This window comes from Anarhichas minor, unplaced genomic scaffold, assembly GCF_050575085.1.
Source record: "Anarhichas minor isolate MPS153535 unplaced genomic scaffold, ASM5057508v1 ptg000012l, whole genome shotgun sequence".
NCBI classification, from domain to species: domain Eukaryota; kingdom Metazoa; phylum Chordata; class Actinopteri; order Perciformes; family Anarhichadidae; genus Anarhichas; species Anarhichas minor.
The window spans coordinates 5307311-5378923 of NW_027466458.1; the positions used below are offsets into that span (position 1 = coordinate 5307311).

At 40.8% G+C, this 71613-nt stretch overlaps 4 protein-coding genes and 1 long non-coding RNA gene across 11 annotated transcripts in view; all 5 read right to left on the reverse strand.

Annotated features, from left to right (window-relative positions):
• Positions 1-7314: 7314 nt before the first annotated feature.
• Positions 7315-8583, reverse strand: adra2a (adrenoceptor alpha 2A). Of its 3 annotated transcripts, none has more exons than XM_076090385.1 (2): positions 7906-8505; positions 7315-7848 (listed from the first exon to the last, which is right to left on the reverse strand). In XM_076090385.1, the coding sequence occupies exons 1-2, from the start codon at positions 8488-8490 to the stop codon at positions 7315-7317; spliced, it is 1119 nt and encodes a 372-aa protein (XP_075946500.1). In that variant the 5' UTR covers positions 8491-8505. The 3 variants fall into 3 exon arrangements, with proteins under 3 accessions (XP_075946500.1, XP_075946499.1, XP_075946498.1); XM_076090384.1 differs by having other exon boundaries at positions 7315-7761; positions 7792-8505; XM_076090383.1 differs by having other exon boundaries at positions 7315-8583.
• A 2002-nt stretch (positions 8584-10585) lies between these two features.
• LOC142948382 (uncharacterized) lies at positions 10586-18392 on the reverse strand. Of its 2 annotated transcripts, XR_012953505.1 has the most exons (3): positions 14291-18392; positions 12790-14106; positions 10586-12672 (listed from the first exon to the last, which is right to left on the reverse strand). It is a non-coding gene; the product is annotated as an uncharacterized LOC142948382 (long non-coding RNA). The 2 variants fall into 2 exon arrangements; XR_012953504.1 differs by having other exon boundaries at positions 12790-18392.
• A 151-nt stretch (positions 18393-18543) lies between these two features.
• On the reverse strand, positions 18544-29477 carry shoc2 (SHOC2 leucine rich repeat scaffold protein). Of its 3 annotated transcripts, none has more exons than XM_076090380.1 (9): positions 29373-29477; positions 24473-25545; positions 24222-24359; positions 23995-24125; positions 23358-23546; positions 22258-22380; positions 21811-21948; positions 21116-21233; positions 18544-20078 (listed from the first exon to the last, which is right to left on the reverse strand). In XM_076090380.1, exons 2-9 carry the CDS (start codon positions 25173-25175, stop codon positions 19870-19872), a joined length of 1749 nt encoding a protein of 582 aa, XP_075946495.1. In that variant the 5' UTR covers positions 25176-25545; positions 29373-29477; the 3' UTR covers positions 18544-19869. The 3 variants fall into 3 exon arrangements, with proteins under 3 accessions (XP_075946495.1, XP_075946496.1, XP_075946497.1); XM_076090381.1 differs by having other exon boundaries at positions 29237-29377; XM_076090382.1 differs by lacking the exon at positions 29373-29477 and adding an exon at positions 25856-25871.
• A 2761-nt stretch (positions 29478-32238) lies between these two features.
• On the reverse strand, positions 32239-40871 carry pdcd4b (programmed cell death 4b). Of its 2 annotated transcripts, none has more exons than XM_076090386.1 (12): positions 40764-40871; positions 40199-40310; positions 39511-39825; positions 37033-37127; positions 36600-36713; positions 36267-36488; positions 34746-34843; positions 34523-34637; positions 34027-34134; positions 33682-33792; positions 33055-33194; positions 32239-32957 (listed from the first exon to the last, which is right to left on the reverse strand). In XM_076090386.1, exons 2-12 carry the CDS (start codon positions 40239-40241, stop codon positions 32897-32899), a joined length of 1422 nt encoding a protein of 473 aa, XP_075946501.1. In that variant the 5' UTR covers positions 40242-40310; positions 40764-40871; the 3' UTR covers positions 32239-32896. The 2 variants fall into 2 exon arrangements, with proteins under 2 accessions (XP_075946501.1, XP_075946502.1); XM_076090387.1 differs by having other exon boundaries at positions 40745-40779.
• A 1627-nt stretch (positions 40872-42498) lies between these two features.
• Positions 42499-71613, reverse strand: part of rbm20 (RNA binding motif protein 20) — a 40908-nt gene continuing 11793 nt past the window's right edge. The window contains exons 3-15 of the mRNA XM_076090841.1: positions 56083-57118; positions 55526-55590; positions 54983-55092; positions 53940-54040; positions 48139-48285; positions 47662-47793; positions 47510-47589; positions 46593-47325; positions 46423-46509; positions 45744-46287; positions 45215-45280; positions 43832-43953; positions 42499-42567 (exon numbers count right to left, since the gene is read on the reverse strand). Coding sequence (XP_075946956.1) covers positions 42499-42567; positions 43832-43953; positions 45215-45280; positions 45744-46287; positions 46423-46509; positions 46593-47325; positions 47510-47589; positions 47662-47793; positions 48139-48285; positions 53940-54040; positions 54983-55092; positions 55526-55590; positions 56083-57118 — 3292 coding nt within the window. The remainder of the gene's footprint in view (positions 42568-43831; positions 43954-45214; positions 45281-45743; positions 46288-46422; positions 46510-46592; positions 47326-47509; positions 47590-47661; positions 47794-48138; positions 48286-53939; positions 54041-54982; positions 55093-55525; positions 55591-56082; positions 57119-71613) is intronic.

Here is a 71613-nt window from a genome sequence, read left to right on the forward strand (position 1 = left end):
CTCTTTGACTTTGGTAATAAAAACCTGATCAGTGGAGCCAGTGGAAATGGGGCCTGTAAATCCATGGTACTATAAAATGTACAACCTCAGTAGTTCAAGATGAACTGGAGACTTACAATGAAAGAGGAAAACACATCCTATTTATCCTATGACAACTTGTTTTGTGCCCAACAAGTTTTGTTTTTCAATGCTTCTTTCATATCTTTACAAGGTAGGTTTTGGATGTCTCTGAAACATTTATTACTTTAAACATTAGATAACAATTTGCTGCCAAAGTTGAAGCGCTGTTGGTTATGTCACACGAGAGATTTCCTTGTTTACGGTAGTTTCTCTGCGCTGTTCTCACAGGTTTGAAGTCGACGGGCTCAGTGGGTGCAAAGTGATGTCACTACATGCATGTTGTTGTTTAAAGACATTTTTGTGATCACCAAATATAAGTGTGAAAATTAGTGAAAAAAGACATTATTATTATTACAGCAGTGAGTGAGCTGGACATACTAAGAGATCTTAAGCATGAAGCATCTGTTTGGTAGAAAACACCAGAGCCTAGTCAGGTTGTATCTGTGTGCAGTTTACTGACAACACCTCACAGGTTCACATTCTTTAGTAGCCTGCCCTTTAGAGTCCTAATGTATGAGATTTCCCAGAATGGCTTTGAAATTAAATGACTTTTTCATCGTAAAAGATTTACTTAGAAAATTACCAGCATTGTAGTTGACACCTATATGTTGTAAGGAGGCATACAACCCTCTAGAATTGCATATTCTGATCTATTGTGATCTATGGGCTGATGTTGTGCTGCACAGGAAATTATGCATTTTTTTTTATTGAATGAACACAAATGATAAAGAACAATGTTACCATTCCACATGAGATCTATTCAAAGTAACCTGCAAGCACCTGGTCAATAAACTGCAGTTGTGACCTCTGACCTTCTGTCAAGGGTGCCACCATTGTGCTGAGTTCTTCTCACAAAAACACAATAAATCAGTCTAGCAATGAACATGTGATTATGGACACTCGTTGCAGCCTAAAAATCACATTTTCAAGTCGGTCACGCATCAGCACACACCAATAAACAAGCATTTTGTACAGTTGCAAACATATGTTTGTTGAATGTCCATTTGTTCGTTCTGTTTGATATTTGCGTTGGTTGTGTACTGTGAATGTAAAGTCTACATAGTTTGTTGTCTGTATGAGTTTTCTAATCCAATCCAATCTACACATGGGCGACTGTGGCTCAGTGGTAGAGCAGGGACGTCCTTCTATCAGAGGATCGGTGGTTTGATCCCCGGCTCCGCTAGTCCATGTCGATGTGTCCTTGGGAAAGACACTTAACCCTTAATTGCTCCTGCTCTGCCTGCGGCGTATGTATGGGTATGAATGTTAGAGTCCTGATTGTCAGGTGGCACCTTGCATGGGTGTGAATGGGTGAATGGTGACATGTAGTTAAAGCACTTTGAGTGGTCGGAAGACTAGAAAAGCGCAATACAAGCACCGTCCATTTACCCTTTACACACTGAAACAGTCCAACTGGCATAGGAGAAAAAACTTTAGAGCTGCAGTATGAAATAATCAAAGATAAACATCAAAACAAACAGTTGGCCAAATTCACGACACAACAAGCTCACTGACCATCTTAGTCACCATCATTAAGGGCCACCAGAGTGCTCAGGTATAATCTCCTTCAAACGCCCACCAGCCTGTCCATCAGCACACACTAGACAGTCATTACACACACTACAGCAACCCACTTCAACTGCCCTCTCTGCCTCACACTGACTTTGCTGTTCCCGTGTCACCAAACAGATATTCTTCTCTGCTGTCCGTCACTCGTTGAGAGACAAAGTAGTTCCAGCACAAAGAGCCTGAATAATGGACAGCTCAACTCAGCTTTTATCTGCGATAATTACAGAGCCACGGTGTGCCAGCAGCTGTGAATGTGTTGGTTTGTTTTTTTAATCTTCCACCTCTGTTAAACGCTCGCTGGTGATACTTGAGGGAGTATTACAGAAATACTTCTAAAGATAAATTAACCAATTAAAACCTAATTTCATTAGTTAGTTTTCTTAGCTCATATTCAAGTTTACATTTTGGATGTATATGGACAGCAATGGTGTGTGTGTGTGTGTGTGTGTGTGTGTGTGTGTGTGTGTGTGTGTGTGTGTGTGTGTGTGTGTGTGTGCGCACATACATACATACATACATACATACATATTTCAGGTAGAAATTAGAGCCCCTGCAGCTCAGGCAGTGGAACGTCAAACCCTGCACTGTCTCCTTTTCTTCAACCACCAGTGAATTACCTCACATTTCTAATAATCACGTCGCATAATGCCGTGAGGTCTTTGGGAATGATGGGAGCTGATTGCTCTCGATCATAATGAGCTCCTGGAAAATAGATTTGTCTAGACAAATTATTTCCCAGGGAAATATCCACTGGCCACCGTTATTTTGTGTCTCCAATTAGACCCAAAGGCCTGACAGCTAATCAGCCCCGTCGTTAATGAGTCTCCCTTTTAAATTATATCTCTGAAACACTTTTAGACTGTTAGAAAACATGATCCCACTAAATAATATGTTCCTGGATGGTGTAAAATATCATTTAGATGACAAACACAGACCCACCGTGAAATTGCTGCATTGAAGAAAAGCAAATAAAAGTATGGCAAAGCAAGAGTGAGTCATTAGTATCATTAGGAATAATAATGTATCCTGTAGCCACCTCGAATAGGTGGATGTCACAGTAAACAAAATAAAAATGAAAAAATATGTACAGGTTGTAGCATGTGGGTGCCTCAGTCAACACTCATCGTCATCAGACCTCTTCCCCCCCGGCCACCTACAGTACACGTGTACAAAGCAGACTCGCCCATCCTCCCACATCTACACACACATACATGCACAGAAGCAAACACAGACTCAATCTCAAATGCGAGGCAGCCAAGTCACATGCAACTTCATCCCCCCCACAACGCCCACACCCCCCCAACTAAAAATGATTGTTTGTCCTGTATGATTTTTGCAGCTGCTGACATTTTGTTCCTGTCTCTTTGAATGGTAGCTGCTCTTAACCACCATGATTAGCCTTCTGGAGACAGATGTGCACTCTAACCTGATGATCCATGTCCCCTATATACCCAGAGGGTAAGTGTGTGTGTTGAGGGGAAGGTGTCTGCTGACTTCAACAGCTGCATTCTTCAGGCAGTCAGCAAGCACATCTGCCTAATGATATCACTGCTGCTTGCTGATGTGTGAGGTACGGAGAGGCAAACCGAGAGGAAAAGGAGGGAAAGATGAGACAAACATAAGTCCTCGTTCTGTGCAGAAATGCATTCAAAAGCCATTCACAATGAGGCTTCAGCAGTCTTAGTTTGGCGAATCAAGAGACTAGCTTCCATATTTAGTCTCTCAGCCAGAGTCAAACTGGGAACAATATTCGGCCTAGGCAATTATTGCCTGGACCAGTCTCATCCCCAATTTACCTGTATACCTCAACAAGATTTACAGCGCACATAGGCCCACACACAATTAACGCCAACATACAAACTAAGACATTACATTCACCTGAGTCTCAACAGGATTTACAGGAGCACTCAAAGCCAAAAGCACAATAGAAATAAATTCACCTGTCAAAGGATTTACAGTGCAGGCACGCTACACTAACTTAAAGCCAACCACGCATTAACAAAATACACCGCTCTGAACCACAAATAAGAGATAAGTTTGAGTCACCTGAATGGTACAGCATTGGTGGTGGTGCTGCTTACTGGCTGGCTCTGTTAACAGTCACCACATGCATCACCTGCTGGGTGGTCCATAGCAGCAGCCTGATCTTGTCCGTTGCTGCTCATCTGTCCAGACTCTTTCCTCCTCCTCTTCATTTGGTGCCGACTGACTGTTAATGCCGTCACTGCCGCAGCGAGCAGGATTTTTCTATGGCATTGTAACAACGTTATTTTTGAAAAATAAAAAATAAAGGGCAAGTTAACGTGGAGCAACAGTGGAGTTGGCTTTCACTCCATGGTAATAATTGGGGCAAAACTATATACCAGCAGAATGCTGAATGCACTTTGAGGCAAGTCCAGGTGAGACCTTGGTTCATTCTCCGGCTAGCTGCTATTTCTACGACACAAACTGCTACAATTTGCGTTCTCTACTGCATTCCAGAGAGCAAAGCACACCTGGCTACAGGAATAGTTCAGCTCAAACTTGCAGAGTACACCTGGTAGTTGGGTCGGATCACATTCCCACCACAAACCAGACGCTCCAGAGTCAAGGGTCTCCAATGCAGATGTTTTGGTCAGCATCCAAGTGCTATTTCACACTTGCCCAAAACGAACCAGAATCTAATTTAATTGGAATAAAAAGTGCAAATGTGAAAGAAAATGCTAAAAGGATTTTACTTCTAAATGAATTTGTTCTTGTTTCACAACTGAAATGTGATATTTGTTTCTATCTTGTGCCACAGGATAATTATAAAAGTACAATTCATTTAATTATGATAGTTTTTGCAGTTGTAAACAATTTGTAGATGCTTGTCTCGTCTTTAAGGTTTTACATAGGCTTGAACCTCCCACACTGAGTCAGTTAATAATGCAAAAGAATAGTAAACGGAGGGCAATGAGGATAACTACCAGAGGGGACTGTGTTGTACAATCCAGATGTAGTACGTTTGGGCAAGCCAGAGCACTAATTACCTATTCTTAAAACAGAAACTAAGGAGATGGCTCAAAGCAAACCAAACCTGTAATCAGGAGTAACATACTCTGAATTGTTTTTACATATCTGCTACTTTTGTAATGTATTCATGTATTATATTGTATTGTATTAATTGCTGAAGCATTGTATCGATAACATTATGCCACTCATTTGTAATAACCTGCCCAGGGACCATCCATCCATCCATCCATCCATCCATTTTCCTCCGCTTATCCGGGGTCGGGTCGCGGTGGCAACAGGCCAAGCAGGCTGACCCAGACTTCCCTCTCACCGGCAACATGTTCCAGCTCATTCTGGGGGATCCCGAGGCATTCCCAGGCCAGCTGGGAGATGTAATCCCTCCAGCGTGTTCTGGGTCTTCCCCGGGGTCTCTTCCCAGTTGGACGTGCCTGGAAAACCTCCAGTGGGAGGCGTCCAGGAGGCATCCTAATTAGATGCCCGAACCACCTCAGCTGACTCCTTTCGACGCGAAGGAGTAGCGGCTCGACTCCAAGCTCCCTCCTGATGACCGAGCTCCTTACCCTATCTCTAAGGCTGAGCCCGGCCACCCGGAGGAGGCCGGGCCCAGGGACTGCAGATTAAAATGAGCTCATGAACTAACACTCAACTATACATATAAATAAAAGTTAAATGTTGTGAGCACAAGATAATTAACTTGTTGCCAGAAGATACTAACTTTAAAGACCCTAAGAGTAGAAAAACAAAAGTGTGTACATCAGGGCTCTGTCAGCTCCTAATGTTTAGAGAAAGTGTTCTAGAATCTTTTTTTCCCCTCGAAATCTTCCACAACACTGAACATGGAGCATCGGCACAACCACAAGCTTCTCTGTCCAGTGGGAGCTCACCCCGTCTGTTTATATGCACTGCAAACGCACACATGCACATTCTCACACACTCCCTCTTTCTCACAGACTCAAACACTTACACATGTGAACACGCTGGGAAACACTGAATGCACCAGGCTCTGTTGGACGAAATGAATGATATACTGAGAGAGAGAGAGACTCCTAGGAGAACCATTTAGCTTTCTGAGGAGAGCGCTGTTCACCTGCCTTCCTGACTGTCAAAAGGAATGCATTTACTTACACTCCCTCCGCCGGGAGAAGCTCTATTTTCTGTATTCGCCGCACAAATGATAGTCGCTCCTTTGTTTTATTCACCCATTCTCCTAGACTTGAGCAGAGAGAGAGCGGGAGAGAGCAGTCGATCAGGTTCTGGTTTGACAAGCTCCATGTCTTCTTAACGACGCATACCGTGGTAACACAAAGCAACAAATGAACCGTTACTTCTCCACTTCCCATGCCTCGCAGTGCAACTGTATTTAGCATTCACAATTGATTTAGAAACGGCCTCTGAGAGCAAACACTCACTTGTAAGATTCAAAAAGATATAACATGTAATTCAATTTTTTGGGAATCTGACATCTCAGAATGAAGACCTCCGTCATTAATCCGAGAACCAAAGAACATTTATACATATTCCATTCGGGGCCCATTACGGTCAGAACTGAGCTCCTTGTTAATCTCTAGCAAAGGTCAGATTCAACAGACCATTCACTGCACAAGAGGACTCATGGGTCAAAACGTTTTCACACCTTCACATGGATCACAGCAGCTTTGCATTTTGGGAACTCTCCCTTAACACCAGCTCACGTTCTGAATGCAAATTCAGACTCAAATGTTTTCTACAACAGACTCTATTTCTGCCTTTCCGCATATCTTTGCCTTCATAGTGTGTGTGTGTGTGTGTGTGTGTGTGTGTGTGTACACGTGTATGTTTTTACCGAGTTTTACCTTTATTGTAGGGATTTAGTAAATCTGTTTACACAGTCACATTGTGGGGACAATGCACGTCCCCATAACGTAAACCATTACATTTTAGGGTGAAGACTTGGTTTAAGGTCAGGGTAAGGGTTATATATAATTTATATATATATATATGGTAAGTCAATTTAATGTCCCCAAAAGTCATGAAAAGACTGTTTTTACTATGTGTGTGTGTGTAACCACGCAGTCCAACATACAATGAGATATTGTCACTAACTTGATGCTTTAAATTGCTGTAGAGCCTTGAGACCAGTTCAGGAAATTGATTTTATTCTTTAAAGAGCCAGCCTTCTTCCCACACTTCATCATATTCATCATCATTATCATCGTCATCATGATGATCATTGTAATTCTCATCATCATCCTAACCCCCGTCACCATCATTTTGGTCATATTATACAAAATGGCAATACTGTATCCAGAACAACGGAAAAATAGACAAATATTCAGACAGGTCAATTTGCACAACATACTGTCTTAAAGTACAACACCTAGCATGACTTCACTATGTTTGTTTCATTTATAAAAATAATAATACAATTTAAAATAAAAACATGGTTTCACTGTGGTGTTGTGTTATAGACTCTCTGTGGTGTTGCGGTGGATGTTTTGAAAAGATGCTGCACGTAAAGCTCATCCTGGGAAAACCTTTTCAAGCAGTTACACCGAGAGCGTACAAGCCACTGACCCATGCGCAATGGTCTATGTATTTTATATTTTATGTACATTATAGTAAAAAAAAGTATGTACATAAAGATAGAGTCCATCATACATATCTTCTAGTGTCCCTCTTGCACAGTATCTTTTTGAATGACCTCCTGAAGTCATTGTTGAAGATGGTGTAAATGATGGGGTTCAGCGCACTGTTGCAGTAGCCAAACCAGAAGAAGAACTTGAACAGGGTGTCGGGCACCGGGCAGGACTCGCACAGCGTCATCAGCATGTATGTAAAGAAAAAGGGAAACCAGCAGATGACAAACACACCAATGACCACGGCCAGGACGAAGGTGAAGCGTTTCTCCCGGTTCTGTCGACCCTTCCAGCGGCTGCCCTTGGTGCTTGATGTCCTCTTCTGGACGCCGTCATCCCCCGGTTTGATTTGGCTCAGTTTGGTTTTCCCCTTGGCCATTTTCTTTTTGATCGAGCAGGGATTGTTCACTTTGTGGTCAGAGGAGGATGACTCTTCAAGGTCCACCCCATTGACCTCGCCCTTCTCCTCATCGGCTCCTTCTTCTCCTCCCACTCCCTCCTTCAGCTCGATGTCCTGCTCGCCATTCAGCTTCTCGTGGCAGAGGCGCTCCTCGGTGCCACCTGCACCCGCGCCGTTCTCCTTCTGGTTGGCGGCAGCAACAGTCGCCGTCTTTGGCATCTCCTTCCGCTTCCTGTCTCCCGGCGGCGCCCGTGTCCTCTTCTTGGCGATCTGGTAGATCCGCACGTAAACCAGGACCATGATGACGCAGGGGAGGAAGAAGGAGCCGATGCAGGAGGAGATGACGTACCACTTGTCATTATTGATCTTACACACAGGCTCCTCCTCGCTGTTTTCTTTCTCCATGGTGATAAGAGGCGGGAAGGAGATAACCGCCGCAATGACCCACACGATGACGATGATGCACTTGATGCGTCGCGGCGTCCTCTTCAGGTTGTACTGGATGGCCTGTGTGATGGACCAGTAGCGGTCTAAGCTGATGGCACAGAGGTGGGCGATGGAGGCGGTGCAGAAAAGAACATCAAGCGCCAGGTATATCTCACACCACACCTCACCAAAGTACCAGTATCCCATGAGCTCATTGGCCAAGGAAAAAGGCATCACGAGGGTAGCAACCAAAATGTCTGCCGATGCCAAAGACACCAAGAATAAGTTCTGCGGAGCCCTCAGGGCCCGGCTTGTAAACACAGCTATGACCACCAGCACGTTGCCAAACACTGTCAGCGAGATCATGATTCCCACCAGCACAGTGAGCGGCAGTGAGATCCGGAGGCTGTACGGGGCCAAGTCTGGAAGAGTCTGATTGGTCTCGTTGTCAAACCCCATTGGAGTAGATTGGCCCACTTCCTATGTGAGTTCCCCTGAGGTTAACAAATATCATCACCAGGAAGGACGGAGCTAGTAACTCACAGCAGGGCTGTGAAGGGAAGGAACTGAATCACTCCTCTGAGGCTTTCCCGGATTTTTCTCTTTCATCGTGTACAACCTCTTTGAGGGGAAGCGCTTATCGTTTATAAGGCTGTCAATTCATCTGAAAATATGAGGCAACAAGAGGAAAAATCAGATAGCTTCAACGCTATTTACACTTTTAAATCAATTATGACATACTTTACATTATTACAACTATAATTAGCTCAAGCAGTATATCAGCTCTTTACCCTGAATAGCATTTTTTTTAAATGGCATATAAAGTACGAAATTATATTACCTGAGCAAGAAAGCGGTGGCACAACCTCTCTGAGACGCACGGGCATGAAAAAAGCTGTCAGTGGGTAACTTCTTTAAACAGATCAATAGGAAGCAAATACGATCCATGAGGCGGATCAAGCGTGAAGTCTTCCCTCCGTGTCTCCTCTCCTTCCCGACACAATGGTCCCTGTGCTGCATCTAGTGGTGCTCAGTCGCGGACCTAATAGAGCGCTAATCATGTTATCCCGGGCGCCGCCGTGCTGCTGTCTGTGTGCGGGTCCTCTCTTCTCAGTGTTAACCAGTGCGCCACTCCCTCTCTTTATAGCCCGCACGCTGCAAAAAGTGTTCCGCTCACTGTGCGTTCACAGAGTGTCAACATGGACAGACATGTGGGTCTAACAACACCAAACACTAATGCGCTTGTATAGTAGTGAAGGAATTGCAGGAAGAAAACGCCATCAAAATGAATCATCACCAGCAAGGAAAAGAAAAGTATTACACGTGGACATACATAGGCTATAGGTACAGGTGTTGAATACAGGTACACATGCCACCACATGCCATTGACACCATACGTATTCAGGTGAGTGGTCAACTCTGAAGTTTTAGTATTTGTTGTTAAAATGGTCTGCATTCGAGTGTTTCTGTTATTGTGTCCCCCCCTGTACATACTTCTGTCGTAATGCATATAGACTAAGTAAATACATAATAAAAGGGCAACTAAGTGATCGAAACAAGTTTATTTATGAGGTAAAAAAATAATGGAAACCAAACAAAAATAAAACACCAGTAGAATAAAATACTAAAACATAAACAAAACAAAGTTACAGTGCAGTAAAATTCTAATAAATAATTAAATAAAAGTGCATTAAATGTATTCATCTTTAAAAGAGAAATGCAGGGGTTTTATTTTTGATTTGAGAGAGGATACAGTAGAGAGAGGTGTTTATGATAATGAATGATAATTAACACTCTCGCCTTCAATTTCATTTTCCATAAAAAGTGTGTTTGTTGACAAACAACTCTGCCAAAATGTGCTGGATTACACTGTGATGTCAGCATCTTCTTGATTTGTTTCTTAAACTATTATTATATGGCATTTCTGAAACTGAGCTGAAAACAATAAAACACAAATTCAAAGACTCAAAAAATAGACAATAGTTAAAGAGTAAACTCCAGGACCTGTTGGGGCAGATATTTCTTGCAGTGCAGGTGCTATACTCCGTTGCTAAGCAGCAGCCAGAGCCACACCACGTGGACGTAAAGAGAGGCCCTTTATTTCTTTGTCTAAACTTTATTTATTTATTCAGACTCAGACTGATTCTCAGACCTGTAGATGATTTGGCCAAAGGAAACTTCTGATCGTTTACTTTGGTGTTTACAGATCTGACCTGGGAGCAGTGTTAGAGGTGCACGATATTATTCATCCACACTTTACTGAGGTCTGAGTTTTTAAAATAAGTGCCCTTTTTGGGGAGATTTTAATCTTCCCACAGTGTGTTGTGGCGTTTAAAACTGCTTTAAATGTGCAGTATAGACGACATTGTGTTTGAACAGACCAAGAGGAGCCGGGTTCAACTGTAACATTTTTGTTTACAATATAGATTTCATCATTTTAAATGCATTTCCAGAGCAAATGTTTAAAGTTTCTAAAGTGTGTTTGTTTTATTCAGTGTAACAATTGGAGACAGTTTTAACAAGGCAAATATTTAACATTATCTGACACCTCATGTCATTTGCCCAGTGCTGTTTCACTGGATGATATTTAGCTGTCAAAATTATATTTGTTTTTCATGTCCATGAAAAACAAGATCCATCTTGTTTACTTTCTCTACAGGCTTAAGGCTTGTAGGTGATGGCAGCAGACATGGAACAGTTCACGTAAGTTTACTCTTAAAAACAAGTTCATTGGTTGGTTTTGTTGGTTAATACTTATTTTAGATAAATATGAAATAAACCAGCAGTATGTGAGGCAATATGTTGTCATTTATATTAGTTTTTACAAAACAGAGATGTAAAACTTGCTCACAAATATGATATAATAGTTTAATAGTTACTGCTATTCATAAATATGTTTAGTATCACCTGAAACTATAGTGTTTTGTTATCTGAGCCGTTTATATCTACACAGGGAGCTTGTTCTCTTCACTAAGTCAGCCATGTTACAGTAAAAACGCTGACTCTAGCGAGAGCCTTTCCCTTTATTATGCTCCCTTTGTAATGTGTTCTCCGTCACGCTTGGAAAAGGAAGGGTGAGTGTCAGCGCCCAATCCCTGCCAGCTGCTCGATTCATTTTGCGCGTGTGCGGGTGTGTCTACCCAGTATGACTTGCGGGTAGACCCGCCCATACTCTACCCTCTGATTGGCTACTGGCTGCTAAATGGTACAATTAGCCTAAGGTGCTAACAGGCGCTACTTGACCACTTGACAGGCCCGGGTTGAGCAGTTCAGCCTCAAGGGAGGCTTACCAGTCTGACTTTTATTTTTTATTTTTTATTTTTTACAATTTTCGTATGCTATTTTATCATGAACTTCAGGTACCTACGGTGAGAGGCGGGGTATTGAGTTGTATGCAATCTGCAACCTCACCGCTAGATGTCACTTATTCCGACGCACTGCTCCTTTAACTCATGGAGAGGTTCCGTTTTATCTCAACTAACATCAGTGTCAGCCATGATAGAAAGCAATTTTAGTTTTAGCGAGATACCAAAGTTGCTTTGAAATTACAATTGCAAATACTCACACAACACTGCAAAAAGTAGAGAACATGCAAATACTAAATTAAAAAGTCCTTCCTGTCACGTTTATGAACATATGAACTTATGAACATAACTGATTGTTATTTTGCATCATTTCCGCAAATCAAGAAAAAGAAAACAACATTTCTTCAGATTTCATCCGTCGGGGGATTTATCATTTTCCAAAGTCCCAGAGTCTTCCTGGAACTGGAACCCCTTCTTACCACAAAAGCTCTGACTCGCCGTCACACAATTCAATGCACTGTTTGTGGTCTTCTTTGGTAAATTTAAAATCACTCTGGGAGGGCTGCTTGGAGAAAGAAATCCCTGAGTAACTGTGGGAGGCTGTGGTGTCTTGGACATGGTCGCGTCCACTGGATTAAAGTGCTTTCTAATTTTTTTAATGATGTAAAATCAATCTATTCAAATCCTGCTACTCTTACACACATTTTCGTCATGGTCCAACCTTATACATTCTCAAAAAGAAATTCTGACCTACCATTTTTTCATACAATGTTTTTTTTAGGCATTACATTTGTTATGACGTACTATATCATGATATTTTTCTGACACTACTAACAGTCTGGCTCTGTTTCCAGAGGCCCTCTGATTTTTTTTGGCATCATATCTTTTGAGTTGCCTCCTCATCCTTATCTGCGTTTGGGTCCAAACCTGTTACTCGGGAAGTGCCCAGGAAACTAATACAAATGGAGGACTGGACATGGACAGAGCAGAGGACCACAGGCTGAAGGCCCCGGTGGCTGGACAGGGGCGGAGCATGAGACCCCAGGCGGATGGTCTGGGAGCAGGGCAGAGGCAGAGAAGGGAACGCAGGCAGACGGCCCAGGAGCAGGGCAGAACGTCTCCGGAGGGAAACCAGGAGGGAGGGCCACGGAGACGGGAACATGGACATGTTCACAGGACCACACTAGAACTCGGGCATGGAGTCTTGAGGTCACAGGGGGGCAGTAAGCAACTGATGACCCAGCTGTAGAACGAAGAGCAGAACGGTAACTTGTGATTGCTGCTGCTCTGCAGGAGCTGGTGGTTGCTGCACTGGAAATGACTGGAAACGAAACAAGGAACAGGTGTCAGATCGCCAAACCTTGAGGCTTGAGGCTGACGGGTTTGCCGAAAGGTTTCCTTGAAGCTTCAGGGCCAGGCGGATTCCCAGTAATGCTTTTGGGGCAGGAGCGAGCTTCGAACAGGCAGGCTGCAGATTTAGAAATAAAAGTCACTTTTCAATAATATTTTTTTTGACAGACGATAGAATGACTCATTTATGACTTAATAATTAATGAAAGGAAGGCGCTCCATATGAACCAGATCCGTGTGGTAGAGCACCACGAATGAACCTGGGGTTGTGGCCCACGTAATGGGCCTTGGGTTTTCTGCATCTCCAGAGAGGGAGTGACGGGAGAGCGATGGGAGGGGGAGTAGAGAGACGGGCTGTGAAAGGCGAGCAGAGAAACCATGACAGCGCGGTCCACGCAGGCTAATGGAAACCATATCCTTCTTCCTGTTTTCTTGTGCATTAACAGCAGAGAGGTTTCCCCATCTACCCATATAGTACAACTCTTTTAAGACTTTTTTTGACATGGCATATTATGACTTTTTTGGGACTTTTTCAACATACTATGACTTTTTTATAAATTGTATGAGATACTATACTAATAATTTGTTATGACCTTTTTCAACATGCTATACTATGATTTGTAATGATTTTTTTAGACATTATATAGATATTAAACTTTTTTCGAGATGCTACACTATGAGTACTATACTATTACTTTTTTTGCCATAGTATGACTATTTTATGACTATTTTTGACATACTATACTGTGAATCTTTTGACATATATTATGACTTTTTATCTTTTTTTTTCAACATACAATACTTTTTTCACTTGCAATACTGTCTTTTTTATGACTTTTTTTCAACATACAATACTAAGACTTTTTCAAGATATTTTCGACATGCAATATGACTTTTTTCCACATACTAGACCCTGACTTTTTAAAGATTTTTTTCAACATACTATATTATGATTTATGACTTTTTTTGATATTCTATTATTTGGCATACTACACTATGACTTTTTCCTGATTTATTTTCCTGACGTGCTATACTTTTTTCAACATATATATCGACTATGACTTTTTAAGACACCTGGTTGACTCTTTTGTTGACTATGGCTTTTTTATGACTTTTTTGACAAACTGGACTTCTTCATTTATTTTTTCAAAAAATATACTAGGATTTTTTTACTTACTATACAATGACTGTATAATCTTTTTTTTTTTAATCAAGCATTACCTCCATTTTTCATACTTGTTAGTGTGCGTGTGGCTTCCCATTGGCTGTGTGAGTATGACATGCACCTGAGCGTGACTGGACTGAGCAACATCGCTCACAGCTGTTCCTGCAGAAACCAAATCATCACAACCGACCCCTTTCTCCCCCATTGATCTGGCCTTTCAAATAACTGACAGAAATTCATTCTTGAAAAAATATAGCTTTATGGCTGATCTGATAGGCAATTGCCCAATGGATGTCAAAGTATCGCGTGAGAGATAAAACTGTGAGTGACTATTCAAAGCGCTCACCTCAGTGCTCATATCAGCCCGATAATCCCGTTTTTCCGTGTTGGTAAAATAACATCGCCCGTTGCAGCCACAGGACTGACTCACTGACTTCTGTTGGGTAAACAGCTGTTTGTCGTGGCGCTTGTTGTTGCATAAGGGTGCAGACTAAGCGCAAGGATACAGTGACACCTGTCGTCTCGTGCAAGAGCTTTCCCCTTTTAGGAGGATGACGCCGTGGGAAAATGTTTAAAGTGGTCAGACAATTTAGAGGATGAAGAATGTGAGGTCAGAGCGCTCAGGGTCTGTTTTAACGTAACCACTTTGGTTTTTTTACAGGTGATTTCGAGCCCCTTTTAGGCGACAGGGCGCAGACAAACAGGTGGGGAAATTCATCCGCAGCTCCACACATTTTCACCGAAACGAAGCAGGATGATAGACTTCATTTGCCTGACAGAAGTGACTTTCAGATGGTCGTGTTACAGAAATACAGACGGCTTTGATCATATTAAGACTTTAATTCACCAGCAGGGGACGGTGTTGACCTGGAGCAGAGACTCACAGCTCGGGCCTCTGACATAGAAACACTGGAATACAATCTTATGTTTTTGTAACCAAAATAATGAATCGCAACAATAAATTCAGTTGATGTAATTAAAACGTGAGGACAGCGAGCCCTGAATTTCTCTGTATCTTTGAATAATTTCTCTGAGAATTTGGACAAAAAGCTTTGATGATATTGTCTTCACTCTGTCAGCAATACTCCCTCGAAAGCAAAAAAAGACAAATACCAAAGACAAATTCTTAATTTATAAAATCTTGGTTAAAGTTTAAAAAGAAAAGATCTTATTCATTGAATATCAACTTAACTTATTTTAAATCTCTCTCAAAATATTATTGGTACTTGTGAACCTTTGTGTTGTTTTAAAACTACAAAGCATAATATAATATATTCTTTTCAGATAACTTTTTACTGAAACATAGGAGAGGAACACATCATAAATTTGTAAATATGTATCGGTTTATTACAGTTAAAAAGATGTATGTACATACAGAACATCACCACACATGGTCATTTTCACTCATTTGCAGAGTAGTACTCTGCAGCTCGTTGGTTTCAGGGTAACTGTCTTACAATGGGGCGGCATTACGTTTGTCATTTACAACCAAGCACACAAACTGTTTCCTCATTTCATTTGCCAAATAATACTTAGTAAAGGCATGTAACCAAAATAAAACAGAAGGATGCTTAGTAAAACAAACTGGGGTTGAATTGTTCGTCCAAATCCAAGTTCCTGCTGCCAACACACAGCTTTGTATGTACACGGGTAGAAACACCTCAGACTGGAGCTTGGTCAGTGTGGTTAGCAATGAAGACTCACATAGAGGTAGTCATGTCTGCATCTGCTCGTCCAGTCAGGAGACAACTGACCCAAACACTTTGCTTTCAACATCTGCTCAATCCGTGGACCCAGACCCCTTTACTGACATGAAAGAAAGGAAAGAAGGAAAGCGATTATCTGTCATAAAGGTTTTGCTTGGTGCGCATAAGGCAGTCAAGTAAATGTATGGAGATACTATAGCAGGGGTGTGTGCGGGTGAGATCCAGGTAGGGAAAGAGCCGGCAGCTACACATTAAAAGGGCCTTTCCACCAAAAGTGATTTGGTCTAATTACGAAAAGTGGACATTTATGTCGTTATGTGCTCTGAAGATGAAGAACGTGTGTTCCTACATCGACCTGAACTTTCTAAAAAGTTTGATGTTTCTGAAAACTGCAGATTCTACATATAGATGTGGTAAAAGTTCAATCAGACTATTAAAGTTGATGTCACATAATTGTACTGCCTCTGATCTTGTAATATTATCGCTCAAACCTGATATTACTTTTGAAATATATGAAGAAAAACTCAAGTCATTTCTACTGAAAAAGCTCTGCCGTTGCAGAATAAAAATGCAAGTCAGTTTTGGTGGAATTCCCCTTTAATGCCAAAGACGAGTGAGACGCAAGCTAATGCGTAGCAAAATGGCATTATCTTCCATTGCACTGTCTTTATGTAAAACTCATCACATTACATATTTTGTAATACTGAGTTTACTGTAACGTCAGATCACTGTACAGAGTAAAAGGAAAAATAAGACGGAAAGAAACTAGACCCAAATTTACATTGTAACGACCAGTTGCTTGTCATCAAGTACAGTCAGTGGCCATAGACACAAGGAATAGCCAAACAAACACATAAAAAAGATCATTAAGGCTGCTTGTCAATGTAGATTAAGTAGGATAAGCATTGCCACAGAATGCTTCGATACTCTTTGCAATATACAAAAAGGGAGCATTTGCAGATACACCAAATAGCCACTAAATCCAAGTCCTCTATGCAAAGAAACGCCCAATTCTGACCCAGACAAATCATGTCTAATATGTGTTCAACATGCTTGTTTCCTGTACAAAATAACCAGGCAAGAAAAAGACAAGTTGTATGATCCAGAATAAAAAGCAAAAAAAAGGAGCAAAATGACGTTGATTCTGCGATGCTCTCCACTGCCGAAAATCACAGACGATATAAAAATAAACACCAATTATACTCCAATTATTTTTTGGATGCACCAGTATGCAATACGTCGTCATCATTTTTGATCCAACAAGTCACACGTTTGGCTGAGCTCGTCAGTCGGTGACCTCCATCTCCCTCCACAGCACATTGAAACTACATTCCAGGATGTGATAAATGCTCTCTGGTCCATGAGCCCCCCCCCCCCAGTCCAGTTTCTGCCCCGCCTCCCATCATCCTCTGCATCTTTACACATCGGCATTCTCAATCTTGCAAAATGGCACATGAAAAAAAAAAAAACTAAAAACAAGAGAGACCGAATGTAAAAATGGGTCACAGCGCTGTCGCTGCACACCTAATGCACGTCTCACGTTTGAGTACTCGTTGAAGGCATTTTTCACACAATTGTTTACAGCTAAAAGTAAATACACAGAAAAAAGAAACCTTCCAAAGCTTTTATAGAAAACCCAGGAATGCAATGCCTCCGGTGTGTTTGTTGAGCGTGAACACAGAAAGCCCTTTTTACAATTCTTTTTTTTTTTTGTCTTTTTCCGACAGTCTTGTACTGTAACTGCGTTAAGCTCATATATGCACCGTGTTGTGTCGTCTCATCGTTGTGTCCAAACGATTTGATCTGTGAGGAAACCACCAGGCCTGACACCTAATCGTAAAGGTCAGTGGATTTGTCCCTCGTCGGGTTTTTCGAGTGAAGTCCGCATCAGTGTTGGGAGTGGATCGTTTCCCGCCTCCTGCCCCCCCCCCCCCCCACCATCTTGTACAGCATATGTTTCAGTCCACGAAAAGCAGCAACAGGTTCTGCTGGTAAATTAGAAGCAGCGTACATCGTCCCCCCCCCCCCCCACAGGTAAGCTGTGGCGCTCGAACCACAGCCCACTAAAACACACCAAGCTGCTGCTGCAAAAAAGTAGACCCACACGTTTCAATACAAAAGAGAATCATGATTGAATATAGAGCTGGGATGCAACACATTTTGAAGAAAAAAAAAATAAAAATAAAAAGTTTGGTTTGATTACATTTTGTCTGGATTTTTAATGTACAGTCACTTGAAATAATACTAACTGAATACACATTTCATCATTTAGAAAAAAGAAAACACTTAATGTAAATTGATTTAAAATGAACAGTGCTGATCTGAGCTGCAATAAGCCACTTCACTTGCAAATAAGAAAGCAGGATATGGGAACCTTGAGACGTCTCGCGGCCACACAGACCGTCCTACGGTTCAGGAGAGCGAGTTCCGTTGAATTAAGATCGACAGGATGAAACCAGAGAAAGTAACAAGTATATTCTGAGCCCGCTAAACTTAACATTTAGATTTAATATATTCAAATTTACATGATAAACGGCTTGTTTAACCGATAAAATACTTAATGAAACAAAATGCCCCCCATTCAAAATAACCAATGAGAGGCTACGGTGTGTTTTTCTAGAGGATGTCAAAGTAAGTTTTTTTTAAAAGTGCATAAGAGCAGCAGCAGCATTGCTGGGACAGTGTGGGACAAATTAAGATATATATATATATATATATATATATATATATATATATATATATATATATATATATATATATATATATATATCGATATATATTCTAAAAAGTATCTAAATAAAGGGAACATTTTCCATCATGTAATTAAGATTCTTAGGAAACCCGGTCAAAAAAAAATAAAAAAATAGCAGCAATTAAACCAAAAACGGAAGTGTTACCTGTCGATGATTTATTACCAAACCTCACTCGAAGCTCTTATACACTCACCACTCGCTCCAGATTACGTCTTTTTAAAAATGCTTGATATGTTGGTCAATGATCCGTTGAATGACAGCTCTGCAGCCCAACACTGAAGATAAGATCAAACCAGTAAACAGAACTAGAATTGCACTCAAGGCAACCACCAGGATTCGTATACATATATAAAAACATCTCATTTATCCCATCACCTGTGCAGGTTTGACTGTTTTCCTTTGTGTCACGCAAAAGCAATATTGGGGAGAGGGGGGGGGGGGGGGGGGGGGGGGTCACTGCACCTTCCGTTTTGGAGAAAAGTCCAACTTGCTTTTTTATTTATGTATTTGTCATATGTATACATTACTAGCTCAATATTTACCAACTACTGCTGCTATTTGTTAAAAAGATCTTATTTTACAACTGATATCGCTCGATTTAACAGATTAATGCAACGGCAAAAAAAAACAAAAAAAAACAATAAAAACTACAAATTAGAAAAACTTAAGTAAAAACAGCAGAAATAATAATAAAAAAAGAATTTTTGAAATAATTTATATCTTTGTATTCGGACAATTGTGTTTAGAAATGAACCACTGGATCACTCTAAACATAGGCACAGTATTTAAACATAAAAAGGTAAAAAAAAAGAAAGTATAAACAAGCCATCGTTGGACCTTTGTTCTCTACGGTCAACGAGCAGTGAACAGAAGTGATCGCGAGCAAAGGTGACGTTAAAAGAAGTGAATATCAAAAGAAAACACAACAAGATGACAAAGTTAAAATCACGCCAGCAGCAGTAAATGTGAAGTTCCAAAGACTTTTTTTTTGTTTGTTTTTGCATACAATTGTATCCTTGCTCACATAATAGATGCTTTTAATTACTGTAAATATATTGGCAATGGGAGTACGGTTTATATGGTTAAAAGACTTGCCACTTAGCTCACAGTTACTCAATATATAGAACTTTATATATCTTCAGTTTTGGCAAAGAGATGGAAATATTTTTTTTTCTCTTGTATGATTCAGAATGAAACATGAGTGGGGGTGGCTGGGGTCCTAAAATGACCGTGATAAACTCTGGAGTAACACAGAAGTCAAATCTCCAATGATTCGCTTTCTATCTAAGGATGGCGAAAGAAACATTTCCCTACTCCTCCTCCTCCTCCTCCTCGTCTTTGCCCCCGACACTGATTGTGGCGAGTCCGTTTTCTTTACAGTGTATGATACACGTAATGGGGGCGGGCAGGCGAGAGGGTTCAGAGCGAGTGGAGTCGAGCAGGACTGGGACTGAGCTGCTCTTGGCTCAGACCATGGCACGGTACGGTCCCTGCATCTTGAGGAACTGGATGATGAAGGAGGGGCCTCCCGCGACAATCTGGGGCGGCAGGTGGCTGAGGGGACAGTTCTCGATGCTCATGATGGACAGCTTGCTGCAGAGGGCCAGCTCGAACGGTAGGCTGTGCAGGTTGGGATTGTCGTTGAGGTACAGTTCCTCCAGGTTCTCCAGCGTACCTGAGGACAGACACCAGCTACTGTTAGTGGAGGCATGCACTGAAGAAGTCAACCAAGGAACCGGGGACTCAAGTAAAAAGCCTCCGGGCGATACATTAGGATTGGTCGACTGGTTGGTACCGCTCCAGCTGTAGCTGCTGCTGTTGTTGTTGTTGTGCATCTTATGGCGGCGGATATTTAAAAAAGTTTTTTTTTGGGGTTGACTAAAGCCTTATAATATGCCCGGCGCCACTATTGATGCAATCATTTCATTGTTACGGTGAATCGAAGCTGGAAATCAAACGAGAGCGAGAAGTAGCGTCCGGTCGTCCAATCCAGACGGACTCCGTCTCCCATAATGCCTTCTGCCCGCCTGTCAGCAGACAGACTTAATGTATAAGGGCTGTATCAAATGTATAGCAAAGCTGCAAAGCTGCAAAGCTACATATTGAGGTTTCGAATGAAGCTTTTAATGCCCGTCGTGATATTTTTTTTAAACACATTACATTGTTGGTTCTAATGGCAACCGTAACACCACAAAGCCACGGGTATAATTCCATTCTGGGTCCAGTCTGAACACTCTAAAAATACATCCGCCATCGACTTCTTCTTCCTTAATCTCTGACTCAACTCTTCACCAGTGCAGCCACGCTGGACCAATCGCTCGGAGGAAGGGTCAGAGGTGGGACGCACCGTTAAGCTCTTAAATCCTAACGCTCGAGTTTAGCTTTCATCGAGGAAACAATGTTACACTTTGAATTCAAAAAGCTACAACTAATTTGTAAAATTGTACTTTTTTTTTTTTTTTTTTAAGTGGCACCAACTCTTCAAATATTTTTGATAACACAAATAAAAATAGATGACACACTTGTGCCCCTTTCTAAAAGACCAATTAGATGTACATGCGCACACAATGTGCACATCGTCACCACAGAATACTGAGTTGTTTGCCCCCCCCCCCCATCACTGCAGGACAGTTTGAGCAGTAAAGTAACCTGAACGGATTAGCCGAGCATGCTGCTGATCTTCGTGGCTGCAGGCTCGAGGGAGGTACTTACCGATCTCCTCTGGGAGGTGTTGCAGCAGGTTCTCCCCCAAACCAAGATGAGTCAGGTTGGTGAGGTGGCCGATGCCTCTGGGTAACGTGGTCAGCTGATTATTTGTCAACACCAATTTCTAATGAAAGAGTAAGAACACAGTTTATAATGCGCTCTAAAAGGCTTGTTGAAATGAGAAGAGTATTTACCAATCGTATCGTATAATTACAATCAAGCCATTCATCACCCAGTTTTATCCAACAACTGTGGGTGGTTGTCTAACTGGTAGACGGCATATTACATGTTCCTTTCTTTGTATATAGCCATGGATTGGGCTCTTTTTGTGTTTGCTGTAATGACTTTACATCAGTTTGAGTATCTTTCAACCCACTAACTAGGATTGGGTATTGTTTTGATACCAATTGTGATTTTGTTTACCGATTCAGGTTCATCATTCTAATTACTGGTCCGTTGCTCCAGCAAGAAAGCCAGCCAAGTTATATGGAAAGCAAAAATCCATCTTTATCTACAGCAACATTAGAGATGTGCATCGCCAGAGCCAAAATCAGCTGTTTTTTTAAATCCACTTACAGGCCTCATCAGCCATGAACTGATGATGAGCCTTTTCCCATTACAACAGATGCAGAAGAAACACGACAGCATTCTGTGATCTCTACAACGGTGAAGGAGAGAACTGCACTTCTGGGAAAACTCACCTGTACATCTTTCAGATAAGCAATTTCATTCGGTAGACATTCCAATTTGTTTTCCTCCAAGTCGAGCTCCCGTAGCTTCCTCAGATTTCCAATACCATGTGGTAACTTCTTGAGAAGATTGTTGGACAGCACCAACACCTGTGACGACAGTGACAGTCTGGCATCATGACACAGCATGAAAACAAACCGAGCTGCTCGACTAATATTCATGTTTAACAATAGTTAAAACACCTCTTGAAAAAAGTGTATTATACATTTCAGCTATATTTGTGGAGCCAAATCTTACTTTCTTACTACTGCAGGTTTAACATAACATGAGTTAAGAGTTGCTAAATAAAGATCTCTGTTCCTAAGGACTGCCTACACAAAACAAAATATACAATTTATGTAATGAGACATTCTACTTCTTCAATAAACTCAGTGGGTTCTGCATTTGCAAACACTCACCTCCAGAGAGACTAAACCACAGACGTCCTCTGGGATCTTTGTCAGCTGATTGGTTGCCAGGTTGAGCTCCACCATGCTGGTCCATGTGCCAAAGTCCAACGGCAGAGATGTTAACTGGTTGTCCTGAAGAAGACAATGGCAGACATACCCTCATTTGCAGAATCAGTGACAATTCAGAGTCAACACAAGGATAGTGCGGTTCAAGAGTAGACCAGTGCACTGCGGCAGCTCTTTTACGTCGCACTAGAAATACATGTTTCCAGTGGAGATCCAAACTGCATCCAGCATGGACAGACAGCATGGACAGACAGCATGGACAGACAGCATGGACATCCAGCATGGACAGACAGCATGGACAGACAGCATGGACAGACAGCATGCGGTTCATGTCTGGCTTCATGCCAATACAAACTTCAACAGAGTCCGCCTTAGTTCTGAACAACGGTTGAGATAAATATGAGCAAATAAGCGTTTTTTTCTCGACGTAGTTCCACTCTACGGTGTAGAATTTAAGCATTTAACACGTACTGTGAGATGCTGCTACCTGTGTGTTACATGTAAATGCAGTATTTCCTGCACTTCTTCTTCCCACTGTGACTAACGGATTCTTGCTCCATCTTCAAGAATGACGCTCTAAAGAAAGGATTGCACAACTGTGCTTCTTTAAAATAATAAAAGATGTGTCACGGTTCTGTTTTAAGTGTATGACACTTACAGACACTTTTACAGTACCAGCTCAGTTACAATGCACAACGCTTAATACCTACAAGACAATGGATTTAACACCTCAGATTTACATTCCTCACATTGTGTTAAGTTGTTAAGATTTTAAATTATATTTCTCATGTGCATAATTATTGTTCCTGACACAGTATAGCGTAGGTATGACAAGGTCTAATTCAATCTCACATGTTCCCAAAGGATTTTTTTGTTTTTTACATGCGACAGTAAGATATGAAACAAGAATATAAATAAATGATGATTGGTGAAAATTCATGATCGTTTCTACTTCGTTTAGAAATTTTAAGAATCTGCTGACTTTGGGATTTATCTCACTAATTTCACAGACAAACATGCATATATAATATATATATATGTACCTTCATGTTAAGCTTGCTCAACACTTTGGCCCTGGAGAAGATGCCGAAGGGGATCTTGTTGATGCGGTTGTGCTCCATGTTGAGGGAATAGATGGTTGAGAACTGGGACGGTCCGCCCACAGGGTACGACTGGAAGCAGTTCCTCGCCAGTGTTAGACTAGTCAGGTTGACCAAACTCGACAGTAGGCCCTGGTTAAGCACAGCAAATGGTAAATTAACTTGTATATTGATTTTTCTACAGACTAACCATTGACACCCAATGGCCTTTCAGAAGAGCAAATTTGTGCGTAAATGATCTTCCTGACCATTTTTACTGCCATTTAGATACCAAAGAGGACTCGTAATTGACTGTAAACTAATATCTTCATATTCATGGTGTCCTTTACTGCCTGTATACACAAGTATAGTAAAGAAGTCAAGTAGTAAATGTGATATAAAGAAACAAAGATATTTAAGAACTCCTGATTCAAAAGCATATAAAAACTAAATGACCGGCTTTGTAAAATCCTCAGACGAGGTAATAGTGCTGTTATCAGTCAACTATTAGTGACGGTCATGTTTGAAAAACTCAGAGGTGCACGACCATGCACCGCAACAACTTGCATTTTAAATGTATATTTTATATGTTTCCACTCACCTCTGGCAACACCGAAATGTTGTTGTTTTCAAGGTTTAGCTCCTCCAGTTCTCGACATTTGGCTAATGATCTGGGGATGGCTGACAATCTATTGTATCGCAGACCTAAGCGATTTATGCTTGCCAGGTTGCCTAAAATGACAAAAGAAAAATGTATCTAGAGTTATATTTTTTTACCTTAACAACACAAGAACTTTGCTCTTGAGTCCTAAAATATAAATCAACTACCTATAGTCTCTGGGAGGTCCAAGAGCTCATTGTGCTGCAGGTCGAGGTTGGTTATCTGTGTGCAATTCCCAATCTCCTTCGGTAGGTGTTCCAACTGGTTATGGGCAACATCCAGAGTGATGAGGTTGCATAGCTCCCCTGCAGAAAGATGCACACCAAACGCAGATATTTAGCCAATTCAAGATTAAAGCACTTTCAGTCACCCACCCTATGCTGTACTGAAGACATGCATTCATGCATCTCTTATTCACCTATCTCCGCGGGCAGCTGTTTAATCTTGTTCTCGCGAATGCTGAGCATAGTGAGCTTGGAGAGGTTCCGGATGTCCTTCTCCACTGTTGTGATGCGGTTGAAGCGCAGGTACAGCGTGGTGAGAGATGTCAGCCGGTACACAACGGCCGGTATCTCTCTCAGCTTGTTGTGCCGGAGGTCGAGCATTCGAAGCTTCTTAAGAGAGTCCAGGGAGTCGGGCAAACTGGTCAGGGAGTTCTCGCTCATGGCCAAAGTGACCAGGCCCGATAGGCAACCCAGCTCGGCTGGCAGGCTCTGCAGCTTGTTGCTGTATAAGTAGAGTTCGGCCAGCTGCGTCAGCTCCTTAATGGAGGTGGGCAAGATGTGAATGGACCGTTTGGATAGGTCCAGTCTCATTGAGTTCTCCTCCCGGCACTTGTTGAGCTCTTTGATCACCTCGGCGTTGCTGGACTTCTTGCGCGTACCTGCTGCCGGGTTTGGCCGCTTTATCGTGTTATCAACGGAGAAGGCCACACCCGGTGTTGAGCTGCTGGTGTCCTTCTTTCCTTCTTTGGCATCTTTCCCTTTGGTCTTCGTTTCTTTGCCACCATCCTTGACTAAGCCGGCTAGAGCCCTGGCCTCCTTTTCCCTTTCTTTCCCCGCTGGACCACCTTTGGGGTCCTTTTCTTTCGAATCTTTTTCTTTGCCTAAAGTACTACTCATGTCGACGTTATCGAGCCTCCTGCAGAGTTGCTCATGGGAGTCTCTCTTGTCAGGTTACTTATTCAGGAAAAAAGGGACACAGTCAGCCAAGGAGGCTTTTAAAGAAAACATCCCCGTACAGGCCCACACATTTATGATTATCCTGGAAATAAAGGCCTTGTGATCCAATGTTTTTTTGAGATACTTTAGATACTTTGTTCCTTTGTTAAAATGCCATGGGAGAAAATAATCCTTTGAAGTAGCTGGACTGTGGCACCCATGGGCCACATGCTTTAGTGTTTGAACTGCATACGATCCCAGGACCTTCGGATACAAGTTATTTTAGAGTGCAAAGGTCATCAAGTTTTTTTTTAAACCCCTCGAAGGTTTGCTGTTGGGGAAAAGAAAAAGAAATTTAGTTTGCGTTTACAATTTCATTTTCACCTTTAATAAACATCCTCAGCATTTTGAAATTCAACAGTTGAGAGGGTTGTTTCTGTTGTACGCATTTGTCACCGGTTCTATAATTTCAGACTATTGATAACATGTTCCTTCGGCTCATCCTTTATCATGTTCTGCCAATTTCCAAAGAGAAATAAACTGATCACTTCCAAAAGGGAACAAAAGGAACTGAACACATTTATTTTCTGTCCTCGTGCATCCAAAATGTATTATGATTCTCACTAAAAGACACTGCTCACCACAGTTTATAGTAAACAGGGTCTGCTTGTAGGGAACACCGATCAAAATAAGCTTCCACTGTTAGAAAATGAAGAGGAAATTGAGAAAAAAAAAAAAAATGTAAATCAGCTGCCTATAATGCATCAGATACCCCCATATAAACACTGGCAATATTAATAAAAACAATAAATCCTGTGTATTCCAGAATATATCACTTTATTGTTGCGATTCATTTATATAATATAAAATGACAGTGTGATTCAAAGCACTTAAATGCACAAACATTTCAACATTTAGGCGGAAATTGCATAGATTTGACACTGTTGAACATGTTTGGTGAATAAAGTGACCATCCATCATCATCACAACTAGGGTTGAAAAGGTGTGAGATGGTACGATAAACATCTCAGGAAATGTCTAGGGGTTCACACTATCATGATTATTGTTGTTGTTGTTATTATGATCAGTTGCAATGATCCTGAAACGTTAGCAGCAGCAAATGCTCTGGATATGCTAACCATCAATTTTATTTGACTGTGATACCAGTCAAAAACAAAGAACTTAACATTGTCTGCTGAATCGGAATAGTTTTGGCTAGGTTAAGCCCAAGTCTTTTCCGATCTGATGCGTGTTTGCTCTGGTAGGCAGCATTCAAACATTCCCCACTTCACTTCGTTTAAAAAAACGGTACTGCACAGCAAAGACAACGAGTGTAAGAAATCAAACAGCTTTAAGCAGTTTCAAATACTTAAGACTGACATAGTGCAGCAGTAAGTGATGCGTGCAGACACACCATAGGCAAGTTCCTAATTTTTGTCTATTTCAGCAACATTTTGCAGGTGAACCACAACTTTAACAAACTGCTTTTAGTTGAAAATGTTTTCATGCTGGAGAAAAAAAAGAGTCTGAAAAAAAAGAGACTGTCCAAGCTTTTCTGCCACAACAAATTCACACCAACTTTCCTCCTATGAAATATTACAAATATATTTGAATAAATAATCATTTCAACTAATTTCAACTTGGGCCTGTTGTGGGCGTGCAATGTAAGCTGCATTATGTCGAAAATAGAATAACAAAAGGAGCCCTAATACCCTGATAATATTCTTCCTTGTTCATGAAAAGGAGCAAAAACGCTTCAACTCAAGTCAGTCAGTCAGTATCACAATGTGCCAGTCCAAGCAAATCTGTTGAATGTACTGCGCATAGCCTCACACCAACTTACCCCTACTAAATAAACATGGCCCAGCGGGTGTTGACATTACTGTTAGCCTACAGCCCCACCTTAACATACATTTAGCTATTTAGCCATCCCTTATAAAGCCTGTAACACAACCATCACATTGAATATTTATGTCTCAAAGACATCCAGACAAAACTCTTTGGATCTTTACGTGACAATCTGAGCCAGAAGGGCATTGTTTAGTCTCTGCGGCTGTTTAAAACTTCCCTGCACTAGTACAAGCTAAGCTGTGGCAGAAAGAGAGGCAGGTTTGGCTCAGGATCACAGCTAAGTGAAAAGGTTAGGACTGCTGAGAGTAATCTTTAGAAGTGGCCTTCAAAGCATGAAGTCCCCACAACAACAGGTCATATGACCTTTTGGGTAAAATAAATGTTGGGTCAATAGCAGCACCCCTAACATGACACACTGCCCGACAGTGTGTTCTGTAAATAAAAAGGCTATCCGCTGTTCTTTCACACCATCATAAATAAGAAGGTTAACATGAAACACTGACTGTAATGGGCATACCGGTGTACAACAAGAGTATTAACATACAATGAGAATAACCAGGCCAGTCCGACTGCTGGAGCTCTGTAAACCAAACTGCAAGCAACTTCCTTTTACGGTTGTACTCTCCAAGTTCCTGCCTTGGTACATCCTATTGTTTATAACAAGCTGCATGTAAGCATTATCTGTGATTTATTTCTTTATTTAAAAAAAAAAAAAGATATGTCTAATACTACTTTCTGCTTAAACCTAAGAAAATACCAAGAGCAGAAGAAACGGTTAAAATAAATTGAGCAACATCATTGCCTAGTCAATTTTTACTAGTTGATATTTATGACCATCATATCAATATTGAAAGTTTAGTTATTGGTCATTGAACCTAATATTTGCCAAACTAAAGCAGGCATACTCTTAGTTGCATCTTCAAAATACATGCAGAGGTTTCTGCAAAACAACACAGCCAGAACCATTGGACAATGTCAATTAAACAGACAAGTGCTAGGGCCTAACTTGCACACATTTAAAGAGTTCTATTCAGTTAATACTAATCATTTATTAGATACGAATATGAGGTTTAACTCTTCGGAGAAAAGCAAATGCATGTGCATCGTCAACACTAACACAACCATAAAGTGCTACTACACACTTCATGGCACTTGCAACCCACATAAAAACTGATTAAGTTTCCATTAAAGATACTTTGGCCCTTCTGACAATGCTAGTGCATGTAGGCCTGAGCATTAATCTCTGTTCTCCTGCTTCTGTTTGTCCATTACAATGGATTCAATAAGAAATGCACCACTGTAAGCCTGTCAAAGAATACAACACCAACGTTAGCTAACGCTAACTAATGGTCGTTAGCCAACGCTAACTAATGGTCGTTAGCCAACGCTAACTAATGGTCGTTAGCCAACTCACGTAGGCTGAAAATGTCTAATGTTTGCTAAAATAGCCTTGGAAGTGACTCGGAGAACAAATGTAATGTTACAATACACATCTCAAGCGACCAATCTTCAAAAAAGGGAGAAAGCACACCGGCTAAGTCTACTAAAACAACTGACAACAAGGCAGGAAATAAAAGCAGCTTAGCTAAACGTCAACAGCGAAGCAAAACGTCAGTGATGGCAGACGGCTAACCTGCTAACGTCAGCTAGCGAGCAAGTTAGCCCGCAAGCTAACAGCATTTTAACCAGCGATATAACGATTCAAACGAGGAAAAGTAAAGGCTAATATGACACGATACAACACACGGTTATTATTACTCGTAGTTAACACTGCTAATGGTATCGAGACCTTCCCTGACATATTTACCAGCGGTTAGCTTTGAGCAGAGCTAACTGTGGTTAGCACAGAGCTAACTGTGGTTAGCACAGAGTTAACTGTGTGAAGGCCCGAGCAGAGCGGCTGTCCGCCGTGAGTTGGACCGAGAGGGGAGATGTCTGCTGCAGCCAGCTGAACGCAACCGGGCAGCAGACACCCAGAGAGAACAGAGCCGGTGGATGCGTTTTAATATCCCAGCTTAGCGGCCACTTCAGGCACACAAGGTGCGAACTAACTGTGACACAACACACAAGCCCCGTTGTCGTATTGAATATTAGCCGAGGGGAAAAAAAGAAAACACTCTGAAAAACAGCGGCCATTCCGAAGCTGAACAAAAGAGTGCGTTCGTACTCACCACCGCAACATGACAATGAAACGTGACACCCGCCGTAACAAGAGGCTGATGAGTGTGTTGTCTCTGGAGAGGTGTGTAACGGCGCTATGGGGGTAAAACGTCCACTGTTAATGTGATAATAATATCACTGTTTTACCTTCAGAGGTGTGCCTCCGCCATCCTTGCTGCTGCTTCCTCCTCTTTTCCTCTTTTCCTTCACTACTGCTCTGCTCCCTCCCTCCTCTGCCACCAAACTGCGTCATTCGCACGCCTAACCAATGTTATCACGAGACTTTGAAATACAAGCAAATATTCGTGGATAAACATTGGCTTAATTTACATAATATATTTTACACAAGGAAATTACTTGTTTTGTGTCAGGTTTGTATTAAATAATAACAACACGAAGAATAGCAATACAAGAAAAAGTCATATGACAAAATGCTATCGAAAGACATAAAATAAATACTTTGCTTGGGATAATATGTTTATGATTTTCCCAAAGAAATGTCACTTATGTTAAAAATTCTTACATCTACCTTTCCCTCATTGAAAAAAATCCACATATATGAATATGCAAACAGTTTAAATTTGAAAAGTGGAAATTTTATGATGATTATTCATATTTTGTTCCACTAAAAAAATTATAATTCTGTAAAGTAATTCGTAAATGTAGCTTTAAAATGAATATACGAGTAAACAGTACAACACTTTCCTCTGAAATGCAGTGTAATATAAGAATAAAGTAGCGTAAACTGGTAAAGTGCATACATTGCCTATAACTACATGCACTTAAAAAAACGTATTACTACAAAAAAATATGCAAAACTCTTTATTTAACACATGAACAGTGGGAAAAAAAAAACATCATGGTCATGATTTTGAGTTATGTTGTTCTGTGAGCCGCCTGTGGATGACAGTCAAGCACCGTGGCTGAGAAATACAGCGAAGGAAAAGGGATCTAGTATGAAGATGACGCAGTAATGGTCTAGATCCACAAGGTGGCAGCAACGCAATATAACGGAAACCGACTGCCGTAAAACACCAACGAAGAAGAAGTTAAAGCGCAGGAAAAGGTCACGTGATTCTCGTTGAATTGACAACAGTTTAAATCTCTTCTTGGTGCTAAAGGTGGGATTATTTCTTTAACTGTCTCTGGGACTGTCAACAATTCTGTTTTTTTAAATGTAGTTAACGTGTTCACACACGACAACGGACATATATAGCAGTGTAATGTCAATTAACTATTTCCCTGGTAGTTTGACAAAAGAAACTGTCTCGTTACGTGTTAAAGCTAGATGGCTTTGGGTTGAGCTAGCGGCTATCAGCTAGCTATTATGTTGTAAAATATGGGGTGCAAATATTAGTCCCAATCTTTAACTTAATGTTAGCTCAACGTGTCAGTCAGTCACATAGCCCTAACGTTAAAGGTAATATAATGTTACTCTGGCATCAATTAACTAGCTAGGTTAACGGTAGCGCAATCGTTACATCTAACTGCCTTTTTGGAAATTGTGGGTGAATGGGATGGAGACGTGAACATTTAACATATTACAACAGCTAAAGTTAACAAAAATACCACAGGCCAGTACGGGTGATAAGCTGGGTTAGTGTTATCCGTGCCTCAGTTTGACTGTGTCTGCCTGTCTAACTGATGTTTACTGATGCTGACACGTGCTAACTAATGACAACTGGCTGCATCCAAATCTTAAAGTTCATTTCACTATCCTCCGTATTACAGGAACCTCTAATATTATGACTGTGCGTGTAAACATGCTTAAGTTCAAACTAAACTTGACCCCCAATCCTGCCTGGATGCAACCTCAATTTGCGTCTTTCTTGAATCGTGTTAGTTAAGAACATTAAGAAATACCAAACAACAATAGCAGCCGTCTTGATGACCCCACAGTGTCACCTTGTTAAATCTTTGGCTTCGCTTCCTGAACAGAGTGACTTGCATTCGCAGATATTAAGTGCCAAGCTGTGTCAGGTAAAACATGTTTAATGTAGTAAACTAATACGTTTACTGTACCTTTCAGCAATCGCTCAGAGGACACAATGCCAGAAGTCAAGTCAATATTCAGAGAAGTTCTGCCTAAACAAGGTTGGTACCGCAGCAGTAGTTACAAACAAAAGGCTGTTTGTGGTGCTCGATTACAACATGTGGACTGTTTAGAAATGTGCAAAAGCCTGCAAAATGAGTCAGTGGGTGCTCTGTGCTCGCTCTTTACCGTCTCTTTTACGGCTCAACAACATAGACATTGTTGCTGTATAAACGGTTATATAATATGGGTCAGTACTAGAGCTGGATGTAGTTCTGGTGTTAAGTGTAATGCTTTCTAATGGACACAAGCTATTCAGTGGTCAGAGCAAACGGATGTGTGAAATGTCCAGATGTTGCATGCAGATTGAGATTTGTTTTTTCTTATTTCGCAACATCCACAGGGCAACTTTCCATGGAAGATGTACCGACCATGGTTCTGTGTAAGCCGAAGCTTCTCCCACTCAAATCAGTCACTCTAGAGAAACTGGAGAAGATGCAGATGGAGGCTCAGGAGGCTGTCAAGCAGCAGGAACTGGCAATGAAGGAGCAGTTGCAGTAGACGACCAGTGAACTATTCAAAACAGCAGGAATGGTCAAATTGGCAGAAAATGCCTTCTGACGGTTGGCGAAGATCCAGGGTTTTCACGCACTGATATTTCCATGGACAGTCAAGTGCAATATGAAGAAGTGACCGATTGTTTGGCTTCATAGAGCAGATAAGATAGGAGGGAAGCAGTCACCTGAGCTTAAGAGTTGAGGAGTTACATCTATCGCTTGCCAGATTTTCCAGTGTGGCTGGCTACCGAGACCTGTATACTTCTTCTCTACTCTCCATTTGTATTATTGCATCTGTAATTTGGCATTAATGCATACAAAATTCAACAGTGTGAATAGAGGGCGGAGCAATTAATGTGTCGGATCAAAGAAGTCGTAAGATGTAGTTCGTGTGACATTCACAAAAACAGTCTTGGATTATTTAAGTGATTTAATGAACAAACAAGGAGCAATACATGGTACATTTTACACACACTAGTATTCCCCAGATATAAAAATAAACATTCTAAAACACCATTTTGTGAAGTTATCCAACTGGTATTTGTTTTTGCACTTTACTCATGTCTTCATACCTTCAATAATGACATCTTTGTGAAATTTAAAGGGGAAAAAAGCCAGCACAGCGTAGAAACGGCAGCTAGTTTAGGGGGCCAGTATTGCAATTAACCAACACGCTCCCCTTTCTGTTTTTTTTTTTTTAATTTCCTCTTTATAAATCTTTTGACACAAGCCAGTCATCTCTGTACAAACACTGCTTTCTACAAAACACACGAGGAGTGGCAGTGAAATCAAGAAAATACCGTACAAAACAATGAAATGACTGACACGGCAAGGCGTGGCACTTTAAGGGTTAGCTTATGTAAGGGTTTGTATTGAAACACCTTGAAGAAAGTGATCCACTTCAGTTTCAAACAAAAGTGCAGTTTTTTTTTTGTTTTTTTTTACCCGACTTCAGTTTGAGAAATGTACATTCTTTTGACTGTTAAAAGGGAAAAAAATGTACCTGACTTTTTGAAAAATATACAAGTAAAAAAAGTAGCTTCATCCTTTTCTGATCAGGAAATCTGGCACGTAAAAAGGTCTCAGTAACTTTCAACTTTGACAACACCACCATCTCCCTCGCTGACGAATCTCTTCCGGCCTCTGACAACAGACAGAACATAATAACACAGTTTAAAAAAACAACATGGAAACAAGAGCGTATGGTGCGTCTCTGAGAAAGCCAGGGGCGTGCACTTACCGACAGGGACAAAAATCTCTTAACTTCACATCAATGATTCCCGTACTGAAGCTCTTATCAACAACTTGCTCCAGGATGAAGTATGCCCGAGGGACATCAATGTTGATTTCAGCAATGTCCATATAAACCCTTTCATAGCCCTATGAAAGAAAAGAAGACTATCTATAAAGGCCGTAGGTTTGCATAAGGACGGTGTGGACATGTCCCTACCAATATTTTGGTGAGGACAGAGGGGGGAAGATAAAAAAGAAAGAAAGAATGCCTACAGGTGTGTTGACTCAGCAGAGATAACATTAAATGAGAAAAGTTGATCTACAGAAGAATAAATATTTGAAAGCGATACAGAATGCCCGAGAGCCTTACAGCATTACGCTCCATTGCATTGTTATATTTTGAATTTTCACCTGGTGCCCGTTTCCCATTACATAAATAAAGATTTGTCACCATTAATGGATGCAGAAAAATTCACCAGAATGCATAAAATTAAGTGTTTGATGTGTAAAATTCCCCCCCTCCCTTCTTAATGTGTGTCCCTACCAACGTAGACATCAAACCTACGTCCTTGCTCGGTTTCTTAGTGAAACAATTACGTGCATTGCTTAATTCAAACACCGGGTGGCGCCTTACCCTTCTCATTTGGTCCAGAGTGATGACGGAGGAGGCAGAGAGCGACTTGAGAAGCTGCAGAACCATTTTCAATGTTTTCTCTCCTTTGGACTCCAACACCATCACTATCGCCTGAACACAAATATTCACAAGAAGCACTCACTGCAGTGCATAGCTTTTCATCTGCATATTTTTAATTGAGACCAGGAGGTGTTCACACTCTTCAATGGGGATTCAAACCGGGATCTCTTAAATGATGAAAGAATAAACTTTCTGTCTCCGTTTCAGGAGGTTTTTCTCATGTTTGGCCTCTGACACACGGGTTATGTGAAGCTGTTCTGCTTCAAGCTAATACAAAGCCTTTACCTCGTAGACAAACGCGTGGTGGAAATGGGGAACTTCCAGATCTCTCAGGCACCTCTCAGCCTCCTTGTTGTCTCCGGATAGGATGTACTCCTTCAGCAGCAGGTTCATCTGACAATACAGAGGAAATGACAATTATTAACCTGCGGCAATTATTCTTAACAGCTAGAAAAAGTTGTAAAAAAGAGCACCAATCCGTTGTAACTGTAGGGAACTCTTGGACTTGAGGATGTGTTAAGGCTCTAAGCAGAATCGATTATAGTTTATGAATCATGGTATCACACCCAATAACCTCAGAGACTGTTACCCAGGCAGGTACATTTAAAAGTCCGGTGTGTAGGATTTGCCGGCAGTGTTTGCAGACTGCAACCAACGGAAACTTCTCCCGAGTATTATCGTGTCTATGTTGCCTTTTTCATGCTGGTGAATTTACCGGACCGGATACTAGACGAGTGGTAATAAAGAACAGGTCTTCTCCGGTCCGCCTTATGTAATCTACCTCTTTGACGAGCTGTGTGACGGGTCTCTGTCCCCCGCCTGTCCCCCACTGGTTGTCTATGCGTAGGCCTTCCATACTCATCTTCAGCAGCACTGCCGCCCGGTCCAGTGACACTCTGCAGGATTAAAACAAAATTTAAAAAAAACAGGCTAACCTCTGAGGTGATAATAATAATAATAATACTACAGGAGACGAAAATCACTAAAATCCGACCATAAAGTACCTTGTGTATTGACAGTCGACTCTGCCTTTGTAGGCCTCGATGTAGCTCTCGGACAATATTTGGTCGCTGACAGCTCGTGCGATGAACTGACCCACCAACTGGAAACGAAAAAAAGTGTAAACAAACAAAAAAAATATTGAAAGATGGCACAGTTTAATATAAATGTTATTCTGCCTACTCATGTTTGTGTTGCTGCCGTTTAAATCCCTTATGATGCTAATTTAAAAAGCGCACGACAGGAATGTACTCAGTCATGTGTTTGTTGCGTTACAACTGAATTCCGTTGTCCATCCATGTGTTGCATAATGAAAATAAATTATCCCTTTTTTTTTTTATCTGGGAATTTATTTGTATTTCCTATATAAAAAATACAAATTAATTTTGTTTCTATATCGAAAACAAAAGACAAAGCCATATTTAAACTCAACAATGTAAATGACTTCAAGGATCAGTGCCCTGTCCTCCGTAAATAACAAGTTAATGAAATACAGTTGTGTTGCATGAGAATACATGAAATCTAATTGATTTAATACACTCCTTTAAGAAAGTCAAACAAACAATTCTGTTACACATTAAGTCATAATTACAAAGTAATTTCAGTTTGAAGAAGTGGTCCCATAAAAACACTGGCTCGTGTGCATCTGTTTACAGTAGTGTGGGCACGTGATTTAGGGAAAAGAAAGAGCTGGCTTTGCTCTTCTGGCCTGGACAAAGCCAACGCTGATCACTGATCATTGTCCCTGTTCAGACAACAGGCAGCTCTCATTTGACCCGTGGGGCTGTGGCTAGACTCGCAGGCGCACGAGGAGAAAGAGAAGAGAGTGCAGTGTGTGTGAGAAACTGAAAAAGAGAAGCGTGAAAAGGGGTAAAAGGGGTAAAAGGGAAGGAGGTGGGGGGGGGGGCTGGGCAGAGTCATAATACCCATTTAAACCCACAGAGAACAGCGAGAGTGGGACAGAAATGACTAGTGAGCCCCAATGAAACCGTGACAGGAGGAGTGTGTGTGTGTGTGGGGGGGGGGGGGGGGGGGACCAATAACCCTTTGAGCGTCCTTTGCTGAGCTTGCATTTTGTGAGCAGAGACGGACAATGGACAGAGATCTCATGTCTGTGCAGGCTGAAAAGGAGAGAACACACACACACTAGCTCTCTCACACACACAGAAACACATCAACCCAGTGTTGTTCCCCTCCGCTCCACCACAGACTGTGCAGAAGACACGACGTCTCAAACAGAGGCATACTTTCAGGGCAGCATTGTGACGAGTCTCGTGTTTACTGTAATGGGACGGACATCAGTTTGTTAAAATGTCCTGGTAACATGGTGGAATGTTAGCTTGTTGGACATTTGTCAACTAAGTCAATATAAGTTCTTTCAGTTTGGATTTCTCAGTTAATACCCATCCTGACTTGAGAACAATTTAAGGAAATTTAACACAAGCGCATAGAATAAGTTGCAAAATTGAGCTTGGGGTGTACACACACACACGTACGTATCTCCAGACCCTCGGGGGGGGACTCACCTGCGGGGCTCCGGGTGTATCCAGGACGAGATCGGGCAGCTCTAGGAGCAGTTTGTCAAAGGAGCTTTCCATGTCGCTGCGGGACAGCACCGGCCCACACAGGTCAGCCAGCAGCCTGGAGGTGAGCTCCCGGTGGCTGGCTTTGGCCTCCAGGGCCAGTGACACAGCCAGCGAGGGAACCTCGCTCCGCATGGGTCCCAGGTTCAGTTCTGCAAGCAGCTCCTGGATGAAGAGACGGGCGTTAACTAGCGCACGTGATGGTTCTGTTCATGTCATTTCTTCTGCTAAGCATGAGAACGTGTTTACTGACGGGTTTGTTTCCTGCACACTTACCGCTACTTCATTTACGTCTCCATGTTCAAAGTACTCTTGCACTATGGGGGTGACTGTATTCTTAAAGTCCCTCTCATCCAGCGGAGGAACCACAGTCTCATACACACAGTTTTCCTAGTGTTTGAGAGATGAAATAAGGAGGAGCTTCAATACACGACGGCAATTTTATCAGACATTAACATGACGCCACAGATGAATTCCAAATTTGTTATTTTATCCACTGTATAGTCAAATCATTTACAAAATAAACGTACAATATGATGCAAGTTAGAACAGCAACACACAAACTAAACCTACAAAACAACAAGCTCTGCATATTGTCTTTAAATTGCAGGGCAGTGTATTGGATTGCATTAGATTCTACAAGTGATCACGCTGATCCAAACACTACATGCATAAAGAAGACGTACAATATCGACACCACAGTCGGTACCTGAGCTCCGTCATAGTTGGGGTCTTTCTGATCTACCGCCTCCTGTTCATAAAGTTCACCAGATCGGCCCCACACACCTTTTCCTCCAGCCCCACCTGCAGACAAAGGTCAGTGACGATGTTAGACGTCTGACTACATCACAATCGTCTATTTTAAAAAGGTAACGTGGTGTGAAAGTCCACGAGCAGTGTCCTTTTCAGAAGATTTAGAGGCACACATATCTGGTTAATGTGAAACATGAGTGTTATTGATTTTCTTTTATCTAATAGTTCCCAATTCATTCATGGAAAGAAAGTTAAGTTGCGGCTGTTGGGAGCGCCAGGCTCTCTGAACACGATATTCCTGAAATATAACTCCTGAAAAACAACGTTGACGCCTTTTCAAAGTGAAACCATTAGGAGGTGGTTACAGGTTACAGAGCATGGTGTCATGTCGCAAAATATTGAGACACCGAAACAGAAAGGCCATGCTGATCCCTGGGCCGTTTCAACAGAATGACATTGTAAAAGCAACAGCTACTGGGTCCCTGTTTACTTCCTGTCAGCTGATGCCATTTACATACACGTACACTGCAACAGGAAATAAACCGGGACACATTCGGAACGTTTATAACCGTGAAATGGTCGACAGCAGGGAAACATCTTCAAACCTCAAGTGTTTACGTTTGTTAGATTAAATCTTACGAGCAATTTAGGGTCAAACACACACTTGTATGGTGCTACTTTTAAGATAAGTCTTTAGAATGAGCTAAGAGCCTGACTTTCATTATAGGCCTTAATGTTAAGTCTCTCGTATTCGTTTTCAAGTGTAGGTACAGCTCTAACGTCAAGAAGGAAACAACAGTCAAGAGAAATGAGATGCATTCAACCAGTAGGCCTTAAACGTAAGCATGCAGGCAGTTACTCAGTGGTTTAGTCAGAACCACACAATATATTTTAAACATTATTGTATGATCTCTGTACCCAAATAAAAAAAAAAAAATAAAAAAATAAAAAATAAAAAAAAAACTTTCCACAACTCTCTTTCAGACTTCCTGATCTCTCAGCTATGGTTTATAGCACGAGCTAGACTTCGTAAAGGTCTTGTTCCGTGGTCAAAACAAGTAAAACCATAGTTATAATAATATTGCTTAAATTATATGGATCATAATCTGTAATGCGTAATCTGTACTAATACCCATGCTACAGTTTTGTGCTGTGATATAATCCCTCTATCTGGGGTGGGGACGTCTTTGTAAGTGTTACACAAACAAACATCTGCTGGGTCTGAGGTAAGCACTAGCACGTTGAAGACAGCTTAAGAAGCCCGATACCAAGCAGCTTGGGTGACATGCTTTAAAACCTCCATTAGCCCTAAAGAATATGTGGCATACAGCACATGCCACTATATTTAGCACAGCCCCACACTGCTTGTGCACAACGTCAGCATCTAAAACATGGTGGACGCTAGTTTACGCAGGACACAGATTCTGCACATCCACTGTATTTGTATTGCAAATACTGCAATACATGGACGTTTAATGCAGGAGAGCTCACAGCTCAAATAACAGAGCTCCACCGGTGCGACAGTTCTGTTATGCAACCAAAAAAAACAGACATTGTGCCAAGAAAAGCTCTACTTGCTCCAGTTCAACCGCCCATGGGAGCAAAGTGACTGAAGTGTACAGCAGTCTAATAGGACATACAAGTAGGCATTGCATACTTGCATCTCTGAATAAGGACCCATAGTAAGTGACAGCTGGACAGAGTCATGTTGACACGTGCTAAATTCTGATCTACTTATACATGTGTGAGGTGTCAGTGTTCATTTTGAATTACGGTGACGGGCAAGGAGAAGGCATTTGGTTTGATGTATAAATCGGACGAAGAAAGAAAGCCATTATGCAACATCAGCTGAATGCTGTTATAAGAAGGGTCACCAACAACAAGAAAATATATATCTCTAGCTATTTCAGTGACTCTAAAACAGATAACAAACCTCATACACAGGACAAACAAATGCTCCTTAATAATAAAGTCAATTTACACTCAATTGTCCTTAAAACCACAGCCAGCTGTTTTTGTAGGCACAGACCAAACGATGAAACCTTCAAATCACATCAAATTCATTGAAAGATTATCACTATCGAAGAGCTTCTGGTTCACTAAAACCACATAGATTATTGTTTAACCTCTCATGGAAATGTCCAGAAAAGCTTGGCTGAGCATATGGTGAGAAAAGAACAGCGTGCGTTTAGATGGGAGTGACCTGCTCAGAATCACCTCGCCATTTGTGTACATGCTAAGTGGATTACGGCTGCTAGACGGGAGGGCCACCCGGTGACGACAAGTAGGTCACATGATGATGAAGGCCACTGAAACACGACCGGTGACGACCAGCCAAAGGTTATCCATTGAACATTAGGGAAACGGAGACATTTGATCTCTGTAGTGTTCCATTGTTACATGACAACATTATTATTATGTGAAATCTTCTTACCCTTCTTTGGTAGACCTCTTCCCTTGCCCAGGCGGGACTTCCTGTCCAGCAGCTTGCTCTTCGGGCTGGCGGGTGCCACCGAGGTTCCCCTGACCGCGTCCCCGGTGTCGCTGAGCGAGTCCCCCCGGCCAGAGTCCCTGGACGAGTTCTTTCTCAGCCTCCGCTTGGCCTTCGCCTTGAGACGTGCTTCATGGATGCTGTTGCTAGACAAGGACAACCAGGTGCCATTGATCTCATTTTTTATGTTTTTGTTGAAAACCGATCTTGTATTGTCTTCCTCTTCAGATACCAAGGAGTCACTCAGGTCCTCTGCCTCTGTTGGATTTCAAGACAAAATTGGGGGAAGAGTGTCAATGTTGACAAACTGTGAGTAAAGTAGCTTTTATGTGCAGAACAGATCAAGGAGACTAGAGCTGCTACATACATTTTTCTTTGTTATCTATATTGCAGCAGGGGCCCATGTGCAAATACAATAAACGCAGGATGTTTTATGTCAGACTGGCTTACATACTAAAGACAACCACAACATAGTAGGGGGTGTGGCAGAATGATACCAGTGCCATATTCAACATCACAAAACCTACAAGCAGTGCAAGAAAATATGCAATCAACCACATCCGCATAGAAAAGCCCCAAAGCCCCACATCAGACTCAGCGAATGAGGCATTTAAACAGTTGACACACTTACCAACGGGGTTTGCGATCAGCCAGGCTGCGCAGTCAGTTGCCATGTTTTACAAAAGAAAAGTGATTTTGCAGCAGTGTGCAAAAAAATAAAAAATAATAATGTCAAATGATACCTGCAAAGAGGAAACAGACGTTTTATATGCAGACAAGAGTTCATAACATGCCCGGACATGATGCTGCAGCCTCCCCTCCCCCCATTCATTCAAAGTCACTCTGTTGATAAACAATGGCTAGCGTTGCGTTAGCTTCAATGCTAACTGTCAAAATGAAGAGCTGCGTCACAACACCAAACTCCAGATTATCTAAATGCACATATAAACCCACAACTACTCAGACACACCGTCTAAATCTGCGGTTTGCAGTTTATTGACCGTTGTCATATATCGCTGACTCGCAATGTATCTGTTGTTGACGACGTCACGAGTCGTGAAAAGATAACATTAATATCTAACTGCTCCGCGTGCATCGATAACACCATTAAATCCTAAACAACACAGACGTATAAAAAGTGCGTGTCTAACTCTTTTGTGTCGATTAAATAACTCACAATAAATAAAATCACTGACCGTCGGCCGCGTCCAAGCTTCAAACTCTGACTCGAGTCCTGTTGTTTTTCTTTTATCTACCCAGCAACGTATCTGCGTTGTGTTTTCTGATTGGCTGGAGTCGCGTCGGTTTTTTCTTTTTTTAACAAAGAACCAATAAAAATGCAACACGGACTTTTCTTCTCGCATGTTCCGGTTAGTTCATGTTGTTTACAAGTGCTGCCCCCTATCGGTGGTGCTGCAGAGCTGCTCTTTCTATTTTGGGACGTTATCACATCATCATGTTGTGATGATCATCATCATCACAACATTCTGGCTAAATAATGATGATGACGATGGTGATATTTATGATAATGATTGGTTGTTTAAATGATAATGATTTGTTCTTCTGGCCAACGCACGTTAACCATCCTGATCAGTTCACTTAAAAATAATATGTTGTGTAAAACTACTGTGTGAGTAAGCAGACTAAATATATGATAGTGTCATTTTTAACAAAAGTACAATCATCTTGGACAGGATCAGTGTTAAATGTCCAAACAAACTAAAACATCATAACAATTTAGTTTTAGCACCCAGATGTGTCTTTATGCCTCAACACTTGGGGGAGCTCTTTTACAACACTCCCACGCAAGCCCTACCATAAACTGGTAAATTACAGAACATGGATGGGTGAACTGTACTCGGCGTGTGTCATAGTTGTATTGCCATTATACACTATATAACACACAGAATATGTTAGACTATACACAAAGTTCATTTGAGAATAAAAATACAAGTTTGAAAATGTTTATTTACGTTTTTTGCATCAAAAATCATATGAAAAGCTTGTCAAAGAAAACAACACTATCATTGATGTCACAGGATCAGTATTCACAGTATACAAAAACAGAATTTGGCTTGATAATCCCTCTGAACAAATCACTGTAACATGAAACATTGCTTGTTTCGCTGATAAATTAAACACATGGTCCAGTTTAAAAGGTCTTCAATATTTAAGGCATTACATATGTCGGCAAATATGACTGGGATTGCTTTATGAATTCAATTCAACATGCAAAATATGCACAAAAAATGTATATGTTTTGCATAGCTGCATCATTATCAATCCAAATGATTTACCTTTCTACCTGATCGACGTAAATCATCGATGACAAGAGGACAGAAAAACAGCAAGAGCCTTTAAATAAACATATAAATAAAAATGTAATGTTGTGTACTAAGCTATACATCTATTAAACACATACAACAAACCTGAGAATCATATTTTTAACTGAGTCAAAACATTTTGTGGCACATATTTCAAGTCATTTTGCAACCAGTTTGTATCGTTGTTGGTAAAATTGATTTAAAATCAGAAAATGGACTAACATAAGCCCATGCTGTAAAAATGTGTCTTCTCAGTAATTACACATCATTGCAAATAGATTTCCATTCCAAAAAATAACAAATACATTTCATCACACACAATCCAATAAAATAAACTGTAAGAAAATTGATAAACCAAAAAAAAAGCAATTAAATACTGTAGCCCCAGGTATTTACAAAATGTAGATATCTATGGTTGTCAGTGCCAATCAAGACATCCAAACATTCCTTCTCCCAAAATATCAAAACCAGTGCAATTGTCCTCATAGTCTAACTTTCACGTGTCACTTTCGTAGTTGTCCATAACCTGGCACCGACAGCACACACACACATACACGAATCTTTCCTCTGCTGTTCGCTGTACAAGACGTGAGAAGTCAAGCGGATGTCACTGTGCAGCCGAGGTTTCAGCAAGAACCCCCGACAGACTCTCCTCTGCCAGCTGGGACAGGTATTTCTGTGGACAAGTGGAAGAAATGAAAAATTGTTTAATCCCATATATATATCTTATATAAATATATATATACATTATATATATTCAAGAAAGGTCAGGACAAGAAAGCTGCATCTTGATAAATGTCAGCATTGCGTTCAAACAACCAACTGGCAAGTCTTCTCCACCAGCATGGTTTTTCAAGCTAATCTCTCAGAGGCCGTTTTCTTTTCTTTTTCTTCCTTTTGTGCAGCTATTAAATACTTTGGTGAAAATCTGCATCTCATGCTGAATCAGATGAACTGAATTGATAATCATGTAAACAATAATTAGCTAATATCTGTGAATGTGTATGTACTGTACATGACAGACGGCACAACTGTTTAAAACTGGGGTTTTTTCCCCTCTCGGAATGTAAATCCATCAAAAGTTTGAATTGCTGCTCCTCCGGCTTGCCTCAGTTGTGCAGCCGGGGACGAGAGAAATGCAAGATGACTCGGTGCTGAGTGGCCAATATTAAGAAACCGAATACAGTTTCAAGTTTACATGCAAATGTGTATGTTCGTTATGTGTTTGTGCTCGTTTGTGTGCCCAGCTGACATTTTCTTTTTGATTAATGTGTTGAGTATTTTTTTCAATTAACTGTTTATGCCATAAAATGTAAAAGTACATAAAATGTAAAAGTAAGAAAGTCTTTAAAATCCTTTGTTTGTCCAACAAATAGTAGAAAGCACAAAGACATTCAATTTAAAGTCATATAATCATCAAAACTAATATTATTAGTATGCTAGTATATTAACTGTCTTTTGCAATCCTGTTTAGAAAACATCATATTTGATGTAAGATTTAAAGCAAGATCTATCCCCAAAATAAGACATACATAAGAAGAAAGGCGAAGAAACTTAATATAACACGCATGTGCTGAATGTCTATGAAGCGATAACTCAGCAACAGGTGGTGATCTTGTGAATCTTGCTACCAGACCACACTGACTGTGGACCACCAGCTGTGCCCACAGTACAGTGGAGTATGCCAGCATACAGATTTTAATTTTTGATATTACATTACATTAGTAAGAAAGGTGTGACAGCACATGCAGATATGTTGTATATGTACTTACAGAACATACAGCGTGTCTGCGCAAACATATTTAGCCTCCTCATATAATTCGGGGACGAAAGAATGAATCCAATGTGGAATTAAAATCCGGATTATCATGTTATTCCTTCTCATCATCACCATCATCATCATCCCGTGAAGGACCGGAGTTTCACCGATCCGCGTGTACCTGTAGGTTCCTGTAGTGCACGGTGCTGCGGCAGTGAGTGGTCTTTGCAGTCTCCTCACTGTTGTAGAACAGGCCACAGAGTTTACAGTAGAAGCCCGTCCTCGGCACTATGAACTCCACTCCTATCAGACAGCAAACACAACTATTAAAATGCAATCCCAGAAATCAGCACCTGACACACGAGGGTCCTCACAAAGGGTATTTACAGGGATAGCACTTAGCAATACAGTTGCAACACTTTGCAAAAATAAATACCTTATATGACCTCTCTTGGTGAACCCCTAACTACTCATCTAACTTCTGCACTCCAACTACAATATACTATTTGATTGATTCTAGTCAGCATAAAACATTTTTTTAAATGCAACTTTTCATTCAATTGGAATGACAAAAGACAAAATATATTACCAGAAAAGATTAAACCAAAATGAAAACCTTTTATGTCACTCAGATAGGAAATAATGATGTAATCTGCACATGAAACACACAACTGCACAATTTTATTTTCTCCTTTGATGAATGAATTAAAGAGGACGGGACGCTCTTCTCTTACCTAAAGGTTTACTACAGGACAGTCAGAGCATTAATATCACGGCAAACAACTATTTGCTATCTAAAGATATAGTGGAGTAACGTCTATCTGAGAATGAAGTCACTCTTCTTTTACAAAAAAACATATCACATGTCTGTTATTTTAGTCCTTTAAAACACACTGTTCAGATGAGTATCAAGGTACATTTCAACAACACATATCTGGCTGTGACAATGCTATCCATGCTATCAATGGACACAGATTGCTCTAGAGTCTAGACACACGCACGCGCACACACACCTACACACACATTCCCAGGGCATCATACAACAGGAATAGCCGAACTCATGTGTCTGTACTGTGGGCTATTGTTGTTACACTGCACCAGGGCTTATGTAAAGTCTCCATGCAGCAGGCCCAACATTGGCCATGTGCTTGGCCGTGTCATTCTAGCCCTAATGATAATATAAATACTCATCTCTCAGGGGTGCATTTCACAACCTGCTCACGGAAATAGGTCAGCAAGTGACCAAGCAATTCCAGTCAATTAGAGTGCTAATGCAACAGGTTGTCAGTGCACTTATTAATGGTGTACATGACAACACTAAAACCACAAGCTCAAGACTCTATGAACTTATCTCTGTGACGACCATTAAATATAGACCAGTTCAAAGACTGTTGGACTGGGTTTGATTCAGCCAGAGAAATCTGATACAGTTGTATCATTCTTTTTTTATGAATATTTTTTACATAATAAAAAATTGAGGATCTGATATATAGCGCGTAGAGTTCTCAATGTCAGTGTATTTTCAAACATTCTGGTTCAGAGTGATGATAAAACTTATGCTCACCCAAAGGGATGCTGTGTTCACTGACAGCTTTGTCTTGCTCACGAGATGGCGAGGGGGCCTCGATCTCTGTAAAAGGCATGTAAGCTATAAGAAAGGCAGGATGCACAATACAACACAAATTGAGCTTTTATTATCCATGATAGGAGTGAAATCACAGTATACGCCACACTTTTTAACCACTAACTCACCATGATGTATTTACTTTTACTCAAAAATATATATTTTTTGACACTAGTTTTGGGACATTACATGACAGAGTTGCAGGGAATATCTGAAACTATTCCCTTAGGGAAGAAACCAAATACATAGCTGTTTACAACAATCATAACTGCAGGAAATGCATATACTTTATAGTTGTAATGTGAAACTCCTAACTTTCTTTCTCCTTTAGAATGCCTTTTTTGGACAAAACGTAAATACTTGTCCTTATACTATATACTAAACCTATCCTTTAAGATGCTTCATGTAACTGAACGCTTGATCTCTCATGGTTCTGATGCAAACATTTGACTTCTCTTTTGAAATGTACCTTTTTGATGAATGTCATCCTTGTGTTGAACCCCATTATTGATCATTTCCGTGACCTGTTCTACTTCCAGGGTTTTGCTGTCCTCTGAAACACAAATGTGATTTTCCATTGGCTCCTCTGATGGCCCACTTTTGGTTACTTTATCCTCTAAACATGTATCCTCCAGCGCAGCCTTGAACTCCTCACTGGGGAAGTCAATAAGGTTGGGGATTGGTAGATCAGGAGTCACTGGACTGAGTGTATGGTCTTCAGGACTGGCTGCAGCATCCTCACAGAACCTTTCCTGATTAGACTTCTCATTAGATGTCTCCTGCACCTCACAGGAGGAGGAGGAGGAGGAGGTAGGTGGTAGTATATACTCATCCACTGCTTCTTCCTCTGCAGACTCCTTGGGGCAGGGTACATATTCTTCCAGCTCGGGAAGGTCTGGCTCAATTATGGAATCATCTTCTCCTCCCACTTCATCTACAGTGACCAGTTCCTCCATGTTCTTAGGATACCAACACTCTTCATCAGTGTCATCTCCACTTTCCCGCTCCTTCACCTTAGAAAATGCATTGAGAAAAGAGCCATTAATACTCTACTCTGCAGTAGTAGTAACCTGGAGCTTTAAAGATGATGTTTACAGTTGCCCTGACAGGAGTTTGAATGTGTAATGAAGATCTTAATGCTTACTTACAGTGTCTCTTTCTTTGCTACTTTCAGTAGACTCTTTTGGCATATTGGTCTGTTGAGGTGAAACTGATTTTTCTTTTGACTTGCGATCCTGGAAAAAGAAATGCCTTAACAGCTGGAAGGATGTGCCACGCAAAGTATACAACAGCAAATAATATTACAAAAGTTACTCACATTATTATCAGTAGTGTTTTCTTTCTCATGTTTTTCCGCAGTGATGCACCTCCTGCTTGTCTTCTTGCTCCTGTCTTTGCCTGGTGAACCCTGCCTCTTGTCTTCTAGTGCTCTGCGAAGGGGCTCCTCAGTTATCTCAAACTCAGAATGCTTCGATCTGCTGTGGTGGTCACCACCATCCCTCCTCTTTGGCTTGGTATCATGCCTCTGGTATGGAGGTCTGGGCGGCTTGTCTGACTTGTACATTTGTTCCTTCGTGTAGAACTCGCCCTCCTTATTCCTGTAAGAGCTGAAGGACATGCCTTGAGGGCTGCCTCGTGGGTGCCAGTCTCTGTTGCCCCTTATCCCTTCACCTCCACTTCCTCCTCCTCCTCCTCCTCCTCCTCCTCCACCCTCTCGCTCATCTGCAGATCTGGAGCTGATATGATCCAAGGGTTTCTGATAAGCCCTCCAACGTTCAGCTGCCCGTCCATTTGGCCGATCGTCTTCCACACTGCCCCCATTCCTCCATGGGTCATCCCTCTCCCTTTCGTCCTCACCCCTTCTTAAGTGTGAGGACCAATCCCAAGAGCCGCTGCGGGGGCCCAGGCCATTGCTGTTTCTCTCCGGACCCCTGCATGGTCCTCCCTGGGGGCTGTGGGCTGAGCTGCATGATGTAAAACTGGGGCTGTGGGAATGAGGACTTAGTGAGCGGCTGATTGGGCTGCGGGAGCGTGCTCTCTCTGGCATGTAGCTGGAAGGAGATGATGGTCAGATAGATTACATGGAGAAATCAGAAATATCACGCAGGCTTAAGTAGTCATCTACAAAATGTTTACCTTCATGGATTTCCATTTTGCTTTCCTCAATTAGTGACTCAAAGAACTTGGCTATACAAAAAAAGGATCGTGATAAAGTAGAATGAAAAGTTGTCTTACTGTTCAACTTCTTGCATCTCGTCCTTTCCCCGCTGAGAGGTGATGTCCTGGATGATGGACTGAAGATCTTTACCTGGTTTCTATACAGAAAATAAATTCCAGTTAAGCAACGCAGCATTTAACCTAATGTTTATTTTGTTGTTCAGCCTCACCTTGAGTTGCAGCTCCTTGTACCTCTTCGACATTCGTATAAGAAGTTTCTGATTGTCAATCGCAGCTGGAGTGAGCTGGTAGTATTGAACCATGGCCTGAGCGGCTTCAACATACGCCATCTCCAGAAATGCCTAATGGGAGAACAGAAAATGCATATAAACAATAATCCCCCTCTGACAGTTATATGGTTTCTCTTGCATCTGCACAATAATGTTTCACATTTCACATGTCAGACTGGATTTAAGATAACCTTTGAAAATCATCATCTCAAGCTATCACATTTCATTACCGTAACAAACCACCATAACAGTTGCTTTAGTCCCTGAAACCAATACCACGATTTTAGTATGAATGCTTTAAATTTGATTGGCGTGATATTAATGGTGTAGTTCAGTCTTGATAACTGAAACCTGAGTGAGTTGTACTGGTACTGATATATATGAATAAAAAAGAATCAAACAATTATATTCTTGTACCTGGTGAGTAGAGCGCATGAGGATGTAATTGGTGACTTTGCCAAAGGGTAGTCCCAGGTTGATGACATCATTCTCTGTGCAGCTGCCCTCGGGGAGGTTGCAGATGTGGACGACTCGCCCAGTTGTTGCCTTTCTGGGTGGAAATGGCTGCAAATAATAAAAACAATTACAACCATGAATACTGTTTTAAGTATCAGACAGACCAGTATAATAAAATCCAGTACATCAATATATATCAACATCCTGCTTACAATAATATATAATAATTGTCACCATGAATACTGGGCTAGTCGTCTGGTTTTGTTCAGTTGTTAACTTTAGTAAGCGTGCACTGAACCCATGTGTCGTATGGTGAAGGAATCTAGCTGCAATGCGTAAGCTAACTGCTCCAACCACAGCGCCTCCTTTTCTATTTCTTCATGGGTAATTATAAAAGATATAACATGTAACTACGACAGTTACAGGGATTTTAAACTTGTTATTTTTTTTCACTTTTGACACAGCTAGGCTAGCAGTTTCCCCCTGCTTCCAGTGAATCTGTAAAGATAGGCTGAACTCTCAAATGGATACACAGAAATAAAACAGAGATTAAATCAATTATCGATCCTTTCATCTAACTGTGGGCTTGATGGCAAAAAATAAAAAACTTCCAAAATGTCAGTGTGCCCTTTTAACAATCTTTATAGTACATCCGAGTCAATCATAGTGTAGGAAACTAGTCTGTCTAACATCAGTGTAACAGTATCACACAGGATGTCATGTCAGTTTCCCTCCTTAATACAATCCACCTCATTCCATCTATTAATAGTTCCTTGGCAGTAGTGCAGCAGTGATAATGAAAGTTTACTTGTTTGGATTTAGAGACTTGTCAGCTGACTGGCCCGAGACATTTCACACAAATCCCTCTGGGCTGCCAACTATAGCGACTTGCATTGCTTTTGTAACTTAATGGAAAGTGGTTAAATGAGCAGTAAATTATATTTTTCTTCATGGAGACACACAGAACGCTGCATAGAGACAGTAGATATTGCATTATTATTGCTTCTGACAATCCATTGCTTTATTATTATCGTATTTACTTTTATAGATTTGTTTTTAAGGCAGATCATGTTAACAGTGTTTAGTCTTCCCTTCCTTCTCTTTTCAGATTGGGCTTTACGTGAATCTTTCCCTCTATGGACTCACAATCACCACATTTGTCATCCTCCATCTCTGTCCAAAGCAGAATTTAGAGAACAGCCATGCTAAGACGGTAACACAGATAATCAAAAGGAATAGCTTTACGCATAGCGGAGGAGCATGTGAAGGAGAAGACTAACGTTTATCATGCATTATATGCATCCTTTTAGTAGTTGTTTCACCTTTCCCATTCGTTCCCCAGAACAATTTACTTACTACATTTATAACTTAAAAAATGCAAAGGCAAGTACCACTGACTGATTGAATCTGTCTATCTTTATTCATCATCAACCTAGTCGTTGGACATACCGTTTGACACCTCATGTTCCCCCGAACATCATTTCAGAAAGCGGTTGTAAATTCAGAGCGTCATATCTTGGAGTCTTATTTCTGCAACCATTGTGCTGCCACTGCAAGTTTTCCAGTGCCCCTTCTCCTCCTCCTCCTCCTGCTTTGCTGGCTGATGGACCTGACAGACAGTTACATGTGCGGGACAGACTGGAGTCTTAATACCACCTCGGACCAGCAGCTAGGGTCTCTGTTTTTACAGGGAATTTGTTCAGGGAAAACATCAACACTAACATACACTTCACACTGGGTCTAACAGCGTGAGGTGTAGAATGTATGAGGAGGAGGAGGAGGAGGAAACTTTTACAATCTCAAAATCACTTTACGATGCATGTTGAAACATAATCAGTATTGATAACATACATGAAGCACTGATCACAAATTGTGGAAAAGCTATTAAACTATCCATACAACCCCGATCAAATGATGATCTGTATGAGCCAGATCAGTGAATATCGATGCCACAACTGAATGGTTTCTGGCCAGCAGTTGATAAGAGCAATAATTCTATCAACAGCTCAGTGGCATCACCAGGACACACAAAGGTCAGAGCAGGTCGGGTTCATTAAACAGATCCAGGAATAGGCTGTTTATGTCCTTGCGATATTAGAGAGAAGTGTCACTAATGTGTGACCTATAAAATGTTGTCTGTGTCTGGAAGCTCAGACAGTTTGACCACAGCATTGATGTCACAGTCAAGGTTGGCTCATGCTTTGAACGGTAGCTGTTTCTGTTAACCGCACACCAGAGGCACAGAGTTATGCCATGTCAATGCTACTCACAGGGAGGCATCACACCGCCATGTTATCCTCAAATGGTCGATTACGGGGCTTTGAATATATGGAACAACAAAAACAAAACTTTTGTGGAAAAAAAAATGTAATTTTTCTGTTGAAGATAAACAATGTCATGGTTTTATGCTTTAAATCACCCACACACAACAGGTTATGCACTTACATTCACTACAGTTTGATTTTAAGAATTAAGACCAATTAACCTGGTCAGCTCCAAAAAAATAATTTGATTGAATTGGAAATTAATTATGAAAGAAAAATACCTTGTGTAATTAATGATTCTCTATAACGTTTGCTTCGTCACATCTTAATTTTGCTTTTATTTCAATTAAGCCCAAAGACAATAGGAAAAAATACATAATTTCTTGTCTTAAATGCACTTTTCCATAAATCTACCAATCAGACAATTTGCACCCTACACTGCAGTCAACAGTGGTAATGTCTTTACCTGCCAGAGTGTATTCAGCCATATGTTCTGTGGCTGAAACACTCAACACTATGTCCTGCTGAACAACCATTTCACACTGAGTGCTTTCCTGTTTTGACTGACAGCGTGCTGACTATCATTAGCTGGAATCTCTCCGCAGGACATGTCTGTTTGTTTGTACAAAGCAGGATCCATGTTGGAGGATCCAGGGAGGTAGTCAGTCTGGTTTCACAGTTTCTCCCCACGTTCCTTCACATGCCTATCCGTCAGATCGCTTTACCCGTCTCTCACCAGTCTGAAATGTTACACCACTGCCTTCGGGGTGTGACCAGGGGGTCTTAAGGTCTGTGCTCTTCACAGCAGTTAGCTGTAATCCTGTGTTTATCTCTGTTTGAGTTGTCTTATCACATAAAGCTACCGTTTTACTTCCAGCTGGGCTGCGGAAAACTGCAGTCCAAACTAAAGACTGCTTTGTATGTGCAAGCATGCAAAAGATATGCATGCATGTGCTAATGCACGTGTGTGAGCTTCTCTGTACAGGTTGTGCTCATTTTTGTATATTTTGACTTTCATATCCAAACATACATAAATAAAACTTAATACATCGAAAATAAATTCACAAGTTATCATTGCATGCGGTGGTGCGTGTGCATTTGTGTGAGTGCTCTCTGTTCAACACAGGGCTTAAAAACCAGTAAAACCCCACCTGTTCCGCTTCGACAGGTGTGTGTTTATAGCAACCAACTTTAGCTCATGCAGCACAGCCTATAAATATTTTCCCACTGCTACAATAAAACTCTTTGTCAATAACCGACCAATGAAGCGTATGACTTTCATGTTACTGAGTTCAGGCTCCTGTTAAATTGGCTGATACAAAACAGCAGAGTCACGCATGTTTGTTGAAACGGAAGAAGTGGTTTTACAGTGGAAGGAATGTAAGTTAAACAACATGCGCCTCACTCAGAATCGGCCTCAGCCCACGTCAACCATACAAGTCTCTATTCTTATATTCATATAATTATATATATACATATATATATATATATATATTAACGTGTATATATATAGAACCTTGGAATGAGCCATTTATATTTACTGGAGGAGCGGGTCCTCTTCACTGAGCCAACTGTCATGTTTCTACAGTAGCCTTGAGCGGACAAACCAAACATGGGCCTTTCTCTTTTTTCGTGTTTTCGCGTTGGCTGGTGAAACCTTTTTGGTTTTCTTTTGTTATATTATATCGAATCTTAATCAATATCAAATATTAGTCATGCAAATGAGAAACTGCATCCTACATTTTTTCCGATAGTGTGAATAGTGTGTATACTGTATAATGTGGCTTAATTAAGGAGCTTTTGGGACAGGGCCTGAACATTTTCTGTAAAGGTTGGTATGGTGTGTTTCAAGAAGTGCAACTAAATACACAACGGACAGTACAGTATATACCTGTGTGCAGGTATGTGTCTAACATAATGCCCGCTGACTGAAAGCTGTGTGCCCGGCACTAGAGTTGGCTTTCCACAGGTTTGCTGGGGCTAATTTTCACCTCACTCATCATCTGCTGCACTTTGCTTTTCAGGACACCTCTCGTGATGGACGCCTATCAACAGCTGCTGTTTTTCAACCCCAGTCAGCGGCCAAAACTTTTGGACAGGCTAACCGACTGTGGGTCAGCAAGCAGTGACGAATCATTTCCTAACAATACTCAAATTTAATTGCAGCCAAAGGCAAAGTGATGAGATTAACAAGAGCTTTTCTTCATTATTGGTACCCTGACACGTTCCTACAATGTACTATATTTGCACCCTCCACTGTAATCAAAGTTTTACATTTGAGTAAGTTGACAGACTGTGTGGCTTAGCACTAAAATAAATATTCATAAAAATGAATAGTCTTATAATTGTTAAATAACTTCTGTCTATGCAATATGGATAAAACCTTCTGGACTAATGCTCATTTAAATTTTTTTCTTTTTACCACGTCCTGCCATGCAAGCGTCACTGCAGCTGCCCATCAGCAGCCCATTCAAATCCTGCATCATTCAGTCAAAGTGATTGCATGATAGCTTTGTTACACGTGTAAGTTGAGCAAACATTTTTTCTGAATTGCAAAAATTAAGCTAGCTCTTAACAGTACGTGAGTGCTGTAGTGTGAGCATTGGACTGTGCAGAGCGTATGTGGACAGCTGCTTTAGTTAACATGAAACGGTTTCTGTTTTTAAAACGCAAACAATTCAAGACGCTGCTGAGTTGTGTCCGGTCTTAAAGTTTTACAGTAGGACGCACTTACAAATGGGAAATGTGTGTCACCCTGCCTAAAATAAAGCCAATGTAAGTAACAATAAAATAATCCCAAAGTAAGAATAATATTTGAATACAAATTCACAAATGTCCCCTTCTATATAACAACTTCCGTTTTTTGTCATATAAACCCATTTTACTGCATCAAATGTATCCAGGGGCTGAATAATAATTAAGTGGTAAAATAAGGATATTAGAAAAGTCTCAACACTTTCTTTTATAGCCAACATTTTAACGACACAGAGTGGAAAAAGAGTTGTCCAGCCCAGACAAAGCCTGCTGTTGGGCCAGCAGCTGTCAACAAGAGGATCTGGGTCTATTAATTAAAAGCAAACACCTTCTGGCTCCATTCATTACACACTTTGCACACTTGTTCGTGCTGCTGAGCAACAAATTATCTTAAGAAACACAGAAGAAATGCAGTATATAGGAGATATGCAGTATTAAACGTAATTAGAGATAAAATATAATAACATATCATCTTACTCTGCACCAAAGAACACCAATGAAAGCTGGCCATTGTCCTCTGAGTCTATTAATGCAACAGTCATTATTAGAGTCAAATATTATTCATTAATCACCATCAATCAATTTCCGTGAAACAAGATATGATCAAGGTATAGCCGTGTTCATGTTCAAGGATGACAGCTGGTCCTTTTCACCGGCATTCTTCCAAGCCGGTCACAAAATTAGATTTATATGTCAAGGGCAAACTCTAATAATCCTGAGAAAAAAAACATACATTTGTCTGACCTTTGACTCTGGCTGGTGTGAGACGAATCCCGTATCTGACGCGGGATAAGTCGTCATGGCTGCAACTGGCAAGTATGATGCATTGGCTCCTGTAGATACATCTGTGGAAACAATTTGAAATCTGGATTTAATAATCTCTGCTTACAGTCGACCAAGTGTGGGATGAAGTTATTTGTTGACACGCATTGTTATAAATATTACTTACAAAGGGAATAATTCAAATCATTAGTTATCATTAGTTATCACAGTTATTTTTCTTTTCATTATTTTTTCGTTTGTGTTGTATAATTACGGAATTTTAAAACACTGGGTTGACACAAAACATGCATCAGTGCTAAAACTGACATCTGTACTTATAATGATATGGCTTGATTTCTCATCATTGGCCCATGGTGCTGGCTTACTACAGCAGTTGTGTCGTTAGCTCAAAACAAGACATAAATTGTCCTTCTTATTTACAGCTATTGTTCCCCAACCTTTCTAAACACTGAACTAAAAGAAGAATCAACAAAAGGAAACATATGTACCAGTAAACAACGGTTCTCTGAGTGAAGAGACAATCTCTCCAACTTAAGGCTGCTCAAAGAGTTACGTTCAAGCTGCCTGCGACCAACCACAGGTGGTTTGCCTTTAAGGAATTATACATAAGTGATATAGAAAGGGATATAGATATAGGGTGGACAGATACTGTCGATATGGTAGAAAACTGCTGCTCAATTTGTTTCTGTGTAAAAAAGCATTGGACAAGTGACATCAGCTTTATGGATTTGCAGTTATAATATGTGCAACAACAACTGCATATTTAGGTGTGGCTTAGTGTTGTGGTCCACCATATTTTGGATGTTCATTCAGCATACATCAACGTATTAAAATACACTGTGTCAAGTTATAAAAACATCATGCCTCATGCCCTCACGTAATTCTAAAAATACTGCCTGACCTCCATCTATCACGTTGTTTCACACATTCCGGCAATCAGATAAACATCACTCTAACATTGCTGACAAACAGAGGCAGTTGTGGTGACATATGGGTTACCTTACCTTGACTTGCAGCAGAGTAGACCATGGCGTTCGTCCCTCCGGGGTTCAGACCTCCATCAGAAGACCTACCGACAGCGTAGTGAACAGCTCCAGCCGATACCACAGAGGAGCTGCAACAATCAGAGAAGGCTGATTTTAGCTGCCTCTCCCCTGCCTTGCTTGCTCATATCTAGTGACAGAGCTCATATTCATAGAAACATCATGCCAGCCGTATATAGAGCAAGGAAAAGCAAAATAAAATGCTTCAAACACTCGAGAGATATTGCTCTGAACTGATCAGCTAAAACTAAAACAAACTGTAACAGCTGGTAAGCGAGAGGGGAAAATATCCAACTATGGTCAAGGTTAATTGTAAAAGTAACATTTTTTTAGCTATTATTGTTTGAAAATGAACTAAAAACAAAATGTCCCGTGTGAGGCCACTAGCTTTGTGAACATCTCAAATTGTCAGTCAATAGTAAAACAACACGGTAGAGAACATTTTGCAATCACGACCTACTTTCAACTCTGTTCGATACATTTTTTGAGCAGCAAATAACTCACCTTTCGTTTGTGTACAAGTTACGGTTCTGCAGGTGTAGCTTTCCCTTCACGTGATGGTCCCAGTCCTAAAACACACACGCACACCATCCGAACATAGTCTCAGACAGCTTGGAAACACTGGAAGCTCACTGCTTGCCCTCCCATGGTAGGTCTTACATACCCGGTGTATAAGCTCATGGCTGAGAGCAGTTAAAGAGACAACATCTTGGATTGGTTAGTTAGTGGCTGCTCCTTAAATCAAAACATTTAGCGACAGTATATTAGCTATTTTCAGGCTGAAATGCCAATTTTCTAATCCAAAGCCAGGACATTAACCCATTTTAGTGATTGAATAACATCAAATGACTTCTTGCTTAATTTGAAGACAAACTTGCCCATTTGTTCAACTCTCCATTGTCTATTTTCAATTAAGATGTAAGCTGAAAAATGTTAAACTTGCTGGTGAATCATTCTGTATAGTTTCAGGCATTACAGTTACGTGTATATGCTTACAAAACAAGCAACTCCTCATACATTTACATGCAAGCATTTATATTTTGAGTGATCGGTTCACTCACCTTAAGGTTGTAGACCTTCTTGTCACAGATGCTACACTGGTGTGGCAGTTGATTAGGTGTGACAGCATGGTAATCATTGAATTGGTAGGGCTGAAGTGTCCTGGTACCTGAAGATACGGTTTCCTCATTTCCATGCAGGGGCTGGTAGCCCCCAAACCCCTGCGAGCCACTTGAAGCAAAAGAGGAAATCCCACTACTGGGATTGAACTTGGGGTCAGGGGTTGGCTCCTCTGGGTTATACAGTTCTGTTCTGGACCGAATTGGCTGCCCAGCTGCTGTCCACACATTGGCAGCATTAGAAACCCTGTCCACCCCTCCAGTGTGACTCAAGTTAGCGGGGCCTCTCCATTGCTCCTTAAGCCCAGTGGAGTTATAAACATTCATGTTCTGCTCATTGACACTAAACCCAGATTGTTGTCCCAGCACATCACGCCCATAGAAATCTCTCTGAAAACCAATGTTGTTCATGTTTTTTGCATGAGTGTTAATCACCGTGTACTGTCCATCACCAGCTGTGGCTGACGCTCCAGATGTCGCACCAACTAAGTTGTACTGAACACGCCTGTCAGTATCAGAAGGGTAAGTTGACGCTGATGTTTTACCATACTCCGCTCTCTGTTGGCCCACCGCCCCCATTCCACCAGGGTGGTTCACTCTCACATTCCCTGGGTTTTGGTTGAATCCCCCCCCAGCCAAGGCCCCCAACGCTGAATTTGAAGGGGGAAAACCTAGCACTCCCGTGTGGAAGGCACCCTGTGGGTTCCCAACCATAGTGTTCCGTAGCTGATTGAACAGGGGTTGGGACATGGCGACATTGGAAAGAACCTGATTGAGAATAGTGGCAGCAGCGGCTGAATTGCCACCCTGAGCCAGTTTCAGGCGATGGAGGGTAAGCTGGGCCTGGAGCTGGGCGAGCTGGAGGCTGGCTGGGCTCAGGAGGAACTGCTGGTTCTGCTGCTGAGGCCCCGCCTGCACACCACCTGCGCCTACCTGGAGGCACTTCTTATTGCCGCTGTCCACGGGCACCGTACTGATGCTGTTGAGGAACAAAAAATAAACATCACATATCTCAAAGGACAAATCCACTCACCTTGTTAGATCTCACAGAATAGCTGAGAAGGGAACTACTAATGAACAGGATATGAAAGTATGGGTGGTTGAATTAAACACAAATTAGATACACTTAATACTATCTACAAGTGAAGTAGTGGAGGGTGGTTTTCAATTTTCAGTTACTATAGGTGAGAAATCTGGCATGAAAGAGCAAAGGATAAGTCATTATTGTGAATAATATGTCAATTTCAAATGTTACTGCTGTCTAAAGCAGCACATTTTGTCTTAATATCCAACACAAAAAAACATTGTTTTGCTTTCAGTTAAGTTCACACTGTTTTCAATCATCACACCACTTCACTACCATTATTGGCTGCTAATGTCACAACTGTGGCTGGTGATTATGCTTAATGCAGATATTGTATACGATTACAAAACTACCAAAAAAGGACCACTTTTGCGCAGTTTTGATCATAGAACTACAAAATGGCATTTAGTCCACTGCTTTCCTTTTCTTATTGCCATTAACTGTTAGAAAGTCTCAGTTCCCCATATTCACAGACTGTGTAACTGTGCTGTTCTCTCACCTAACAATGGTAAGCAAAGGTATTTTCTTTACATTGTGTGGCTGATGACAGTAGCTAGGAAAGATGGTTATGTCAGCTGGGGTGCAGAACAATATGCTCAGAATATCTCATATTCTATAATTCCTTGGTGTCTTTTCTGTACTCAGGAACTGGTAAGTTTTCATCAACCAAAATTTGTAAATCTTAGGATTCTCAACCTCTGTCTGTCTCCTGGTGTCAGATATGATTGTCCAGATTACTGACGAGTAAAATCCCCTACGAGGTACGTGAACTCCGAAATTCCTCCTGAAGTTCTTCTGTAAGACCGTAGAGATAGGCAGCAGCCTCCTTCGACCATTTGCATTACAAATAAAGCAATGTAAACGTAAGCAGGAAATAGCTTTCATGTTGCAATCAACAGCTCTTACTACTTTCAGTGTGCGTTTTTAATCATGATAACAAACGTAGTTCATACATTGTTTCACTGAATTCTAACCAACATATGGAACATGATGGATTTCACCTTCCACAGAGAGGTCACAGCACATCTACCACGGACCGGGTGCTGCAACATAATTTCAATTTCTCGGATACAGAGCGAGTTAGTTGAAGTAGAAGAGGGACAGCTGTTTAAAGCACGGTTCAGATATCAATAGGTTAGCTGCTGAAGCGCCCATTTTCCTACACTGCTCCGTACACCAGGTTCTTACAACCCAAACTGTTAATAGCACTTAGAACCACATCACCGACTGGTGCTGTGACCATGTTTGACTGGCCTGTCCTTTTCTGATGAATGTTCTCACGAGCTGTCTAAACTTAGTCTACTTAACTATTCATCACATCATCTATGTTAAGCACCTGGCAGTGCCCTATCCAGAAAGTGCTCCTACAAACCCTGCTAAAAGGTGACAAGCCAATGAGATTAGAAATGGTGAAGTCTCAAATTGTTCGAGAACAAGATTTGTCAGCCACAAAGTTCGCATGATGCACTGCATTATGGTTATTTGTGATCACATTTCCACAGATTCTTCTTAAAAGGTTGTACTGCACATGACGAGAGAAGGATTATAATAAAACGGGTTGTGATTGTCCTTTTTAAATATGGGGCAGAAGAAGAGACATTTTAAAATATGAATTTATGCAACTGAATCTTGCAGAGGATTATCGCTTCCAGGTCTGTCTTCCTACTAGCTTATGTAGTTGTTATGTGGTTTTGCGATTACATTGCCACTTCATAAACTCATCATAAAACAACCATAGTTTATACGCTAGGCTATACTGAGCTATATACAGCTATATATAGCTATATATCCTGCTGTCGACATATGGTCCCGAAATCAAACCCTGATATTGAAAATGAAAACTCAACAAAACTCAAAACTAACAGGACAAAATAAAAAATAAATAACAGTAATGAATGTGATTAAATGGTTTAAAAATATATAACAATACACATTTTATGAAAAACTTAATTTAGAGCAGCTTCAGTCACTAAAAGTGTTCCTGATATAAAAGCTGAATGCTAAAAAAAACACATAAAAATGCTATTTCAAGAACTAACATTGCTGTTTCTGAACAAACAACTTATAGACAATTTTTTGACTAAAGATGTGATTGCTAAGTTTGCATTTCTTCCTGTTAAGCATTTTGTCTTTGTCCAGAAAACTAAAGTGCATTAAGTTAAAGAACCACATGGGTGTTTTTGTCGAGTTTAATTTGGATGTATTTGCGATACATACAATAACAAAAACATACCTATAAAATAACATGCCACAGTCTAAGGAGTGACACGTGTAATTATGATAACTGACTCACTTTTGGACAGTTGACAGTTATTAGTTTCACTGCCGATTGTACACACTCTTAAGCATGCTGATGGAGAGATATACTTACGCCATTCCAGCTTATGACTCAGAGCTATAAATACTGGAGCTGCCCCCCCCCGACGCACACTGTCCTTAATAGACTAATATGGACTCTTGGGCTACCGGCACAATGTGCTAGATAGACACTTTAGACACATTTTGTGATGAAGAAAGGGACAATAGGTGTCAAGGTGGATAGCCAGAGAGAAAAACTTGTAAATAGAATGATAAGGAAAATCAACAGTATCCCAGTGTTATACTGTGATTTAATGATCTTAGTTTGCAATAGTGGACACAGCTGCACCGCCCGGACACATTCCTACTACAACTGCCGTGGAATATCTACCTTTTGTTATTTGCATTCATTTACAATAAAATGTAAAAGATATTATAATGTTAAAAAAAGTTATAATGCATTATTAGAATATTTGTTATCAAAGAGTACCAGAGAGTAGCTAAATATGTGTAGTACCTCTAATGTATATAATAATAATAATAAATTCGATATTCTTTCTGGTTAATGACAAATTGATGAACTCAAGTGATTCATAAATTGGGCAAAATTTAAGAAAATCTGCTCAGTCAAGAGCATTGTTTGGTCTCTGCCTTTGGGCAGATGTTATGTATGGATTATCTACTCGTTTTATAATAAACTTAAACTAGGAACACAAATGGCTTAAGAAAACATAACACATGTTGAGCAACCCAGACAGTTTACTTTCAAGAATATTTGCTCATTTATCTGATGCTGAGGACCAGAGCTGACATCAGGCTTTCAGTCGCAGAACAAAATGTATTGAAGAATGAAATCTATCCGTAGTGATGAAGTCAGTTTTATGAGGAAGAAAATAAATTTCAGAGACATATAATTTAAATTACATAAAATACATCTTAAAAGTATTTTTTAGAAACTCTTTAATGTAAGTGTTCACAACTGTATTGCTATTGAAAACGGTGGCCAAATGTTCACAACATTATGTATGAGATCAGAATATAATATACAGATCTCATTATTGGCTGTGATCTCTTGACCCTTCTATGTTTTATATCTATTTTTTTAAATAACACCCCAGTCTGTTCTCCGTGTGTTACTGTTGCTCTTCGGGAATGAACCCCTGACAGCCGAAAAAGCCCCTCACAGTCAAAGCCATGTCATAGCAGAGCTTATTAGCTCAGTCTTAAGAATAGCTTCATGTGGTTATTTAAATACTCCTGCACGTAAACAAATCTCTGTTTCATTTCACAATTTTAAAAGCAAGAAAGTACACAATGCATGGAGAACAGCATCGGCTTAAAAAATATGCAATATCTGTATCATTGTAGTGTACGTGCGACATATACATGTTAAAGTACGGAGTAGCAGAATTTGCGGTGTCTGTAATGTTCAGAGTAATGCACTTTCTCAGCTCACAATGCTTTAACCTACACGAGGCTTATTAAGATAAACACTATAGGTTAAATCAAGTTAACTTGTCTATAGATATATCGATCTTTTCTGGCCATTTGACCTGAGTCCCATTTTATTTACCTATTCTGGTAATTCTGCCTGTCCAGACTTTGTTTTCTTACTTTGACCAAGTATCCACTATGAACATGGAAAAGTGTACATATTGCACTGAATTAAAGTGATAATGGGTAGGCTTCCCGTCCAGTGCAGGTCTACTGATCAATTTGTTAAAAGAAACCTAGGAATTTATTTTCAATTTAAGCAAATATTCAAATATCATGCAGAAATGGCCGCTATATTTGAAATGACCTTTAACGCCTGTCTGCTCTTGAGGCCAGACTCCTCAATCAACCGACAAAAGGTAACAATTAAATGTGAACATTTATCGGCAACAATTTACTGGTCATTTACTACAGACGTGACCCACTGCTGCGTCATTCAGTTTGCAAAAAAAGGAAATGATCTGAATTATAGACAGCTGACATCAATATCAACTTTAAAACTAAACATGCTTAAATATTGCAAAATATTTCAACTATCTGAAAGGTCAACATCTCCCTGTACACCTCTCAACAAATGTTTGCCCAGCCGCCTACCAACACAATATAAGTTATGATGAGCAAACTGCATTAAATATGTATATTTTATCAGAACAGCTTTGGAAAAACAAATCTCCTCTGTTTTCAAAGTCTAATTCGAAGCCACATTGTCCTCGCAAAGTAGAAGAAAGGACACACACACACACATGCACTTTCGCAGAGATTAGAGGCAGCTCCGTAGTCATAACAAAACGCCACATGGGCCCAATCCGTTCACAGAGCCTCATTGGAGGAAGTAACGAATTAGAAGGATTCAAGTCCAGTCCAGCTACAGAATAGCCCTCAACCGAGTCCACTGAAACATCCAACAAAAACATTCCACGATGTCCAAACACACCGCAGCTGTAAAGACAGCTATAAATCGTGCCTCAGTGCCGACCGCCCAACTCAGTGCAGCTGACAAGACTTACCACCTCATACACTATATACTATAACAAGCTTATACTGAAAAGACACCTGGACGTATTGCAGAAACACACCAACCTTGACAAGACAGGCAGCGGAAGTCCAAGCTACACCTCTGACACTAAACTCTGCACTGCTTGTCTGCAGCCTGACCTCTGTCAGAGACTGACGTATAAGTCTCTACCCACTAACATGACGACTATGCTGGCACATGTACATTAGCATAACATCACTTCTAGGGGTCTTCACCCTATGTGAGTGTCACGCTGCTCCCCTGTGTTACTGACCGCTGGACAAGCAGCAGGAGACGCATGTGATGAAAAGTCACAAGTGGTCAGAATGTGTGTGTGTGTGTGTGTGTGTGTGTGTGTGTGTGTGTGTGTGTGTGTGTGTGTGTGTGTCTGTGCGTGTGATTGAGTGAGGACACACACCAAGTATTTACGGAGGAGGCCTTGCTGTGCAATCCTGAAGCTGCTGCTCCCACAGCGGCAGCAGTTTGGTCCACATAAAGATTCATTTAGAGTCGTCAGTCTGGTTCAAAGTAGCAGAACACACTAACACCAAAAGTACTATTAATACACCAACACATCCTATTTTTTCTCGTAACATATTAAATATAATCCCTCCTCTCAAAGCTGTATGAATTGCATTTTCTTTAAAGAACACCAAACAATATGCCACTAACAAATATAGCCCATTTAGTTTGTGAGGTAATATGGTTTTGATAGACTCTTTCCTGGCAGAGATTGTCATGTTGTCTGCGGGTGCCTGGTGGTCGACGGACAAAGAACATAATGTTATGTACACACTCACACAGCGAACAGATAACAATAAGGCTTTCAGCAGTGGATTGTACAAGTGGCTTCTTCTGTACTTTGTAAAAACAGATCACCAACTATTCCAAAAGGGAAAATGTAAAGTAGAAGAGTCCCCAGATAAATGAATTCATCAAGATATACCGGCATTACTCTTCATAGGTTTAAACAACTACAATAAAAAGAACGTGTGAAATGTGTTGACTTGAAGAACATGAAATGAGAGGTGTAATGTGAGCTACCACTTCCCAACTTAACCTGTGCAGCTCAGACCTTCCTGTGCTTGTAAAATCAAAATCAATCGAGTGTCAAGAAGCTGCCCTTCATTTAACTGTACGCAGAAGTTATTTAACACATTTTAAAATAGAAAAACTGATTGTTTCATATACAAGAAATTATGCAAATACAATAAAGGTATATTTTAAGCATATTTTTAAAATGATTTACAGTAAAGTAGATCCATAAGCCAACAGTTGACTCGAATGACTAAACAAGATATGTATTATTATGTTCACAGAAATGTTTGTCCTTCAGCAGGTAAATTATTTTAAATATCAAATGCTAAACATTTAGCCGATGCTATAAAGTAGTTAGGAAGATAAAGTATGACTTTGGCATTCAAATATTTTTGTACCACCACATTTCTAACGACCATGCAATGAAATGAATACATGCAGAGTCGTTTTGGCTCGACTGAAAGAAGTCTTCCCTGATTTCAGCTTCCTCTTCAGGATGCTGCCTGAGGGAGGAAAGCTTGAAACACACAAAGAGTAGCTGCTCCTCTGAACCGGTCCGTGTTATTTGTCCCGTACTGAAGCAACAACGTGAATAAATTAAGCACGTTAAATGTTCTTTCTACAGTGAAAAGATTTCCTCCTTTTTATGTGTATATAAACAAAAATATGTATATTTCCACTTTCATATAATACAATTACAAAAATATAATAATGTAACATGTTTGCATACATTTGTAATTCCTGTTTCTCTTTTTAATATACCATTTCATAAAAGGGCTGTTTGGATTTCACTTTTATGTTCTAGCACAGCTCAATTAAAGATGGCAATAAAATAAAAATGCAATTTAATGTAATTATTTTCCTTTCATTACCTTTTTGTCTATTTCGTTATTTTATAGCGTGTACTCTCGTTTACAAAGCAACATTATTAAAAATCACACACGCATTCAACTCCAACAGAGGTATCACCGCGACAGATTTACAGTCACTCCATCTGTTAGCACTACACCCAGACGGCAAAGAGAGAACAAGCCGCTTTCTATCCTGTGCCGATACCATACGTGCCATTAGATAATCTAAAGGGGATGTTACCTGAATATATATTATTACTATCATTATTATTATTATTTCTTTGGCCACTAATGCAGTGAACTAATTCCAATATTGAGAGAGGAGTAGGGTTACATCAATAACAAAAACAACATGTGCTGCCATACAGATACTCCATAACCCTCATCCAGAGAGGTATTTATTACGAGGGCTCACAGATATTACCACACGGTCTGTCCAGTAGTAATACTGATGTAAAAATAATTAAAATGTAGGCCCTTGTATGTCCAATATATGATTATAATATATATATATATATATATATATTATAATTATGTGTGCCAGGTTAATAATTTCATAACTACATTTCAAGTTGAGACCAGTAAGTTATCTCACTAGAGCTGAGATCCAACAGGCATGCTAAATAATGAATACTGTTACTGCGCATTGCATGATAATCACACTGTTTTGTCATATGTATTTTAGTTATTCAGTAATTTAGTTTTTTAGATTAAATTTAACTTTTGGAGCTGAAGTGGTTTGACATCATAAAATCTTCCTCGTTTGATGAACAGCTGTACATGCATGTAAGTGTTGGTGAGCGAGTGTAGGATTCTTTTATTCTACACTACAACTGGAAACAAGCAAACACATTTTTTTTTGGTCTAATATTTTCTATTGTTTATCAAGTCTGCTGTTTCCTGCCACTGTGTGGTAGGATAGGACAGAGTTTATGATCACGGGAAGAGGGCGAAAAAAGCAGGCACACAGCACAGGTGTCTTACAAAACACGTGTTCCATGGCCCACTAGGTGGTGCCACATATTGCTATAACCCCGGGAGGTCTGATCGGAATGTATCAGCCTTCCATATGAGAGCACTGTATGTATTTTGAACAGCCGTTCCTATTCAGCCTGATAGAATGGGAGTCACGATGCTTACTTTTGCAGGCTGTGATTTACATACTGTGACTCATATTATAATGTTACTTTGGTAACTCACCTTTGAAATTAAAGTCCTTAAGAGATTTTTCCTTTTACATAATACATAATTTGCTCAATCTTACATATAAACAGAGTGCTCATTGAAGATAACAAATTCGCAGGCGAGAGAGAGAGTTCTGCATACAATTACACGTGAACTTCAGACTCAAGACACAAATCAAGCGGAGACCACGCAACCCTTAAGCTTCCCGTTAAGGCGAAAACAGTTACTGACATTCCAGAGCCTTAATTTAACTTTTCAACAAATCAGACACATAGCCACCATCGTGCCACAAGAGATGGTTTCATGGGGCGAGGTATGGGTGAGGAAGCAGGGTCAGCTTGCCTTGCTCTGCATTTGGCACAGTTGCAAACGGGGGTGGTTCCTGATTTACGGCGCCCTTGCATTGGGTGACGTATCCAGGCCACAGAGACACATGGTCTGGCCGCTCATGACCACTATAACGGTGGCGTGGCGTGGCGTGATTCATACCCTGTATCTCTGATGATGCTTGTAAAATGGTCAGATTTATGGTCGGGATCAGTCACAGGGTTTTTACGAAGTAGCATCAAAAGCTAAACTTAAGTTTGTGAGGTGACTAAAACCAGCATGTTACCGGCCTTGGCCTATCACTGTCCAATAAACCTATTTTACGTGCCTAAAGTTTACATGCCGGACATTAAGTCACTGACTGAGTCACACACAAACACACGTTATAGACCCACAGACATGAAACTAAACCCCGAGAGAGCTACGCTGGAGAAACGTTTTTACTCCATTTCTCTCTCACACACACATGGTAGCTAGGTGATCTTGTTTCAACCATTAGGAGAGCGTAACACGGGATATTAGGGTCACAGAGAAACATACATGTCAAAAGGCACCTTCATGACTTGACAGCTGCCGCCCAACTGTGAAACTTTAAAAGCGTTCCAAAAAATAGGTCCCCGAGCAGGAAATCTGCAATTAGTCTTCAGAGCTCTGCTGACACACTGCCCACGTGAGGACTTTAGAGTGACACCTGTTTGCGGCATTTGCTAAGACGTAAAATATCCCTGTAAGCTCAATGAACCTCAATTAAAGAAACAAAACTCGAGAAGAAAGTTTTACAACAGCGTGAAGCACACGTATTATATTTTTCTTGCCTGGACTAGACTGTGCTCACCAGGGGCGTCGTTAGGCCTATTTGAGGGGGGCTGAAGTTTATCCGTCTTTCCTTTACAAGCAGGAAAATTATTTCTTTCTTTATTTGAGAAAAGTTCATATTTGTGTTGTCAAATTTCACTATGACCCTCAAATTCTGTCTCTTGTGTTATCATATACTGAATGCAAGGAAAACTACAGAGCAAAATCACACTCTTTCTGATTGAACCAATCTATGAACTGTCTGAAACAATGGATATCCACGGCCCCAAATGGGCCCCAAAAAAAATTGCCGCAAACATGCCACTCCTCTTGGGGCTAAGCCCCCCCTTTCTTTGAATCCTAGAAACGCCCCTGGTGCTCACTGTGCACTTTTCTGAAGTACAGTGGAAAAGCTACACTACAAACACTGCATTCCAACACCACGTTTTTTTCCGACAGATTATCAACACTTGCCTTTCTCTGACGTATCAGGTGTTCTGTGGTTAGTATTTAATGTGAGAGCGCTGACAAGAGCTAAGAAAAGCCCTCAGGTTACCTGGGATCCGCTGACATTGAATGTCAAACTGGGTGCTGAGAGCTGGGGGCCAGGTGACTGTGTCGCCGAATACTTTTCTTGGACTTTTGACAGAGTGACACCATAGAACCATCTGGCTTGTCGAAGTTGCAGCCGGCAAAAAGAAGGATGGCGACCGCACAGGCTGAAAGGAGAATCTAAACTGACAGCAGCTATAGCTCCTGTTACAGCTGCCACAAAGTTTGACAAAAGAACAGTCCCTTCATTTTCCCATCAGTCATATAAGCTGAGGGTGCTGGAACTACATAAGAGGGAGAATTACAGGAAAAAGGTGAGCCAAATCAGGTAAAAAGTGATCGAACCACAGGAAGCATCACAAGACTCAGAGGTGAAGTAATATGAGGAGTGGGGGAGGGATTGTATTGGCTTTGACAACTGAGTCTGACCAGCCATTTTTCCTGCTGGACTGAAATTGTTATTTATAGCTTCTGCCTGGGTGTAGACAGTACATTTTTCTTGAACTAGTTACTGCTGAGCTGTCCAGTGACACAATACAAGTCCATAATTCTTCTTTAGGAAATTCTACAGGTCCAAATATAAACATATAAAATGGACCATTACATTTTTGGCATGCTACTAATTCATTCTATTCATGAGCATCTGCAGGGTACAGTAAGGGACATCTCACTGGAGTCTTCCCCGACAGTGGTCGGCAACATCGGAGCTATTTTGGTGTGCAAGGTGACGTAGCGATGATTCCCACAACCCCTCCTTCGAACCTTCTCTCCTTTCTTTCATATCCCCCTCTCTCTCTGTTCTTACCTCACTGTCACTCTACCCCATGTCTGTCCAAAGCAAGCATTGCATTTTACCATCTGTCACTGTCATCATGCTTACAAATACCAATCAATCCTGCAGTTGTGTTGTCCCTCTCACTGACTTTCTAGGTAGTGGCAGTAGAATTCCCTTCTCACCTCCTATCATTTCATTTGAATTGCCCTTGAGCAACAGGCTACAACCTTAGGGTGACCGGTCATATTTTTATAATATTGTGCATTTATAGGGAATTAGAATTACAGTCAAATCAAGCATATAGTACTGAAAGTAAACAAACTGTCCAAGCGCTGCGCCACTGCGATAGGTGGTTGAACTTGATTGCCAACGGAAGCCCCGTGGTTTAAGAGACTGCTCTGGAAACAAACAAAAATCGCAAATAAAACCCCTGCATCAGCAATTACTGTGGACTTTCCTGTTAACTTAATGTAATAAATACCAAATAAGAGTGCTTTCTTGAGGCTTACAACATAACATACAGTAAAAAGTCTTTTAAAGGGATTTTTTTAAATGACCCCCGACTTCCACATACTCCCATCCCCTTGCATGGGAAATTACATCATATTATGTCCATGTGCATGAGCCATAGTGTAAGACCTGTGGTACAACATCAGCTTTAGGGTGGCTTTATTCGTCCCTACAGTTCTCTTTGAGACAAAAGATGCCTAATATCTATAATTAAAAATTTGAAGCTATTGAATTTTGTGAAGCCGCTGGTACAAAATCAATTATCAAGTTTAAAAAATGGTTTACCTATTGATATACTGTATTGTGTTCAATTTGCATTATGGATTATTATAGTACCTCATTAACTTTTACTTTGAAAATTACATAGTAGACGGTCTTTACTATGTTTACGCATATTCCTTGGTAATATTGGTCCCATATCATATTCAAGATCGGGCACATTTAGCCAACTCAATGTTCAATAAAGAACATGTTCGATGGTCCTTTCTTCTAAAATTCCAAGACTGACAAGTGCTCAGTTCAGGTAGATTCCACCCCAAATGTGTGTTTTAGTGCTCATTAATTAACAATGAAAATGTGTTAATCTGGTTGTCTCGAGTGTCTTGGAATGCTGAAATACAGTTTCATGCGATCACGTTAGCATGCACACAACAATCCAAAATGATGTCTTCAAAGCAATACACACACACACACACACACACACACACACACACAAACACACACACACACACACACACATAGTGGACACAATAAAGGTCTGACAGTGACAGGGAGGGCAGTGTGGCCATATGGCTCAACATGTCTCATCCTGCTGGAGGTTGCTGGCATCACAGGCTGCTCAAATAGTCATTACAGAAAACTACACAAATAATGAAACAAGAGAACTCTGCAACTTTTCCAACAGCTGCACGTTCAGAACCCCCAAAATGAAAAGTAAACAAAAAGGGGGAAATGGGAAAAAGAAAAAGTCGTCCTTGAAAAACCCCAGTGTAAGTGTGAAATACTCCTTAAAGCTGGTGGACAGAATGGGTTGGCTATGCCAATGAGTGATGACCAACAAGGGATTTCTCTGTGGAACCTAGTGACTATTAAAATAATACACATAAATTAGAAACAATTAAGACTCTTTGTGTTTCGTGATTCTATGGCTAAAAATATACAGTATCAGGATCTAGCTTTAGTTTTGTGCAGAGATCCTTCTAAACTAAACTAAAAAATCATTATTTTGCAAACAGCATCTGAGAGCGTGGAAACGAGAGCTGCCAGCTGCAGGGGCGAGCGTGTCAGATGTGAGGAAAAATGACATGGTAGGATTTGACTTCGTTCAGAAAGTGATCTATTAGATGGAAGGCATTCGCACTGCTGTGCAAGACAACGCACTGAGCCAATCTGAGATACAGAGGTTTTATCTCCACTTTACGATCTGCAAGGGGGGAAACGGGGAAATCCACACACTGCAAGGAGGCAGGAAGGTTACCGCCATGCTATCTTCACATTCATGAGACAGCTGTATCTGAGCTGTCCCAGACCAGCACCCATGAGTACAATTTAATTAATTTTATCTGCAGTGTGTACTCTGACTCCACAGGTTCTAATTAAAACAGATCGTGTTACTCAGAAGAAAAGTGGAAGGGAGATAACAGATTCATATCAGCAGTGCAATTACAGCCAATTACTTAATAACGGCTATCTCAAAGAGGAAGTCAGTAGCCACCACCTGTGCCCTCCCACCTCCCTGAGGTGCACTTGATCACTTGGGAGATGAATCGGCCTTCAATATGGGGTTTGACCTTATGTGCTGACAAACAGAGACCTTCTAAGCCACTTCCCTCATCACACTGGGTATTTTAGGTGGCCCATCAGTATGCCCGATTCCTAATCTGTTCCACAAACGGCCAAGCATGACAGCATCATTTTCTCTCTCTGTCTGTGTATGCATCTACACCCCTCTCTCGCCATCTCTCTCCCTATTTTAAGTGTTTTCTGTTTCACCCTCTCTGCCTTCCCACTGTCTTCTCCTCTTTGGCCGTGTCTCCCCAGATAACACACACACACACACACACACACACACACACACACACACACAGACATCTCTTCATCCGACACTCCCTGATAGCAGTATGGTAGAGGCTGATAGCAGAGGCCAGGAATAGACATTGTCTCCACCTTGGAGCCAGCACCAAGAGTTAATGTTGGAAATGGAGATTAAGAATGCAAAGTTGTCTTCATGACATAAAGGAGTAACTCTTTGAGGACGCCTGTGTAGTATACTGTACATTAGTGTAAGTCAGGTTGTTTGGTTGGTTGGTTAGACAGATGCTATCAAACTAGCGTGACACCAACTAATTCCTGAAAAAGGTTTCTGTTATTGTTGTTGGCCTAAGTTCATCAGTCTCAAATATGACAGTTTGGAATGATGTACTTCTCTTATACAAACGATGATGCATAACCTGTCCTAGTTTCCAAAGTAACTATTTTAGTGTTATGTAAGGTTTGTGCTCACTCACTCCAGACCCACAAACCTTTAGATGACTCACCACTACAGCCAAAATATAATCAAATGTGCAGCCCTGCTGCTCCACACTGTGAGACACTCAATGGCACTTGAATTTAAGAGGAGGTTAGGCTTCATCACAGATTAGTGTGATGGAGGACGGCAGACTGAAGGTAGATATATGCTTTTACATCAAGGAGGCACATACCCTTTCCTTATTACTCACCAACTGTGTTAACGCATGTTATAATCATGTTATTACACTGTACGTAAACACATTCTCTAATTTCCTTTTCCTGTATATTTCTCAACAACCTTGAATCTTTCTTTGATGTAAAGGCAATCAATGAAACACCATTTGAAAAGCTGTTAAGCTCTGTTAGAGGGGATACATTGTAAAACTAGTTTTTGCTTGGAAAATATATTATCATCAACTGGCATTCATTTGTTTACTATTATGGCACAGAGAGTTCGGCATGGTGCCGTGGTTTTTGATTACAGGCAAGATAATACAAAGTGGGTTTGGTGACAGATTGAGTGGTTCTCACTGGTGGTAATGTGGTCTCATGTGAGCCACTCTTCCTATTGCCATCCTGCTCAGCCCATTTAAATCTAATCCCTGAATGTAACTCTGTTCCAGAGTTCTGTGGGATCCCACTGGTGTAAAATCTGTGGTTAACGTGTGAAATAGCTTCAGGAAAAAAGTGGTTAGGTTAATGTGTAACTGTAGCTGCAGTGCTCCTTATTGCAAAAGTTGCACCAGATCCAGGAAACACAAATTGCGACATAATACTCTCCTCTCGCCGCAGCAACTGACGGACACTGTAGACAACATCATCAACACTTTACCAACAAGAACAACTACGCAAGTCAAATTCACCCGTACTTATTTACAGAGAGACAGCTGATAAGAGCCAAAAAAGATTATCACGACTAAATATACCCTAATTTGTCATTCATTATGACCTCTAGTTTTCAGCACATTAAAGGAATGTATATCAAAACAGTGGGTTGCAAAATTAGTCAAACAGTAAGAATAATCAACCTTGATTGCAA

Bases quoted from the DNA above. Each gene is read 5' to 3' on its own strand.
- adra2a (XM_076090383.1), bottom strand. From the start codon at position 8,583: ATGGGGTTTGACAACGAGACCAATCAGACTCTTCCAGACTTGGCCCCG.
- shoc2 (XM_076090380.1), bottom strand. From the start codon at position 25,175: ATGAGTAGTACTTTAGGCAAAGAAAAAGATTCGAAAGAAAAGGACCCC. The intron at 23,547-23,994 runs GTGAGTGGAAAC...GTGCTTAACCAG, and splicing joins ACATTTCGGTGTTGCCAGAG to GGCCTACTGTCGAGTTTGGT. The intron at 20,079-21,115 runs GTAAGTACCTCC...GTCTGTCCTCAG, and splicing joins ACACCTCCCAGAGGAGATCG to GTACGCTGGAGAACCTGGAG.
- pdcd4b (XM_076090386.1), bottom strand. From the start codon at position 40,241: ATGGCAACTGACTGCGCAGCCTGGCTGATCGCAAACCCCGTTG. The intron at 34,638-34,745 runs GTACTTTATGGT...TTAATCCTGCAG, and splicing joins GTCGACTGTCAATACACAAG to AGTGTCACTGGACCGGGCGG. The intron at 33,195-33,681 runs GTAAGGCGCCAC...TTTCTTTCATAG, and splicing joins CTCTGGACCAAATGAGAAGG to GGCTATGAAAGGGTTTATAT.